Here is a 72,089-nt window from a genome sequence, read left to right as displayed (position 1 = left end):
CACATTACCATCTCATCTAAACATATGTATATAGAGCCATTATCTCACATCAAATAGATAATTAGCCTTAAGTATTCTGTTGTCTGATTCAAGCACACCTTTTCAGATTTTCAACCCTCTACACCTCCCACTTTCTTTTATTTTAGAACACAGGTGGTCATGCCCTCCCTGATTTCTCAGAGAGGTGAGAACCCTGAAAAGGAGGTGATCATGTCCTCCCTGACTTCTCAGAAAGAGAGATGAAAAACACCAAAGGGAAGTGGGGAGTCAAGCCAGATATTGTTAGCAGGTTTTTGGGCTGAAAGGTTTTACTAGAAGCAGGTATACACAAATCCACCAGCATGGGAGGTATTTACACAAGCACATAGCAATAAAGCACAGGTTAGTAGTGATGACTCCCCACAGCCGATGTAGAATCAATGTGGTGTAACAAACATGAATTGTATATGCAAGTAGTGATATAACAACCAATATGAATCAACATGGTATTGTAAAAGATTTCCAGAAGCCTAGAAGGAGGGTATGTAAATAACGATCATACATAGCCTACTTCAGCAGCCAAGAGATAGTCCAAAACCAGTCTATTTTCCATTATGTGTCAAGGAATCCAATGATCCCTGCAAGTTTTTGAAGTCCTGCAAGAGTCTTATTGTGTGTTAGGAAATCCAATGATTCCTCCAGATTTTGAAGTCCTGCAGCAGTCTCATTTTTTTTTTCACAATTACTAGTATTTTATTTTTTCCAATTAGTGCAAAGTTAGTTTTCAACATTAATTTTTGTAAGATTTTGAGTTCCAATTTTTTTCTCCCTCTTTTTTTTTATTTTTTTATTTTTATTTTTAATTTTTTTTTACAACATTATCCTTTGCACTCATTTCTGTTCCAATTTTTTTCCCCTCCCTCCCTCCACCCCCTCCCCTAGATGGCAAGCAGTCCTTTATATGTTAGATATGTTGCAGTATGTCCTAGATACAATATATGTTTGCAGAACCGAACAGTTCTCTTGTTGCACAGGGAGAATTGGATTCAGAAGGTATAAATAACCCGGGAAGAAAAACAAAAACTGCAGCAGTCTCATTAACAATTTTTGATGTCCATAAGTTAATTGCCATAAACTGCCATGCTCTTTCAGTGGTGGGCACAATCAGCAATGGAACTACCTGATGTTCTCCTTTGTTTCAAGGGTCTTCTCCATCTCTCTCTGATGGACAAGGCGAATACGGCTCATTGGCACCCATATGATTCCTTCTTCATCTGTAGAGATACAAGCTAACCCTCTCCCCCAAGCAGTTAACTTATTATTATTATTCCATTCACCATTTTCTGGATCTTACTCTGGGTTAAGAGGATATAAAACTATTGTTATTTGTTGATGACATGATGGTTTACTTAGTAATGCTGGGAAATCAGCAAAAATACTAATTGATACAATTAACAGTTTCAGCAAAGTGCAGTCTAAAAATAAATCCTCAAAAATCAAGTACACTTCTATATAAAAATAAGAAAATTCAAGTAGCAATAATAGAGAAATTTGATTCCAAATAGTTATAATATTCACAAAGTATCTGGCAATCAATCTACCAAAGCACGTGAAATACTTGTATAGATTTGATTATAAACTGGTCTTTAAAAAATAAGATCATTTTAAATAGCTAGAGAAATATTTTTAATGCTAGACCATGCCTATATAATAAAAATGATAATGCAACCAAAGTTAATTTATAATTTTAATGCCATACCAATCTAATTGTCAGGGATGTTTTGAACTAAAATGTTTAAAGTATTAATGTGTTGCAATTGAAATAAGATAGACTGAAGTACAAAGCTCTTACTAATAAAAAGGGGTCTCTCGGTTCCTCAGCCAACCAAAAGCTCCTGAATGAGAATTGACAGATTATTTTCTTATGAACAAAAGAAGGAGTATCCTAAAACTAGAAGGCACCATCATAGTGGGAAAAAACAATATGATTGATTAGAAAACCTGAGAGCATCCTAAGTAGGGAAAATAATATGATTGATTACAAAGTATGAAGCATCACAAATATGGAAGGCAATATGACTGGCTGGAATATAGGGTAGCAATAATCTTTTCTTCAGTATAGGAAATTTTGATTGATTTAGTTCAATGGCATATAGATAACTCTTAATTCTATATTGCTAGCTGCCCTTGTCTAATTAGTTTTCTTCTAATTAGACAAGGGCAGCTAGCAATATAGAATTAAGAGTTATTCTTTTATTTAAAGTGATTTATAGGAAAACTGAACTTTTAAACTTGATTCAGATTTTTAAAAACTGAACTTCTAAACTAACGAATTTCTGAACTTAACTCAGAGACAAAGACAACTTGACTTAGGCAGCTATATAAAATGTTGACAATGGTACACAATAGAATCAATTACAAAATAGATTCAATTTAATATTCTTAAATAGAAATGATGAAAAGAGTTGGCATGAAATGGAAATTGCCTTTCCAGAGTTCAGTGATCTTTTTATTATGCACAATCTTCTTAGTCCTGGGGAGCCTAGGCATGATAACCTTAATTTACTTGAATTTGCTTCTAAATTACTTTACACACACACACACACACACACACACACACACACACAGAGAGAGAGAGAGAGAGAGAGAGAGAGAGAGAGAGAGAGAGAGAAATCATTTATCTCAACATTGGCATTGTATATTGGCTACATTTAAAAACCTATATAAAATGATCAAAAATGAAACGGTTATATTCAATAAAACAGTTAACATTCATATAGCATAACATTTGTGCTGTATATAAACAGAGTAGTCAGAACTCCTTTTCAGTCCATTCAGCAGAATGAATTGTATGCAATCATTCTAGCTCTTAATATCTAAGAGATGTAAATATAATATCTGATTCAGCCTATGCAGTAGATGTGGTACAAAGAATTGCCACAGAACAAATAAAATTTGTAACTTCTAATATATATCAGCTCTTTAAGGAACTTCAAGAGCAAATGAAAAAACATCTAGGTAAGATTTATATCTTGCATGTCCAGCCACATAGTGAACTTCCAGATCCTATTTTTGATGGTAATTCAAAGGCAGATAGCATTCTAACCACATTGGCCAACTTTATTTCAAGAAGCCCAAGAATGTCATTCTAAATATCATGCTGCTCTAGCTTTATATTTACAATTTGGAATAACAAGAGAGGAAGCTAGGAGCATAGTAAAAGCCTATACAGCTTGCCTTCCTTTCTATGCTTCTCTGCTCCCTCCAGGGAAGAATCCTCGTGGTTTGAGGCCCAATGAAATTTGACAAATGGGATGTGACCCAATATAAATCTTTTGGTCATCTGTCTTTTATCCATATTGTGGAAGACATCTTTTCTGGATTCACTTTTGCAATACCAGCAGCAAAAGGCACAGCCTGAGTGGTCACTGAATTCCTTAAACAAGCATTGCAATCATTGGTGTGCCACAAGCAATAAAAACAGATAATGGACCTGCATATACTTCTAAACATTTTGCACATTTTTGTGCATAGTATAAGATTTTACACAGCACTAGCATACCCTTTAATCCTCAAGGACAGGCACTAGAGAGGAGAAACAGAGACATGAAGATGAAACTGCAAAAACAAAAGAAAGGTTACCACAGGTAACTTTAAAGAACTTTTAAATTTAACTCTTTATATCATTTATTTTTTTGATTTTTGATAAAGATGCACTGGCTCCAGCAGACAGGTTTTATAACCTGTCAAAAGGGCAGTGTCCAATGTGAGCAGCTCCACTCTTTTTAGATAATCACCAGATGAAGTGGCGAGATCCAGAAAGTGGCGAATGGAAGGGACCAGATTGGTTAACTGCTTGGGGAAGAGAGTTTGCTTGTATCTCTACAGATGGAGAAGAAATCAGATGGGTGCCAAGAGCCATATTCGCCTTGTCCATTGGAGAGAGATGGAGAATACCCTTGAAACAAAGGAAAAAACCCAAGAAACACCAGGTGGTTCCATTGCTGACTGTGCCCACCACTGAAAGAGCATGGCAGTTATGGCAATTGACTCACGAACTTCAAAAATTGTTGATGAGACTGCTGCAGGGCTTCAAAACCAGTAGGAATCATTGGATTCCCTGAGACATGATGAGACTGTTGTAGGACTTCAAAATCTGTAGGAATCATTGGATTCCCTGACATGTGAAGTAATGGACAATAGATTGGTTTTGGACTAACTCTTGGCTGCTGAAGCAGGTGTATGTGTGATTATTTATACACCCTCCTTCTAGGACTTATGGACATGTATAATTCTTCATATTGATTCATGTTGTTTGCTACATCACTACTAGCCTGAGTTATTATGTGCTTGTGTAATACCTCCCATGATGATGGATTTATCTATACCTGTTTCAAGTAAGACCCTTCAGCCCAGAGAAAACCTGATAACAATATCTGGGTTGGTGTTCTCACCTTCCTGAGAAGTCAGAGAGGGCATGATCACCCCCCTTTTTTTTTTTTTTGGTGTTTTCACTTTTCTTCCTGAGAAGTCAGGGAGGATGTGACCACCTGTGTTCTAAAACAAAAGAAAGTGGGAGATATAGAAGGTGGAATTTTGGAGAAGTATGCTTGAAATAAGTATACTTGAAACAAGGTGTTAACTCAGTGGAATTAATGAGATGATGGTTCTCTAGTTCACATATATACTTAGTACTTAGTAAGGTGATGTAATGGTTCTCTTGTTCACACATAAATCAGTATGCTGTAATGATATAATTACAATTAGGTATATAAGGGCTAAGAAGGTCTGGAAGATAGACATTCTGTCTTTGACCAGAATAAAAATATCTAGACTCTATTCTTGACCATTCTCATGGTGTCTATTCTGCTGAGACCAAGGCCTGGTCAAAGGCCCTTCAGAAAGCTAATCCAAACATTACATTGGGGCATGATAGAAGAATTAAGAATCATCAACATAAAGATGATATCACCAACTGGAGTAGTATACTATAATATACTTTACTGAAATAGTATATGGTATAGAGGAAGGACAAAAGAAGAGGATCCCTGGATAAAGATTTGAAAGATACCTACAGTTAGAAGTGTGATTTGGAAGCAAAGGAGATAGAGGTGTGGTGAGATAGGAGGAAATCCTGGAGAGAGTGATATCCTGAAAACCTAGAGAGAAGAGAGTATCAAAAAAAAGAGTATTGAAGGCTTTAGAGAGGTCAAGGAAAATTAATGTTGAATAAAGGCTCCTGGCTTGGGCAACTAAACTTATTTGTGATTTGAAGATAGTAGTTTTGATGGAGTGATAAGATTAGAAACCAGATCATAAGGAGTTAAGAAGAGAGTAACAGGAAGGAAAGTAGAGACATCTAGAGTCGATGGCCTTTTTGAAAGGCTTAGCTACAAAAGACAGAAATATAGGATGATAGTTAATGGAGGTGGATTCATCAAGTGAGGGTTTTTTTTTTTTCAGGATAGGAGGATTTGTTTGCAGGCAATAGGAAATGAACCAATAGAGATAGAGAGATTGAAAATAAATGAAAGAGAGATGAATTACAGAGGAAGGCAATCTCCTGGAGGAGACAGGACAGAATGAGATCATTTGAATAAATAGAGAGATTAGCCTTTCATCGTGTGAAACAGGAATGAAGGAAGGGAAAGTGGCAGAGTACACTTGAATGATAAATGAAGAGAAAGAGGGAAGACAAAGGAACAAATGTCCTCTATTTTTTTTCTGTAAAATATAAAGCAAGGTTCTCAGCTGAGCAGGGACCTATAGGCAGTCTGAGAAATATTGAAAGAGCTATTGTGGGCAAAGGAATGGTGAATTAATAAGGAAAGTGTAGTTGGATTACCTAGCAGCAGTGAGGGCCCAGTTATATATAAATATTGTTATAAATATGATATAAATTTTGTAGTGGATCCTGTTATATGATTTTCTCCATCTCTGTTCAGCAGTCTATGTGTAGGTATGAAGATGATAAATGGTAGGAGTGATCTGAGACTGGGATTTGGCTGAGTATAATTGGTGATTTGATTAGAGGGATAGAGAATTAAGAGAGGAGGATCCTGTAGAATAGAATTAATTCAAAAGAGAGTTAAGAAAGGGAGAAGAAGAGAGAGTGCCTTTTGCAAGAGAATGCCTCAACCAGTAAAAAAATGAGAATGAGTCAAAGTGCAGCCAGTCTTGGAAAAATTGAGATACTAGCACAACAACTGTTTCTTATGAAATACAAAAAGAAAAGCTTGTTAGAGATCCTCAAATAATTAGCCAATTACTAGCATATGTTCCGTAAGATAGAAAAGACACTTCCTAGTTAGTAACAGCCTATGTATCTACAATGATCTTTTACTTCCTTGATCTCTATCCATGGAATTATATATATACATGCACTCATCAGCTAGGCTTAAAATACTAATGAGACAGTAAAGGGCAACTTAAAACAAAAATAGCAAACTTCAGATTTAAATCTCTGTACCATCAGATAGGATGGGAATATAAAATGAAAGGAAATACAGCCGCAATGGATTTCAATTGGAGAACAATCAATTAAGAGTTGGGCTAATTAAAAAAAAGAGTTGGACTTACCCCCACTCTGATACTTTTTACCCTTTCTACCACAAGAGGACAAAAACTTTTCTCTGGTGAGGACTGGGTGTACTTGATATAATTCTCTACTGTTTCTGATTCTTTATCTCTTTCCTGTTATCATTTACAATTGGGGAAGTGTAATTTTGCTTTGCTATTTAAATCATTTCATAATTCTATAGATGTACTAATTTACATTTCCTAGGATGCTTGTTAGCCTTCATGCTACTTCCTTTTCAGGGCCTTAGCAAAGTCAATCTGGCAACTGTATGGAAGTTGGATCAGAATGAAGAGAGAGCTAAGTCAGCAAAAGTGTTTAAAAAGTTATTCCAAAGAAGCCAAGATTGTCACTTCAGTGGAGGCAATCCCTACACATACTTGAGAAAAAACTAAAAAAACCACATCAGAAAGTGGAGCAACTTCATTCATAGAACTGCAGTCAAGCTCAGAAGCAATTGAAAGGGGAACACCAAGAAACCAGCCCCAGCACACTCAAAAAGGCTCATAGACTCAAAGGTTGGCCAGAATCTTATATCTGTAGCTACAGATTGCAGTGTCCTGTCCCAACAAGGTAAGAGAACAGATCCCCTGGAAAAAGTTCAAGATATCTGGAAATCCATAGCAGGATATTGGAAGCCAGCTGAGAACAATTCTGAATATGGCATCATTCAGAACAGGAAATGTTTGATCTCACTTGGTGTTTTTTTTTTTTTTTTTTTTTTTTTTTTTTTTGCAAAGACACTGGAATGGTTTGCTGTTAAAGGGCAGGTCAATTCTCTGAGAGCCTCCATAGCTGTGGATCATAGCATCTAAAGGAGTTGCAGGGCAGCCTTTGCTGACACAAGTGTTGAGGACTGGGAATGAGATAAATTGGAGGCAGAGGAAAGAGGAAAGAGGTAAGACAACAAAACTACCTCTCAATCAGGGAGGTCAGAGAACAGCAACTGCCTCTCAATCTCCTTGTATCATCTTCTCAAAAGAGGAGATCCATTCTGGGCTGGATCTCAGCAACCACTGTCAAGTGGCTACTGTGTATTTCAACAGCTCTCCCGTGTATTCCAACAGTTTGCCATTTCCTTCTCCAACTATATAAATGCATCTTTTACTTAAATTGCTTAATGGCTAGGATTATTCCTTTTTTGTCTCTGTATTCCTTAGCAAAGTCCCCTAGTACAGAGGAGGTGATTAATAATTTCTTATTTGATGAAATTATTAAAATAGAATGGTTATAATGTCAAAATAGTTGTTATTCATAGATACTAATAATATTTCAGATGTCTTAAGAATTTAAATACTATGATATTTTTTAATTTTTTTGTTCTTATTTTTATTTTTGTTTTTAATTAAGCAAAACATATGCAACTGATCATTGTTGGTCATGGTTAGTCCCATTCCTTTAAATATATTGGATCATAGACATCATGTTTGGTTAAAAAATACTTTCAGAAAATGTTTGCCTGAGGTTGAAAAAGTTGTGATTGATTTCTCTCTCCCTCTCTTCCTTTCTCTTTTTGTCCCTATCCCTCTGTCTGTCTTTTCACCTCTTTCTCTGTATATCTCTCTGTCTCTATCTCTCTCCCTTTCTTTCCCTCTCCCTCTTGCTCTCTTCTTTTCTCCATCTCCCTCCCTCTCTTTTTCTGTCTGTCTCAGACTGCAAATTTGGTTATAGTATACCAGCAAATGAAAAGCTATTATTGCTCATGAAGAATGATGAGTTCTTGGCACCTAGTTGTGAATAATAGAGATGCTAGTCTCTTTAGGGGCCCCGTACAATGCTGGGAAATCATTTTCTGGGGTAAATGATTCAAAAAACTACCACTGCAAGGTTTGGCACTTCTTTCCTTATGGATATGTTCAGGCTTTAAGCTATCCCAATTGTCCCTTGAGTCAACTATAATAATAATAATCCTTTAATAATATCCTTATTAAAAGGGATTAATATCACTAACTTAAATAAAAATGCTAGAATGAGGCTATAGACAAGGGACCTCCTAGAATTTTTTTCCCTTATTCAATAAGCATTTGTTAAGCACTCACTATATACAAGATACTGTGCTAAGTACTATGGCCCAAAGCTCTAATTTAGGAACCAAGGTTTGAGAGATGAACAAACAGAAAAAGATATAACCTTGTCTCCTATTTCAGTGAAAAAAATTAAGGCTATTTCCTCTGAGTTCCTTCTGAGAGTTTCTCTTCATCTCATCATTCAAATACATTTTGTATCTCTTTCTTAAATTTCTGTATCATCCCATTCTTCCACTAATCTTCAATTTCTCCTTGTCTACGGGCTGCTTCCCTGTTGCCTATAAATTATCAATGTCTCACATCCTCAAAAAACCCTCACTTGATCTGTCCATATCCACTAGATCCTCCTTTTGGAATTAAATTCCTTGAGAAGGCCATTTATTATTAATGCCTATACTTCCTTTTTCCTTTCATTCTCTTACTTCTCTGCAATCTTCTTCCAAAATTAGCATTTATTTTTTAATGACCAAATCAAATGACTTTTTTCAATACTTATCTTTCTTGAGTTCTCTGTAGTCTTTGGCACTGTCAGTTGCCCTCTTTTTGATACTTCTCTCTCTGACTCTTCTTTCTCAGTTTCTTTTTGTGGAGTTTTAGCCAAATCATGCCCACAATTAAGGTCCCCCAAACTTTGTCATGAGCTTTTTTCCCATCTCCCTCTTGGTGATTTCATCAGCTCCCATAAATTCTATTATCATTTCTTTAAGTGGTATTCAATCTATCTATCCAGCCCTAACCTTTCTTTTGACCTCTTGTTTCACATCTCTGACTGCTTATTTCATATCTGAAACTAGACATCTTTTTGACATTATTAAACATGTCCAAAACTGAATTACCTTTGACATTTTGAAATATTTGTTCAGCATATGTTTTAAAGTCAACATGTCCAAAACTAAACTATCTTTTCTCCTAAACCCTCTCTCTGTAACTTCCCTAATATGATTGGGGACAATACCACAATTGCAGACCCTCAGGGAACATAGGCATCTACCTTTCTCACTATCTCATCTTTTGAAATTCACTTTGTTACTAAGGCCTTGCAACATTGTTGTTATTTTTGCAACATCTCTCAATTATTCTCCCTTTTCTTCTCTGATATTGCCACCAATGTAATATCGATTCTCATCAGGATTGAAAGCAGGACTGTTAAAGTAACCTGTTGGTAAATCTGCCTCCTTTAAGTCTTTCCCTATTCCAACTTATCCTCCATTCAGCTACTAAAGAGATTTTCTGAAAGCACAGATCTCTCCTCTTGCTGTTCAGTAGTTTTTCAGTAATCTCTAACTCTTCATGACCCTAATAGGCTACAGCTTCTAGGGAAAATATAGCAATAATTTTAAGGACACCCGACCTTAGAGTGCTTCTGTACTAAGAATCTGTCAATGATCCTGAAGTCTTCAAACATTACTTAATGTCAGATAGATAATCTGATGGTCAGTAATAACAAAGTTCCTAAGATAATAATGAATAGACCACCCTTGTAAGCCATAAAATTAGCAAATAAGTGACATGAAGAACTGGATAAATTTGTCTCCTTGCTTCTGGTTCTTAGCTAAATCCTTTTGAAACTTAGCCAGCTTCAATTGGTGTTTACAATTAGGAACAGCAGCCAATTAGTTGGAGTGGGCAACAGTAAACTTGGTTCCTTGTCTGGGGTCTCTGTCAATTCCTCTTAATTTGTAAGTGTGCCAGTTTTCTTGAAACCATCAAGATAAGTAAGGTCATCAGCCCTGAGAAATGAGCCTATTCAGGGTGTATAGTTCCTAAACAAGGAATGTTTTTACTAAGAATCTATAAGCTTCTTAATGATTGATCCTTCTTTGCACCAGGATAAGTTTAAACATATAAAACATGTTAAACAAAATCTGGTAAACCTTTAAAAATAATGTATCTATCCCTAAGCTGAAATTACTAGAATTTACTCTTGGAGATAAAATCTCTTGGGATTGTGACTGATTTTTTTTTTTTTTTTGAGTTTTGAATTGGGAAATGATTGCCTAATGGATCATTAAATCAGTAACCCACCATTTGAGAGAAATGTCAATAGTTACTCAGAGGGATACCTTCCTGAATTGTCACAGGTAGGTGTCTTATCTGGGCAGGAGTTGGGAGGACAAACTTAGCCTTTGCTCAAGGTGGGATTCTTCTGACTCAGTTTCCCCATTCCATTTCTTTATTTCCACCAGATTATCACTAAGTTTGACTCTGAAGTGGAATTGTAATTGCGTGATTGGTTGTCAAATAGAGCTAAAGAGGTTTTATCTTGTCATGTATGTGCTCTCAAGCCTGAAGGACCTGTTTTGATGCTATTATAATCATGTCCCTGCTTTTTCTTCTTATAGAAAATTTGTATAATTTCTAAAATTCTATAATCATGGTCAGTAGAAGCCTTGAGCCCAGTACAAGTATCCCAGGGGACACAAAGGTTTTCTACCTTAGACCTAAAAATGCTTTCTTTTGCATATCATTGCAAAAAGACTCACAATTTCTTTTTGCTTTTGAATGGGCAAATGCAGAGGAACATAACCCCCCCCCCCCAATTAACATGGACAGTCAAGTCCATAATATAAAGGTAGCTCAGGGCTTCAGTGACAGCCCCCACATATTTGGACAGGCACTGGCTATCCAGTATGTGAATAATATCTTGAGTAGCAACTTAATCAGGATCCCATGTGAGGGTTCTTATCAGAGGCTTCTTAGGCTGCAACCATAAAAACCCTTAACTTCCTGCCCCCTCTCCCCCAGGGCTATGGAGTTTCTTTAACAGTCCACATTGCTTATTGGTCTGTTAAATATTTGGTCATGAATTAACTTCCACCTCTCTTTAGCTCACAGTGGAGAGGAAGCAATCTTATCACTCCCTGAACCTTTCTCTAAGAAATAGCTGTGTACTTTCCTGGGTATGACTGAATTTTGTAGAATCTGGATACCTAACTTTGGTTATTGCCAAGTGCCTCTATGATTCTATTTCGGGCCTTGGTACAATTTCCCTTGCATGGGGTCCTGATTAGGCCAAGGCTTTTTAAGACTCTGAAAGCTAAACTAATCCCTTGCCTCAGCCTCAGCCCTACCTAAAGCCTTTTACACTGCAGGTTGATGAAAGGCAGGACCAGGTCTTAGGGGTCTTGACTCAGTCTCTGTAATTCAATTCCAGACTCCTTGCTACTTCTCAAAGAAACTTGGTGTCTAAGTCTCCTGCCTTAAAGCAGTAACTGCCGTAGCTCTTCTAAATTGGGAAAACCTCTAAGTTTACTAGAACAACCACTAGAGATTCTAACTCCCCACCAGGTTCAGAATCAGAGTTTTAGAATTGGGGAAAGGAATGAGAGTGAACATCTATATTGACTCCAAATATGCTTTTCATGTTCTCCATGCTCATGGGGCTAAATGGAAAAAAAGGGACTTTTGACAGTAAAAATAAATAACCCCCCATTAAATATGCTAAAGACAATTCTACAAATTTTACAATTTGCAAGCTGTCTTGCAAAACTTGGACTTAGAGACATTTCTGTTATGTTTTGTAAAGGACACCAGAAAGGGGAATTCACTTCAGGCCAAGGAAAACAGGCTTGCAGATTCAGCTGCCTGTGCTACTGCCTGTTTGTCTCTGACCATGGCACCTTTAATTCCCCAATTCCTATACTGTCATAAAGCTCCCAGGAACAAGTCCTTGCTAAAGAAAGAGGTTACACCCTTTCTCCTTCTAGGTGGTTTCAAACACCTTCAGGCCAACTTCTTCTAATCCTGAAGCTAGCCAGTAGAAACTTCTCTTTGACCAACACCAAGCTATTCACTTGGGAAAAAATGCTCTCCAATACCTTGTGAAACCTATTTTCACTGGTCACAAGCTAGGAGAAACAATGAAACAGGTCTGTCAGGCCTGCCCAGTTTATTCCTTTTTTTTTTTTCTTTTTTTTAAAAAATAACTTTTTATTGATAGAATGCATGCCAGGGTAATTTTTTACAGTATTATCCCTTGCATTCACTTCTGTTCCGATTTTTCCCCTCCCTCCCTCCACCCCTTCTCCCAGATGGCAAGCAGTCCTTTACATGTTGAATGGGTTACAGGATATCCTAGATACAATATATGTGTGCAGAACCGAACAGTTTTCTTGTTGCACAGGGAGAATTGAATTCAGAATGTATAAATAACCCGGGAAGAAAAACAAAAATGCAAGCAGTTTATATTCATTTCCCAATGTTCTTTCTCTGAGTGTAGCTGCTTCTGTCCATCTTTGATCAATTAAAGCTCTCTTTATCGAAGAGATTCACTTCCATCAGAATACATCCTCAAACAGTATCGTTGTTGAGGTATATAATGATCTCCTGGTTCTGCTCGTTTCACTTAGCATCAGTTCATGTAAGTCTCGCCAGTCCTCTCTGTATTCATCCTGCTGGTCATTTCTTACAGAACAATAATATTCCATAACATTCATATACCACAATTTACTCAGCCATTCTCCAATTGATGGACATCCTTTCATTTTCCAGCTTCTAGCCACTACAAACAGGGCTGCCACAAACATTTTGGCACATACAGGTCCTTTTCCTTTCTTTAGTATCTCTTTGGGGTATAAGCCCAGTAGAAACACTGCTGGATCAAAGGGTATGCACAGTTTGATAACTTTTTGAACATAGTTCCAAATTGCTCTCCAGAATGGCTGGATGTGTTCACAATTCCACCAACAATGTGTCAGTGTCCCTGTTTTCCCACATCCCCTCCAACATTCCCCATTATCTTTCCCTGTCATTCTAGCCAATCTGACAGGTGTGTAGTGGTATCTCAGAGTTGTCTTAATTTGCATTTCTCTGATTAATAATGATTTGGAGCATATTTTCATATGTCTATAAATAGTTTCAATTTCTTCGTCTGAGAATTGTCTGTTCATATTCTTTGACCATTTATCAATTGGAGAATGGTTTGATTTCTTATAGATTAGAGTCAATTCTCTATATATTTTGGAAATGAGGCCTTTATCAGAACCTTTGATTATAAAAATGTTTTCCCAGTTTATTGTTTCCCTTCTAATCTTGTCTGCATTTGTTTTGTTTGTATAAAACCCTTTCAATTTGATATAATAAAATTTTCTATGTTGTGGTCAATAGTGATCTCTAGTTCTTCTTTGGTCATAAATTCCTCCCTCTTCCACAGGTCTGCAAGGTAAACTATCCTATGCTCTTCCAATTTATTTATAATCTCATTCTTTATGCCTAGGTCATGAACCCATTTTGACCTTATCTTGGTGTACGGTGTTAAGTGTGGGTCAATGCCTAGTTTCTGCCATACTGATTTCCAATTTTCCCAGCAATTTTTGTCAAATAATGCATTCTTATCCCAGAAACTGGTGTCTTTGGGTTTGCCAAACACTATATTATTAAAGTTATTGACTGTTTTGTCCTTTGAACCTAACCTATTCCATTGATCAACTAGTCTATTTCTTAGCCAATACCAGATGGTTTTAGTAACTGCTGCTTTATAATATAATTTTAGATCTGGTACAGCTACTGCCCAGTTTATTCCTAAGTAAATCTTGAAAAGGATTTTAAATTCCCCCTCTCCTGAAGCCCATCCAGAGGAACTGTACTCACCCAGAGAAGGACTGCAGATAGATTTTACACAAGTTCCCTCCCAAGGGGTTCAAATTGCTTTTGGTTTTTGTTGTCACCTTTACTAATTGGGTAAAAGACTTTCCTTATAAGACTGAAAAGGCTCAGAAGTTTATGCTAAAGGAGATTAAACCCATTTAAGATTAATTATTATTGCCACTCTGTATGTCATTCTCTCTACCCAATACTTAATGCCTTTTAAACATTAGGGTGCATGTACCACATGAACACTCCTTTCACTGTGTATATAAGGCCACTTCTATTTGCCCATTACCCCCACTCCCTTGATGAGCCAAAAACAGAGATATTGGGGAAAATGTTCTTTGACATTTATCCTAGGAAAAGCTGTCTGAATGTGACATTTATTATAGCCTTGTCTACCCCTCCCCCCACTTCTTTTTCTGGGTGGGGTTCTTGGTTACTGTCCCTGCTAACTTCCTTTTAATTATTCTTATTTTTGCTCATATTTTGCCCCTAAATTTTTAACCCACATGTGAGATTTCTTTCTTCCAGATTCCAAGCTATGAACTTCCCATTACTTGGTCTGTCTGAATACTATCAAGTAATTTTGACACTCAGCATCCCTGGATGCTGCTTCAAATAACATGCCTCCTTTACTCAGTCTGGACCCCACTAGGTAGGGACAGCTCTCTACCCCTTATTAGCATGAAGCAGTTCTAGAAGATGAGATCGCTATTCCTTTGTCCCAGATGAAATTGAGGTTCAAATTCTTGAGAGATAAAAAACGATAGGTACAGTTTCTAATATTTTTAAGGTTCCCCTGACTTTAGAATGCTTCTGTTCTAATAATCTGTCAATAATTCTAATGTCTCATAATTTTAGAATCAGTGATCTTGATGTCTATCTAACCTTAGAGTGCTATTGTTCTAACAATCTGTCTATCAATGATTCTGAAGTTTTCTAGCCATAGAATAGTCCAAAAAACCTTATTTACTGTCAGATAGATAATCTGTTGGTCAGTAATAACCAAGTTCCTGAGACAATAGTGAATAGATAACCCCTCAAACCTATATATAAGCCATAAAATTAGCAAATAAGGGACATGAAGAACTGGATAAATTTGCCTCCTTGTTCCTGGTTCTTTGCTAAATCCTTTTGGACTTAGCCTGCTTCAATTGACATTACAATTATAATAAACTTTGCCCCTTGACTTAGAGATGGGTTCAAGCCTTCAAGTTCTTTTGAGACAATTTGCAACACCAGTATGTAACCCTTGATCTTTTGGGATCCCTTCCCAACCTCAACAATCCCATTTGGAGTTTTCGCCAAAAAGATTTGCTATTTTCTTCTCTAACTCATTTTACACACAAAGAAACTGAGGCAAATAGGGTTGAGTGACTTGTCTAGAGTCACACAGTAAGTATTTGAGGCCAGATTTGAATTCTGGAAGATGAATCTTCCTGACTCCAGACCTGACACTTTTCTACTGTGCCACCTAGTTGCCCTAGTAAACTCTAGTAACTTTCTATCACCTCCAGGATCAATTACAAAACCCTCAATTTAGCATTCAAAGTCCTTCATAATCTAGCCTTCTCACCATTATCCCTTGTCCTGCCACCCTTTCCAGTCTTATACCTTATATGTATTCTTTGATCCAGTGATACTGGCCTTGCAGTTCCATCAACAAGATATTCTATCACTTGATTCCCAACATTTTCTCTGGGTGTCTACCATGCAGGATATATTCTTCTTTTTTCTGCCTACTGGTTTTCTTGGTTCCTTCAAATCTGAATTAAAACCCCACCTTCTATAGCAAACTTTTCTCAATCCCTCTTAATTCCAGTACCTTCCTTCTTTTACTTCCTGTTTATTATTGTATAGCTTATTTGTACATATCATTGTCTCCTTCATTAGAATGATTTCCTTGAGGGCAAGCGCTGTCTGCCTCTTTTTATATTCCCAGTATCTGGTTAAACAGTAGTTGCTTTAAAAAAATTGACTGTGCAGTGTATTCAAAGAGATAGCTATCAAATCATGTTATTTTTTGAAAATTTGAGAACGTATAAACTTCTGAAACTTCTTTATAATGACTTTATGGAAGAAGATAAAATGAATGTAAGTCATATCTTACTTGTGACTAATGATCATTTCCTAAGGTAATCACAGACATACTCAACTGTGAACCAGAAAGTTTTCACTGTTGTTAAAGAGTTGTAAGAAAAGTCTTTCTTAGTGTATGTATTCCCCTTCAGGATTCATTGTGAACAGAACATAAAATCTGAGAGTTAGAGAACCATTAGCTGAGTACTTGGTTTGCACATTGGTGAACATGTTGATTATATTGAGACTACAACAAAGATTTCAGTGTAGTTAATATGTAGCATTTTAAGTATGTGCATATAACACCATTAGGAATGATGTACTTTACATCATACTTAGTATTATTTGGGTGAGAGACACACCTCTTGATTGAATTGTATTTTGGAGTCTCAGTCAAAAACCAACTCATCTTTTTGGCTAACAGAATAAAGGAAACCTGCACCTAATAATGACTTCATCTCCAGTGATCTCTGACAGAAATAAATAAGGATATGATACCTAAATTCATTGTTAAAGACCTACAATAAGTTTTGATGAGAATGAGAACAATTTATACAATGGCAACAACATTAGATGCAGCTAGGTGATGAAACAACTATACATCTATATGTACATGTATACACACACATATATAATAGGGACTGTCTATATAAACAATTTGATTAAAATATTGCAAAATTTATAGACCAATGTGAGGTATACAGATTTATTAAGGAATATTTAATATAATTAGCTTACAACATTCATCTTTTCATAAAAAGTATTGTGACTTAAAATATTAAACTGTACAGAGTCACTATCTGGATTCAAATAGAAGAATCTATATATACAAAAATATTTATAACAGTTCTTTTGTGGTGGCAAAGAAGGGATGCCCATCAATTAGGGAATGGCTAAAGAAGTTATATATTGTTGGAATCTTTACAAACTGTTAAGTCATTAGAGTTGATAGAGACAATAATTATCTAATTTAGTATGGTTCAGTATCCTTGATCTAATCTTACAAGGAGATGTTATGGGCCAGAACCTGAAACAAGGGACTAAGTAGAACTAATTGATACAATGCTTGTCTTCACACCAGTACTCATTGGAGTTCACAAGTATGGGAGATTCACAAAGTAAACTTTGTAACTTTGTGAATTCACACCACCCTTAGGTGTGCCTCCAGAAGGAGGAGTCAACCTTTGGGAGATGATATATAAGAAGCGGACTCAGTTGGGAGTTCAGCTGAATTAGATTGGAGAGGAGCACGCTGGGACAGACACAGAGCACTCTGAGAGATTGAGAGCCAGAAGCCCTCTCTCAGAGGCAAGAGAGATTCATTCCATTTTCCACTTGGCTGGCTGGAGGCTGGAGAAAGCAGAGGCAGAAGCAAAGGACAAAACTGCAAGAGCTCTTAGAACCAAGCAGAGAGATAGGCCTCAACTAACCAGGCTATTTTGGAAGGAGAAAATAAACATTTGCATTTTTACCAGCTGGCTGCATTTGGGTGATTATTACCTTTGACTGAAACTAAGGCTGCCTCCAGAAAACCTCCCTGAGAAACCTGCTCTCACCCAGAACCTTTATATTATATTTTAAAGAAAAAGAAAAATACCACATTTTGGCGCCCAAAAAGGGACTGACAGACCCCCTCAGTGGATGTGGAAAAGCTCTGATCCTAATTCCAGTGGAAAAGCCTCTGATCCTGAATCCAGTGGAAGTCTCCTCAACCCAGAAATTAGGGTGAGTACAACAAAGAAATTTTGTTAAAAGAGTTAAAGTAGAATTTCAGCTAAGATGGGACAGATGTTTAGAAAACAGCCTTCTGTTTCTGTTCAAGGAAAATGTTTAGAGAGTTAAAGTTATGGAAAGCCAAGGTTTGATTATAATTTTGGAGCAGATCACTGAACTTTTACAAATTGTAAAGCACATATGTCCTTGTTTCTCAATGGAAAAGGAATTGGATCTAAATGAGTGGAAATTGGTAGGAGAGGATCCTTGTCAATTCTATAATAAAATGGGCCTAACTCAATTTACAAAGACATACTTAATACATATAATTTAATACAACTGGCTTTAGGAAATTTTATAAGTATTAAAATAAGGAAAAAGAAGAAACAGCAGGAAGGAGAAGTGCCAACTAAACTAGGTGAAAAGAATGGAATTAATTACAATTTTGAGTGTGATACTAAACAGCAGGAGGAATTAGATCATTCCACATCTCATGATCCTCCCCCCTAAATTAACCCTTCATGGATGGAGGAAGAAGGGGGAGGAAAAGAGGCAGAAACACAAGTCAGCTTCTCCTGTAAAGCAGAATATGACAAGATTAGAAGAGGCATTAATTAAAGCAAAAAATGAAGGAGAAGATATATCTGATTTTATAACTACATATCCTGTGATTGAAAAGCTTGACTCTTCAGGTCAAAAAGAGAGAAAATACACTCCTTTTAATTTGGAAAAAATTAAAGATTTGAAAAAGGTTGCATTCTTTATGAGGCTACATCCTTTTATGTGAAGATGTTACTAGATAATATGTCTTATGAAATTTTAACCCTGAACGATTGGAAATCCATAGCTAGGACATGTCTAGAACCTTTTGGTTCTTTTGTGGTGGCAAACTTTCAGAGTTTCATGAATTATGTAGGATTCAAGCCCAATGTAATAGGCAATATATAATTGTGAAGGAATGCTATTGTATTATAATAAATGATGAGCAGGATGCTTTTAGAAAAACCTGGAAAGACTTACATGAATTGCTGCAAAATAAAGTGAGCAGAACCACTGTACACAACAAGAGCAATATCGTATGATGACCAACTGTGAATGTCTCAGCAAGATAATGACCTAAGATAATTTTAAAAGACTTATATGAAAAATACTATCAATCTCTAGAAAAAGAACTAATGAGGTCTAAATCCAGATCAAATAATACTTTTAAAAACTTTCTTTGCTTTTTCTTGGTTTGTTTGATGTTTCATTTATTTATATATTTTGCCTTTGTTTCATTTTTCAACATGATTAATTAGGAGATGTTTTCCATGACTGTACATATATAACTTATATCAACTTGCTTGTCTTCTCAAGGAGGAAGAAGAGGGAGGAAGAAAGAAAATTTGAAATTCAAATTTTTTTAAATGAATGTTAAAAAAATTTTTTTTAACCTATGATTGGAAAATATAAAAGATTTTAAAAGGCCTAGAAGTAAAAAAAAACATTGAATTGTTTGAATAGCATGATCAAAAAAAAAAAAAAGAACCTAGACATCATAATTACTAGGAAAGAAAATTCCTAGCAATATAGCAAAAATCTACTGTTTTGGGTTTAAAGAAAAAATTACTTCAAGTAGTCAAAAAGAAAGAATTTAAATACATAGAAACCATTGTCAGGATTATACATGATTTAATACTCACTACTATAAAGGAGTAAAGTGCTTGGGATATTCCAGTACACAAAGGCCTACATCCTTGAATAACTTACTCAATAAAAGTGAATATAAGCAGTTCTGTTATGTCATAACATATGTGTTCTTGTAAATCATACTATGCAAAATAATGCAACAAAACCCACAAAGTTTATGGAGAAAATGAGGTTGAGGCACAACACTCAAATTCATTTACAAGGGAAGATAATACAGTTTGGAAACAAGAAAACCCAACTGCAGGATCCAGGTCACCAATAATGAGAGCTGTTGTCCTGTGACAGAAACATGAAGTGCTCCAGGAAACACTCCACTGCTCACAATACTGCACCGATTTCCATAGAGGCAGTGTGCCAGAGCCACTACTTTTCTCTGGGCAGGTGATTTAGGGATGGTGGAATTGAAATGGATCAGTCATTGTTTTATCTATTCTTTGATGGGGGTGGGGGTTCATGAGGAGGTCTCCCTATCTTCTCTTCCCTTCTGTCACTGCCTCACCAGGTCTTCTATTCTTATTTCCCTATGTATTACACTACCACCACCACTTGTCCTCTAGTCAGATATCTCTTTTCACACAAACCCCACTGCATGCTGACAATGTTTTCTCAATCTATTCATATAAATCATTCTCTTGATGTATGTTCTGTCACCATTGTATAGTTTTCCTCAGTGATGAAGTTGTCCATAAGCAAATGCATAATTCATGCATTTCAAACTGATTTCTAATATACTAACTACATTAGAACAAATTATATTTTTGATATAAACACTATACAATCATACAAGGGAAAAGTTAAGTGACTTGTCTATGGTTACCTAAGGATCTGGTTTTATCAAGGGGTTGATTCTCAACAACTTGAATTGAACTGATATCTACCACCTTGCAGATTACATCTATTACACCTAGCCTCCCCTTTACCAAAACAAGAGAAAAATACTGTGTTTCTAAATTCAAATTTGCTATTTCTAAATTTTCAAAGATAATAAAATGAAATGTTAGTCTAGTTAGTGCAATAGGGAAAACACTGGATTTGGAATCAAGAAAATCTAAATCCAAATCCTTTCAAATTCTTAGTTTTCCAACCTATGAAATGGAGATAAAATAGCACTTATGTGGTGTTCTTCTTCTTTAATATAATAATAGTTTTCTCTGGGAGAGCAGGTTTCTTGGGGAGGTTTTCTGGAGGCAGCCTTAGTTCAGTTAAATGTAATAATTACTCCTTGTAGGATCAGATCAATCATACTGAACCATGCTAAATTAGATAATTATTGTCTCTATCAATTCTAATGACTTAACAGTTTGTAAACATTCCAACACACTTACTTCCAAGGTTTATTGAAAAGATTAAATGAGAAACATAACACTGAAAAATCTTTAAGTTCTATATAAAATTCTAGTTGTTATTAGGTCTATATTTTCTACTTGGGCCCATCCCATTACATTTGAAAATGGGAAGCAAAGAATTACTCCAAGGAGAAGCATGGCATGATGTTGGTAGACTAATTCTGCATACTCACCTCATTCTGAAGAGAAGCTCCAAATTGCCTTTGGCTCAAATTCTGTGAGAGGCAACTTCTGTGATATCATGGGTGGCTATACAGCCAATAAATGAAACATAGGGCTCTGGAGACAGCTTCAGGTCAAGTCCCATGTGCTTAATTCGACCCCTAGGCAGTATCTTTCTTCTAATATTATACAAGCACCAAGTTGACATATTCATGGGGCCTAAATCTAGTCCAGTCTAGGTTCTGGGGCAACTTGAGTTGCTAGCTTAATTTAGGTGTGTTCAAATAGTTCCATAGTCTTTCTGTCTCTTTGTTTTGCTGTATTTATGTACATAAACATATAAATATACTATACGTATATATCATTTGCTTTATTTTGTACATTTTATTTTTACCTAGTTAATTTTTGTGCCTGTGATGAATGGGTCCTTGAAAACATTGGGGGGGGGTCACTTGATGCTTACAGACAGAAATCTAAGGGTGGACTTCCGGTTAAGATGGCGGAGAGGAGGCACATAGCTGTGTAGCTCCACGCTTTCTCTCACTATCCATTTCATTACAAGCCTCTGAATTAATGCTTGACTGAAAAAAACCCCACAAATAGTTACCAAGAGAAGCCATCCTTGAGATTCGCCAAGAAAGGTCTGTCTTTACTGGAGGGCTGGGACGGTTTTAGATCGGGTGCAGGCGGCGGGCAGCGGCAGTGAGAGCACGGGAGCAGACTGAAGAGGGGGTGGGGAGTGATCGCAGCCGTCTCTGCGGGGAGAGCTTAGCTACAGGACTGGATACTTTGCTCCGGCAGCAAGTCAGCAGCCCAGCAGAGAAGCTAAAAACACCGGGGCTGAAGAATACAACCCCAAACAGCTGGAGTCTCTCGGGACCTGGCTGCCCCCTCCGCCCCCCCCCTCTCCCACTCAGTGACTCAGCACGCTCTGGGATCTCAGAGCGCAGGCCCAGCACAGTAGGGCTAGTGCCTCACTGCTGCCCCCCCGCAGTCTGTAGAGGAAGCTCGGTAACACCACCCAGCCCCTCCCCCAAGAAAGACTCCAGTTTTTTTCTGTTTTTCTTTGCTAGTTTGTCTTTGATTATTAGACAGAATGAGCAAGAAACTGAAGAGGACTTTAACCCTTGACAGCTTCTATACAGATAGAGAGCAGACTCTAAATCCTGAGGAGACTAAAAACAGACTGTCTCCAGGTGAATCCCCAAAGAAGGAGATCATCTGTTCCTCAGCACAGATGAACCTCATAGAAGTAATTAAAAAGGCTCTCACAAGGGAGCTAGAAGAAAAATGGGAAAAGCAGAGTGAGGCTTGGCAAAAGGAGAGAGAAGCTTGGGAAAAGGAGAGGGAGGCTTGGCAAAAGAGCCTGGAGAAGTCAGTTAAAGAGAGAGTGGATAAAGAAGTAAAATCCTTGAAAAATAGGATTGGTGAACTGGGAAACAAAATTGGCGAAATGGAAAAAAATTCCACAGAACAAAAGAATTCAATGGGACAATTAGAAAAAGATTTTTAAAAAGTGAGTGAAGAAAATACTTCACTGAAAATCAGAATTGAACAATTGGAATTGAATGACTCAAGGAGACAAGAAGAATCAGTCAAGCAAACCCAAAAAAATCAAACAATGGAAAAGAATGTGAAATACCTTCTGGGGAAGACAACAGACCTGGAAAACAGATCCAGGAGAGACAATCTGAGAATCATTGGACTCCCAGAAAAGAATGATGAAAAAAAGAGCCTGGACACTATTTTCCAGGAAATTATCAAAGAGAACTGCCCAGAAGTCATAGGAACAGAGGAAAAAATAAACATTGAAAGGATTCATCGATCACCCACTGAAAGGGATCCTAAAATCAAAACACCAAGGAATATAGTGGCCAAATGCCAGAACCCTCAGACGAAGGAAAAAATATTGCAAGCGGCTAGAAAAACCCAATTCAAGTATCAAGGAGCCACAATAAGGATCACCCAGGATCTGGCAGCATCCACATTAAAAGATCGAAGGGCCTGGAATATGATTTTCTGAAAGGCTAAGGAACTTGGTATGCAACCAAAAATAACTTACCCAGCGAGAATGAGCATCTTTTTCCAGGGAAGAAGATGGACATTCAACGAAGTAAGCGAATTTCATCTATTTCTGATGAAAAAGCCAGAACTTAACAAAAAGTTTGATCTACAAATATAGAACTCAAGAGAAATCTAAAAAGGTAAAGATTAATCTTGGGAACTATATTTCGACTATATAGATGTATAAAGAATACATGTATACCTTGTTCTAGAAATTGATGTGGAAAGGACATTGTACCAGAAAAAGGGTAAAGTGGGGGTAGTACATCTCATGAAGATGCATAGGAAACTTATTATATCTGAGAGAAAGAATGGAGAGGGATGAATATAGTGGGTATCTTACTGCCTTCAGAATTGGCTTTAAGTGAAAAATCTTAAGGTGAAACTTCTCCCACCTCATTGAAAAGTGAGAAGGGAAAAGTGAAAAGGGAAGGAATAAGCTAAGAGGAAGGGAATACGGAAACTGGGAGGGAAAGGGGTAAGATAGGAGGAGGAACTCTAAGGCAGGGGGAGGTATACTAAAAAGGGAAGGCTGTGAGAAGCAAGTGGTGCTCACAAGCTTAATACTGGAAAGGGGGGAAAGGAGAAAGAAGGGAGAAAAGCATAAACCGGGGTTAACAAGATGGCAAGTAATACAGAATTGGTCATTCTAACCATAAATGTGAACGGGGTAAACTCCCCCATAAAGAGGAAGCGGTTAGCAGAATGGATTAAAAGCCAGAATCCTACAATATGTTGTTTACAGGAAACACACCTGAAGCGGGAAGATACATGCAGGTTAAAGGTAAAAGGTTGGAGCAAAATCTACTATGCTTCAGGTGAAGTCAAAAAAGCAGGGGTAGCCATCCTGATCTCAGATCAAGCTAAAGCAAAAATTGACCTAATTAAAAGAGATAAGGAAGGGCACTATATCGTGCTAAAGGGTAGCATGGATAATGAAGCACTATCTATATTAAACATATATGCACCAAGTGGTGTAGCATCTAAATTCTTAAAAGAGAAATTAAGAGAGCTGCAAGAAGAAATAGACAGTAAAACTATAATAGTGGGAGATCTTAACCTTGCACTCTCAGAATTAGATAAATCAAACCACAAAATAAATGAGAAAGAAGTCAAAGAGGTAAATAGAATACTAGAAAAGTTAGATATGATAGATCTCTGGAGAAAATGTAATGGAGACAGAAAGGAATACACTTTCTTTTCAGCAGTTCATGGAACCTATACAAAAATTGACCATATATTAGGACATAAAAACCTCAAACTCAAATGCAGTAAGGCAGAAATAGTAAATGCATCCTTTTCAGACCACGATGCAATGAAAATTACATTCAACAAAAAACCAGGGGGAAGTAGACCAAAAAATAATTGGAAACTAAATAATCTCATACTGAAGAATGATTGGGTGAAACAGCAAATCATAGACATAATTAATAACTTCACCCAAGAAAACGATAATAATGAGATATCATACCAAAATATATTGGGATGCAGCCAAAGCGGTAATAAGGGGAAATTTCATATCTCTAGAGGCCTATTTGTATAAAATAGAGAAAGAGAAGGTCAATGAATTGGGTTTGCAAGTAAAAATGCTAGAAAAGGAACAAATTAAAAACCCCCAGTCAAACACTAAACTTGAAATTCTAAAAATAAAAGGAGAGATCAATAAAATTGAAAGTAAAAAAACTATTGAATTGATTAATAAAACTAAGAGTTGGTTCTATGAAAAAACCAACAAAATAGACAAACCCTTAGTAAATCTGATTAAAAAAAGGAAAGAGGAAAATCAAATTGTTAGTCTTAAAAATGAAAAGGGAGAACTCACCAGTAACGAAGAGGAAATTAGAGCAATAATTAGGAGTTACTTTGCTCAACTTTATGCCAATAAATTCGACAACTTAAATGAAATAGAAAAATACCTCCAAAAATATAGCTTGCCCAAACTAACAGAGAAAGGAGTAAATATCCTAAACAGTCCCATCTCAGAAAAAGAAATAGAACAAATTATCAATCAACTCCCTAAGAAAAAATCCCCAGGACCAGATGGATTTACATGTGAATTCTACCAAACATTTAAAGAACAATTAACTCCAATGCTAAATAAACTATTTGAAAAAATAGGGATTGAAGGAGTCCTACCAAACTCCTTTTATGACACAGACATGGTACTGATACCTAAACCAGGTAGGCTGAAAACAGAGAAAGAAAATCATAGACCAATTTCCCTAATGAATATTGATGCTAAAATCTTAAATAAAATATTAGCAAAAAGATTACAGAAAATCATCCCCAGGATAATACACTATGACCAAGTAGGATTTATACCAGGAATGCAGGGCTGGTTCAATATTAGGAAAACTATTAGCATAATTGACTATATCAATAACCAAACAAACAAAAACCATATGATCATCTCAAAAGATGCAGAAAAAGCATTTGATAAAATCCAACATCCATTCCTAATAAAAACACTTGAGAGCATAGGAATAAATGGACTTTTCCTTAAAATAGTCAGGAGCATATATTTAAAACCATCAGTAAGCAACATATGCAGTGGGGAAAAACTGGAACCTTTCCCAGTAAGATCTGGAGTGAAGCAAGGTTGCCCTCTATCACCATTATTATTTAATATCGTATTAGAAACACTAGCCTCGGCAATAAGAGTCGAGAAAGATATTAAAGGAATTAGAGTAGGCAATGAAGAAACCAAACTATCACTCTTTGCAGATGATATGATGGTATACCTAGAGAACCCCAGAGATTCTACTAAAAAGCTATTAGAAATAATTCATAATTTTAGCAAAGTAGCTGGCTACAAAATAAATCTCCATAAATCCTCAGCATTTGTATACATCACCAACAAAACCCAACAGCATGAGATACAAAGAGAAATTCCATTCAGAATAACTGTTGATACCATAAAATATTTGGGGATCTATCTACCAAAGGAAAGTCAGGAATTATATGAGCAAAATTATAAAAAAGTCTCCACACAAATAAAGTCAGACTTAAATAATTGGAAAAATATTAAGTGCTCTTAGATCGGCCGAGCGAACATAATAAAGGTTGACAATACTCCCTAAACTAATCTATTTATTTAGTGCTATACCAATCAGACTTCCAAGAAAATATTTTAATGATCTAGAAAAAATAACAACAAAATTCATATGGAACAATAAAAAGTCAAGAATCTCAAGGGAATTAATGAAAAAAAAAATCAAATGAAGGTGGCCTAGCTGTACCTGATCTAAAATTATATTATAAAGCAGCAGTCACCAAAACCATTTGGTATTGGCTAAGAAATAGATTAGTGGATCAGTGGAAAAGGTTAGGTTCACAAGATAGAATAGTCAACTATAGCAATCTAGTGTTTGACAAACCCAAAGCCCCTAACTTCTGGGAAAAGAATTCATTATTTGATAAAAACTGCTGGGATAATTGGAAATTAGTATGGCAGAAATTAGGCATGGACCCACACTTAACACCATATACCAAGATAAGATCAAAATGGGTCCATGACCTAGGCATAAAGAACGAGATTATAAATAAATTAGAGGAACATAGAATAGTCTATCTCTCAGACTTGTGGAGGTGAAAGAAATTTGTGACCAAAGATGAACTAGAGACCATTACTGATCACAAAATAGAAAATTTTGATTATATCAAATTAAAAAGCCTTTGTACAAACAAAACTAATGCAAACAAGATTAGAAGGGAAGCAACAAAGTGGGAAAACATCTTCACAGTTAAAGGTTCTGATAAAGGCCTCATTTCCAAAATATATAGAGAACTGACTCAAATTTATAAGAAATCAAGCCATTCTCCAATTGATAAATGGTCAAAGGATATGAACAGACAATTTTCAGATGATGAAATTGAAACTATTACCACTCCTATGAAAGAGTGTTCCAAATCATTATTGATCAGAGAAATGCAAATTAAGACAACTCTGAGATACCACTACACTCCTGTCAGATTGGCTAAGATGACAGGAAAAAATAATGATGAATGTTGGAGGGGATGCGGGAAAACTGGGACACTAATGCATTGTTGGTGGAGTTGTGAATGAATCCAACCATTCTGGAGAGCAATCTGGAATTATGCCCAAAAAATTATCAAATTGTGCATACCCTTTGATCCAGCAGTGTTTCTATTGGGCTTATATCCCAAAGAAATACTAAAGAAGGGAAAGGGACCTGTATGTGCCAAAATGTTTGTAGCAGCCCTGTTTGTAGTGGCTAGAAACTGGAAAATGAATGGATGCCCATCAATTGGAGAATGGCTAGGTAAATTGTGGTATATGAATGTTATGGAATATTATTGTTCTGTAAGAAATGACCAGCAGGATGAATACAGAGAGGACTGGCGAGACTTACATGAACTGAGGCTAAGTGAAATGAGCAGAACCAGTAGATCATTATACACTTTGACAACGATATTGTATGAGGACATATTTTGATGGAAGTGGATTTCTTTGACAAAGAGACCTAACTGAGTTTCAATTGATAAATGACGGACAAAAGCAGCTACACCCAAAGAAAGAACACTGGGAAACGAATGTGAACTATCTGCATTTTTGTTTTTCTTCCCAGGTTATTTATACCTTCTGAATCCAATTCTCCCTATGCAACAAGAGAACTGTTCGGTTCTGCAAACATATATTGTATCTAGGATATACTGCAACATATCCAACATATAAAGGACTGCTTGCCATCTAGGGGAGGGGGTGGAGGGAGGGAGGGCAAAAAAATCGGAACAGAAACGAGTGCAAGGGATAATGTTGTAAAAAAAAAAATTACCCTGGCATGGATTCTGTCAATATAAAGTAATTATTAAATAAAAATTTAAAAAAAAAAAAAAAAGAAATCTAAGGGCAATGTTGGAACATATCTTAATTTAGCTTAGGTACAGAAATAGATAAGTCATCAGATGAGAGAAAAGTTAGTTCTATTTAACCAATAGCCAGATTAATTTATGATATTAGAAGAGAAACTGAAGAAAATGACATTACAAATGTTTACATATGTAATTTATTCATTGAATATCATTGCATAGATTTGTTGATATACATAGGAATTTCAGTATTATGCAAATTATTTTCTGTTTATCTGCTTGTATGCTAATGTTAGAGCATAATGTTAGAGCCTACATTTTTCTATGCATAGTGTTGCTATTTATTTGTACATATACTAATGTATTGCATGTTTTGTTCTTTTATAGATGTATTGATATTGTTAGTGGCATTTTTTGGTGATTTATGCTTATTTGCATAAATGGATTTGTATGTACTATTGTGCCACGTATGTATGACATATCCTGCACACTGAAGCTTCTTTGAAATGGTGTTATGTCTATTTCATGCATTATATTATATTATATTATATTATATTATATTATATTATTTGCTGTGAATGGCATTATAAATGATTACCAGGGATTCTGGAGTATTCATATTTTTGTTTTATATGCTTTTGATGTAGCTCATAATTTAGATTTTAGGTATGTCTCAGATGATTTGACAAAGATTACAAAATTTCTAGTCCTATGGAGTCCACAAAGTCATTAAAACCGAAGTTTTTGGTGATCCAGATGCCTACCTTCTAGTAGAAACTCTTCAGAACTCTTCAAGTAGGCTTGAATCTAACCTTGACTTTAATAGACTGGGAAGAAGGAAATCCATATAGTGTAGATCATGGGATTGTGAACTGAAGATGTGACTATAAAGATGTATTGTTGCCCCAGACACAAGTCAAAAGAAGTGAAGACATGTGATCAGAAGCAGTGACAATTTCATTGTATCCCTTCTCTATCTTCTCAGGGAGGAAAAGTAAAGAAGCCTTTAACTTTTTGTTCCTTTCCTTTGCTCTAGGCAGTGGTTAAAACAAATAACCAGGAATAAGAGCTGAGGAAACAGTTTTGATTTCTGTAGTCATTATTTATATTGTCTAAAATGCTTATAAAATTTTGATAATCATTAATACTGATTTTGGCCTGCCTCTTGGATTTATACTTAAAAGAAAGATACTATGCCTTTCAAAGACAGAAGACAAATATATTAATTTGGCCACAAGCTGAGCTGGGTCAGGGCCAAAAAGAAAGGAAGAGTGCCAACATTCTTTTCCATAACTCTTGTGGAGTACATATAAGCTCTGGAAAGGTACTGAAAAAACACCTTCTAAAAATTCCAAGTCAGAAAGCCTTCAAGTTGTAGGGAACAGTTGCTTCTAGTCTGAGAGACTTTGAATGACTGGTTCCTTTTCACATACTGCCAAGCCTCAAGTGGAAAGATGAATGCGTAGTCCAGCTGGGGGAATAGGGTGACCTCATCCATAAACTATTGGTTTGAGTTGGAGCACTCAATTACTCATGTATCAACTTTAGCAAGTCTGCCAGCTCGTGGAGAAAGAGAACCCTTGATCTTGCTCACAAAGCACATTGCAGTGCTTAGATATATTTGTGTCTTATTTCCCTCATAGGGGAACAATAATTTTGTTTTACATAAATGTTTAATCTTCCTTTGTGATTAGATAGAACATTTTAGCTTCTACCTTTAGTAATCAATCAGTATTTACTGTTTTAATTCTCAGGGGTACAGATTTTACCTAGGTGTCTATCATAGTCTTTGTTTCCTTGGAACCATAAAGAACAAAGTATTACTAGAAACTGAGAAGAATTTGTTCTTTCTTCCCTTTACAAATTATGTTTGTCTGAATATTGTAATGAGATGATCTCTATTTTTTATTTTAAATTTATTTAATATTTCTTCCTAAGTTACATTTAAAACATCTTTTTAACATACGTTTTTAAAACTTTTGAATTCCAGGTTCTCTCCCTTATCCCCACCTCCAATTAAGAAACCACATGTGAAGTTATGCAAAACATTTCCATAAAAGTCATGCTGTGAAAAAGAAAAAAACATAGATCTCCCACCCTAATAGGAAAAAAAAAAACCTTCAAAAAAAAGTTTGAGAGAGTGGGGGGCAGGGCAGAGGGAGAGGGAAAAGGAAAGGGAGAGAAGGAGATTATCTCTTCAATTTATATTCAGACTCAATTGGTCCTTTTCTGGGAATGGATAGGATTTTTCATCATAAATCCTTCGGAATATTCATGGATGATTTCTATTTTATTAGGGAGTAGTGGTGAGAGCTAGAAAACTAGATTGGGCAGTGGACAGAATATGAGGATATGAGGTCTGGATGCAGGAAATCATTTTTCTGAGTTCAAAACTAGCTTCAGTGACTCTAGTCACAGGCAGTATCTTTGCCAAAAAAACCCAAGTGTGGTCACAGAGAGTTGGACATGAATGAAATGATTCAACAACAACAACCTTGCATAATAACCATGTAATATTCAGTTGAACAATGTTTACTAAAAAATTCATAAATAATGTGCTGTGCAAATTGTTATGCATGAGAACCATAAACTTCCTTTTCATTACCTTAGAAATAAAACCCACAGTACCAAAACACTTTTCAGGAGAGACAAGGTGAAAAGTGAGAAAGAATAAATGGGGGGATGTGTGAATAGAGTTAGCAAAAGTAATTATAAAAAACATTTCAAAGCTAAAGGCCTCATTTTCAAAATATATAGAGAATTGACTCTAATTTATAAGAAATCAAGACATTCTCCAATTGATAAATGGTCAAAGGATATGAACAATTTTCAGATGATGAAATTGAAACTATTTCCACTCATACTATTGATCAGAGAAATGCAAATTAAGACAGCTCTAAGATAGCACTACATACCTGTCAGATTGGCTAAGATGACAGGAAAAAATAATGATGAATGTTGGAGGGGATGTGGGAAAACTGGGACACTAATGCATTGTTGGTGGAGTTGTGAACGAATCCAACCATTCTGGAGAGCAATCTGGAATTATGTCCCAAAAGTTATTAAACTGTGCATACCTTTTGATCTAGCAGTGCTACTACTGGGCTTATATCCCAAAGAGATACTAAAGAAGGGAAAGGGACCTGTATGTGTCAAAATATTTGTGGTAGCCCTGTTTGTAGTGGCTAGAAACTGGAAAATGAATGAATGCCCATCAATTGGAGAATGGTTGGGTAAATTGTGGTATGTGAATATTATGGAATATTATTGTTCTGTAAGAAATGACCAGCAGGATGAATACAGAGAGACGTGGAGAGACTTACATGAACTGATGCTAAGTGAAATGAGCAGAACCAGGAGATCATTTTACACTTCAACAACAATATTGTATGAGGATGTATTCTGATGGAAGTGGATTTCTTCGACAAAGAAAAGATCTAACTCAGTTTCAATTGATCAATGATGCACAGAAGCAGCTACACCTAAAGAAAGAACACTGGGAAATGAATGTAAACTGTTTGCATTATTGTTTTTCTTCCTGGGTTATTTTTACCTTCTGAATCCAACAATTCCTGTACAACAAGAGAACTGCTCAGTTCTGCACACATATATTGTATCTAGGATATATTGTGACATATTTAACATATATGGGACTGCTTGCCATCTGGGGGAGAGGGTGGAGGGAGGGAGGGGAAAAGTTGGAACAGAAGTGAGTGCAAGGGATAATGTTGTAAAAAATTACCCAGGCATGGGTTCTGTCAATAAAAAGTTATAATTATTATTAATTAATTAAAAACATTTCAAAGCAAGCTTTTCTGATAAGGGCCTCATTTCTCAAAGAGGGAACTGACTCAAATTTATAAAGAAAATGTAATACCCTAATTGATAAATGATCAAAAGATATTTAGCCCAAGGGGCTATATATTGATATCAATAATTTTCATTATTTTTCCCTAAGAAATTTTATAATGGATGAAAAGACCAAATTTTCCCAGATTCTTTTAGCATTTTGTTAGTTAATTTTACTTTTCTTGCAATCTTGCCTTTGGTTATTATAGTCAGAGTCAATGTCTTCTTTCTGGCATCAACTAGAGTAGTGAGTAAAAGTGAAGATTGAAAATTACAGTTTGTACTGGAGGAATTAAACTTTAAAGCTCATCCTTGATTCCTAGTTTTTTGTTTTTGTTTAGGAACTGCTATATTAAACAAAACAGACTATATTTCTCTCAAATCTGACTTGTATGAAATCTTAGAATGATCTAGACTTGCCCGTGGATTGACTTTTGTCAATCCAGTCTTGAGCTGTTGGCAGGGAAATGAGTACTGAATTTGTCCTCAGCCCCATAAGGATTATTTTTGTTTCTTCTCTTTGCCTTTAGTATTGATATTTTGCCTACAGTGACTTCCTTTTGACTTTTGCTTTCCCAGAACTGATATCTTTCTCCTTGACCCTCACCATTCCAGAACTCATATACATTTCTCTGTCTCCTTCTTTGACTCTCTAAGTTTCATAGTCAATATGTATTATTAATATGGAGATATTGTGTATTCCTTTCAAGAGATATCATTTTTAAGGGGGATGATGATGATGATGATGATGATGATTACATCTCTCAACAAATCTCAGAGGTGCAAAATGCAGGTAAATTCATTGTGTTCATTTTTACAGATGAGGGAACTGAAGTTCAGTGAAGTTGTTACTTATCTGTGATCACATGGCTAGGAAAGGTTAATTAGAGAGAGTGTCAACCCATGTCTTTCTGACTCCAAATTCAAAAACTTAGTCCCACATAGGACAAAACAGTTCTGGAGTCACATAGATTCTGTACAATCTTGGGGACTCCTCAGCTTTGGCTTGTATTTGTCAAACTGATCCTCAGTTTCCTTTGGAAACATTAGAATCTGATCTATCTCTGGGTTTTCATATCAAAAGGTATAGGGATACCTAACTGAGTTTCAATGGATAAATGATGGACAGAAGCAGCTACAACCAAAGAAAGAACACTGGGAAATGTACATGAACTATTTGCATTTTTGATTTTCTTCCAGAGTTATTTTTACCTTCTGAATTCAAATCTCCTTGTGCAACAAGAGAACTGTTTGGTTCTGCAAACATATATTGTATCTAGGATATACTGCAACATATCCAACATATATAGGACTGCTTGCCATCTGGGGGAAGGGGTGGAGGGAGGGAAGGGAAAAATCTAAACAGAAGCGAGTGCAAGGGATAATGTTGTAAAAAATTACCCTGGCATGGATTCTGTCAATATAAAGTTATTATTAAATAAAATAAAATAAAAAAAAAAAGGTATAGGGAAAGGCTCTGAAGCTCCCATATATATTGTTAGGCTAAGTATTAAGGGAGGGCTTGATACTAAAATCTTGTTAGTTCAAATTTAATTTTTGGATAAAATAAAGCACTCATAAATTATTGAAGTTAACAAAAGGACATTCATTTTGTTCTAATATAGCAAGAATTTACAGAATGGATACAGGGGCACTTAGGTTCTATAGAATTGTTTTCATATGGAAATGTTTAATTGGCAGGTCAAACTATAGTGACTTGAATTCTTAAGATACTCACTAAATTGGAGGGGCCTTTATGTATGATTTTTTTTCATAATTATATATTTTTTATTGACAGAACCCATGCCTGAGTAATTTTTTTATATTACCCCTTGCACTCACTTCTGTTCCAATTTTTCTCCTCCCTCCCTCCACCCCCTCTCCCAGATAGCAAGCAATCCTATACATGTTAAATATGTCACAGTATATCCTAGATACAATATAACAGTTCTCTTGTTGCACAGGAAGAATTGGATTCAGAAGGTAAAAATAACCTGGAAAGAAAAACAAAAATGTAAACAGTTTACATTCATTTCCTAGGGTTGCTTCTTTGGGTGTAGCTGCTTCTGTCCATCATTGATCAATTGAAACTGAGTTAGATTTCTTTGTTGAAGAAATCCACTTTCATCAGAATACATCCTCATACAGTATCATTGTTGAAGTATATAATGATCTCCTGGTCCTGCTCATTTCACTCAGCATCAGTTTATGTAAGTCTCTCTAGGCCTTTCTGAAATCATCCTGCTGGTCATTTCTTACCAAACAATAATATTCCATAATATTCATATACCACAATTTATTCAGCCTTTCTCCAATTGATGGGCATCCATTCAGTTTCCAGTTTTTGGCCACTACAAAGAGACCTGCCACAAACATTCTTGCTCATACAGGTCCTTTCCCCTTCTTTAAGAGTTATTTGGCATATAAGCCCAGTAGCAACACTGCTGGACCAAAGGGTATGCACAGTTTGATAATTTTTTGCTCAGAGTTCCAAATTGCTCTCCAGAATGGCTGGATGTAGTCACAATTCCACCAACAATGTATTAGTGTCCCTGTTTTCCCACATTCCACATTATCTTTCCCAGTCATTCTAGCCAATCTGACAGGTGTGTAGTGGTATCTTAGAGTTGTCTTAATTTGCAATTCCCTGATTAATAATGACTTGGAGCATCTTTTCATATGGCTAGAAATAGTTTCAGGAATTGGAATTTTTCAACGGAAAACATGATCACATGAAACACTTTGAAAAAGAGTAAGACTGAATTCAATAGAGTGGCAATTAGAGAGGAAAACACAAGAAAAATCGGTGCTTAAAAAGGGAACAACTGCAGGATTACTATGCAACTTCATTGATTCCATGGGAAATGAGTCCTATTGAGAAATCTTTGATTTAGCTTTAAAGATAAAGAAGAAAATGCAGGGAGGGGTAATTTTACCCAAGTTGATTAGAATTGACATAACTATCTAAAGTCACTACATGCTCAAGAAACAATGTAAAAACTGCCAATTTATTACTTCTATCTACCAAGTTAAACCAAAGGATGCAAAGACAATGCTGGATGTAAGGACATGAAAGTGAGAAAAACCACTTCATGCTGCAGATAGATCTGTCCAGAAAGTTTGCATCAACTGCTTTGTATTCAGATTTTCCTATCACTGTTGAATTTAATTCAATCATTCTTATGGAAGGAAAAATGCTTTCTTATGCTCAAAAAGCATGATTGTGTGAGCGTCAAAATTTTACATAAAATAGCTTATTCATGACATTGCATTCATTACAGGACAGGAAGTAATGCCTAAATTTACTGTCTACAATCTTTCTTTTATAAAAACCCAAGAATGCATTTGCTAGAATTGGAATTTTTCAAAGGAAAACATGATCCCACAAAACACTTTGAAAAAGAGTAAGACTAAATTCAATAGAGTGGCAATTAGAGAGGAAAACACGAGAAGAGGAATCAATGCTTAGAAAGGAACAAATGCAAGATTTCTATGCAACTTCATTCATTCCACAGAAACGAGTCCTGTTGAGAAACTACCCCCTTAGAATTTGATAAATTCAAGTAAAAACAAATGAAAGAAATTAAGGAGGGAAGTATACTATTAGAAAAGTTAGCTATAACAGTTCTTTGCAGAAAACTGTTTTGAGAACAGTAAAGAATATATATTTTTCTCAGCTGCACATGGTATCTATGCAAAAATAGACCATATAGGTCATAAAGCCTGCAAAATGAAATGTAGAAAGCAGAAATATTAAACATATTCTATTTTTTTTAATTAATAGAATTTTTTTCTCCAATTACATGTAAAGATAATTTTCTTTCTTTCTTTTTTTTTTTTAATAACTTTTTATTGACAGGACCCATGCCAGGTAAATTTTTTACAGCATTATACCTTGCACTCACTTCTGTTCTGATTTTTCCCCTCTCTCCCTCCACCCCCTCCCCCAGATGGCAAGCAGTCCTTTACATGTAAACATATTCTATTCAGATAATAATGCAATAAAAGTATATTCAACAAAGGACAGTGGAAAGATAGATTAAAAATTAATTGGAAACTCAATAATCTAATCCTAAAGAATAAGGAGGTCAAAGAACAAATCATACAAACAGTAAATAATTTCATTAAAGAGAATGACAAAAATGAGACAACATACCAAAATTTATGGAATGCAACCAAAGCAGCACTTGGGAGAAAATTTGTTTCTCTAAATTCTTACATCAATAAAATGAGAAAAATAACAGCTAAATGAATTGGGCATACAACTAAAAAACCTGAAAAAGGACAAATTAAAAAGCTCCAATTGAACACCAAATTGGAAATTCTAGAAAATCAAGGTTGAGGTTACTAAGATTAAAAGCAAAACCCAAACAAACAAAAGTACAAAAATTATTGAGCTAATGAAAAAATCTAAGGGAAGTTCTATGAAAAAACCAATAAGATAGAAAAGCCATTGAATTTTTTTAAAAAAAGAAAGAAGTAAATCAAATATCCAGTACCAAAATGAACATATTGTGCACAGTTTTATGTTAACAAAACTTAGAACACAAGTGAAAAATATAAATATCTTTAAAAATATTATATATCTACACTATAAAAAGACCAGATGGAAGTGTTGAATAACACAGTTTCAGAAAAAGAAAGAGCTCTAGCGGCAAAGAATGTACTAAAACAAAACAAAACAAATAAACAAAAAAAAAAAAAAAAACACCTTCTGAAACTGATGGATGAAGAAGAGAATTCTAACAAATATTTTAAAAATAATAAGGATCCACATTTCACAAATTATTCTCAAAAACTTCTCAGTGTCTTTCTCAAGACACACTTCTATCAGAATGCTTTTATGATATAAAATATAATTCTACTATATAAAGCTAGAAAACAAAAACACTGAAGAAAAACTAGCATCTATTTAAAACTGAAATCAAGCATGATATGCAATGGAGATACACTAGAACCTATTCCAATAAGTACAAAAATGAAGGTAGGAGGCTCACCCTATCCACTATTATTCATTATAGTTCTTTAAAATACTAGCAACAACTGAAAAAGTAACAGGTAGGTATGAAGATAAACCTACCCATATTTGCTGATAATATGATAGTATACCTGAAAAATCCTAGTAAATCTATAAAAATACAAATTGAAACAATAGTTTTAGCAAACTTGCAGGCTACAAAATTAATCCTCAAAAATCAGCACCATTTCTATGAATTAATTGTTTTTAAAGAAAACCAAGAAACAACAATAGAAAGAGAAATTTCATTCCAAATAACTTCCAAAATTCTAAATAGCACTTGATGCATAAAATATTGGGATTCAGTCTGATGCAACATAGCTTCTAGGGGAGAGAGCAATGATTTTGAGGTCCCTTGATTGTAGAGAGCTTCTGTTCTAATAGTAAATCAGTAATTCTAAATATTCTGGCTTTGGAGTCTGCTTCAAGAAACTCCCACATCAAATCTAAGAATAACAATCTGTCTGATTCTAAAGTCTTCTGGCCTCCTGAGAAAATAGTGAATAAATCATGCTTTAGTTTAATGCTGACTATCAGATACCTAATCTGTTGGTCAGTGAGAACCAAATTCCAGAGACTACTCCTTGGTCCTACTTCTGGGCCATAAAATTAGCATATTTATAATATGAAAAACTAGATAAATAGATTCTCCTCACTTCTATTTCTTTGCTAAATTCTTTTGGAACTTATACCATTTGTAATGGCATTACAATTACAATAAACTTTACCCCTTGACTAGGAAATGGGTTTAAATTCTTTTGAAGCACTTCATGACTATTGGAGACCAGCTCCAATAAAAGACTGAGAGTTTGAATGAACCTCCAAAGTCAGACAGAAGATGTTCTTTGCAGTGTTCCTTTTATTAATCTGAATGCCAGTGATTTTATACTTTTCAGTCTGATGTCACTATATCATTAGCTCCAATACACAATCTACCTTTTGACATTTTGTAAGCACCAAGATGCCTATCTATACAGAATTGAAAATAGCACAGTTGTGATGCTCACCAACATCAACAGAATTGTAAACAGTTGTGACATTTATGAATACAGAATAGAAATTATCATATCAATGAATTTACTTCAAGTATGTCTTTGATTCATTGTATAGTTAAAACTCTTGATTCCTATCCTAAATTTATTAAGAATGAATTTAATTCATTGTATGGTTAAATGTCTTTTCTTGTCCTAAGTTTACCAAGTATGTTCTGTTGCAGGTGTCAAGATTTACATCCACCAAGATTTACCAGGTCTGTCTCTACAATTGTTTATTAGGAGGATAGTGAGATGAACGGTTAGTTGAATCCATAGCCCTAACAGCAAGTTAGTCTCAAGTAAGACCTAGAGCAGACTCTTGCTGTTTATGAACTTATTCGGTATTGGCCCTCTACATATGACACCAGTCTGTGACCCAAACTTTTGTGGTCCCTTTCCAATCTTAATAAAGTGATATGCATGCTAATAGATTTTCAATGGAGCTGTGACATGGTACAATCATTTTAAAAAGCAATTTGGAATTGTAGAATGTAGAATTAATTATATATAGTGACTAAAGTGTCCTTATCCTTTGAACCAGAGGTTCTGTTTTTAGATTCATACCTCAAGAAAATCACTTATAACCAGGAGAACATTGTACACAGCAACAAGAAGATTATAAAATCAATTCTGATGAATGTGGCTCTTTTCAACAGTGAGGGGATTCAGGCCAGTTCCAATAGTTTTGTAATGGAGAGAGCCACCTAAACCCAGAAAAAAGACTGTGGAGACTGAGTGTAAATTACAACATAGTATTTTCACCTTTTGGTAGTTGTTTGCTTGCATTTTGTTTTATTTCTCATTTTCTCCCTTTTTGATCTGATTTTTTCTTGTGCAGTATGATAAATGTGGAAATGTGAATAGAAGAATTGTACATGTTTAATATATATTGAATTATTTGCCATCTAAGGAGAAAGAGAGGGAGAAAAAAACTTGGAACAAAAGGTTTTGCAAGAGTGAGTGTTGAAAATTATCTATGCATATGTTTTGAAAATAAAAGCTTCTTTTAAAAGAAAGCTACTTATAAGAATCAAGTTTCCATATACATCAAAATATTTAGAGCAGCACCTTTTATGATAATAAAGAATTGGAATAATACTGCCAAAATAATTTACATGTTTATGCTATATCAATTAAATTATCAAGGGGATTATTTTATAGAACTTGATAAAATATTAATAAAATTCATCTGAAAAAAAGGTTTAGAATACCAAGGAAAATGATGAAAAGAAATAGAAATGATGCCCAAGCAAATGCTCTTCGATTGGAAAATGTTTAAAAAATTATGGCATATGAATGTAATGGAATATTACTGTGCCATCAGAGATGAAATATGATGATTACAGGGAAGCATGGAAAAATATACACGACTGATGAAAAATGATGTTTTCTGGAAAAAAAAACACATACATGTAACTTTGTGTTGTTGATTATTTACATTGTGTCCAACTCTTCATGACACTTCAGCTTATTTTATGATGAGGAACTGAAACAAACAGGTAAGTGACTTGATCAGGGTTATATAGCTAGTAAGTAGCTGAGGCAAGATTTGAAAGAACTCTGAGGATGTCTTTCTGACTTCAGACCTAGTACTGTGTCACAACAATAAGTGAAGACACCCACAACCTATACTTTGTAAAAAGAGAGGTCCATAGGTGTTATATGTTGCACATGATTTTGGACTTTTTCAATGTATCAATCAGTTATACTGACTTTTTTTCCTCTATTAAAAAAATCACTATTTGTCTTATGGGATGTCTTTGTGGGAGGTACCATGGTGATATAAGAAACAAAATATTAACAAAAGCTTATATATTTTTTAAAAGAAACAGTTTGATCAGTTGTACAGTTAGATATACAACACAGAGAAACAAAAGAAACTTAGTAGCCTAGTATTCTCCTTAGGTTTAGTGTAGCTTTTTGTCTAGGCTCTTTACAGAACCTTGAATCTGCTTTCCTTACTGTGTTCATAAACTGCTTCTAATTCAAGCATAATACTAGTATGGCAATGGGAAGTCCCAAATCTTCTAGTCCCTTTGAACCTTACAGCATCCTTCTCCAGCTAATGGTATGAGGAAGAATAGACCTCTTTTGAGGCTGTAGCCCTCTCCTTTCCCTATGTCATGTGAATATTTCAGTAGTTATTCTCTTTTCTTTCTTCTGCCAGATACTTAAGTCTTCGATTGCAAATTAGTTTCTGGTTTTATACAGATCCTAAAAGGTACCTAATAACTCATCCATGCCTTGTTCACACCTTGTAAATAAGCAAAATGTATTCTCTTCTGATAAATACATCAAAATCTAATATCTTTTATCTTATCCCTTATTTCAGATGAAGTTAAGTCATTTAATCCATGCAGTTTAATCCCACTCAACATATGATAATAATTGTGTATATTATATATATGTACACATGTATATATACATGGCTGTATATAGACACACATATCTATATGCTAAGATAAAATTGCTCAGAAACTATTACCAATCACTGAATCAACATACAGATAATAGTTATATGTAGACTTATCTGTACATCAGGAAACCTAGAACAGCTTTGGTTATCCTATATGAAATATAAGCATCTATATTATATGAATTATATGAATGAATAAGCAGCATAGAACAATGGAATTTTACAAAAAGCAAGAGGGGATATGTGTTTGAATAAAAATAACAGGAGGGGGAAGATAAGGAGATCTGCTAGCTGGTCAAAACAGGAGCTATGGTTTTTTCCTATCCTAGATTTTACAGGTACCATAGTACCTTTAAGCTTTGAGGCCTGCAGGCTCAAAATAGAAATAGAAGTGTCCTCTTCATATGATAGTGGTGGAAAGGAATGTGAGTTAGAGATTTCTTTCCCATCATAATCTTATCAAAGAGACAGGGGAAATAAGGTGGCCTGACCCAGAAATTCAAGTGTGTGTCTTGATCTTGGAGGATCTTGATATCTCATTCATGTTGAAAGGTCCAGAGAGTGACTCAGCATCCTGGTATTACAAAGTTTAAGTTCTAGAGTCAGTACAGCATTGATGGCCTGAAGAATAAGGATTAACCTTTTGGATTCCAGACCAGCAGTAGTTAAGGACTGAGCTAAGTTTTGATCCTCCCCGACCCCTCCTCTAGACAAGATAGAATGTGTTGAAGGAAAATGTTTGTGGTTTGTTCATGTTATATCTTTGAAGTAAACATTTTTTTGGTTAAGAAGAAAAATCCTAAAACCACTCAGCATTAAATGATTAAATAGAACTAAGGCACTAGTCCAGGGGTCCTCTACAGCCCGCGGCCAGATGTGGTCCGCTGAGGACATGTATACAGCCCGCCTGTTATGGCAAAATCAGACCGGAAGTGACATTGGATCTAAACTCGTATTAGCAACGCACACTTCCAGCATTGGACTGAAGCAGCAGAGACAGAGTGTGAGGCGATACCAAGGTGAGGTGAGTTCCCAGGCTGGGGTGTGTGGTGTGGGAAAGGGAGAGAGATGCAGAAGATGGAGAACTGACAGCCCTTGGCCTTGTACAGTAATGGCAGCCACCACAACAGACAGGAGTGGGGAATGTACAGTGCGTGCTGCACATGTCACAGCCACTACAGGGGGAATTCACTACAGCAGTGAAGGTCAGAAGTGGGAGCGTGAAGAGCGAGAGAGAGTGCGGGAAGCAGAGGCAGCACAGAGGCAGCTTGGAGAAAGTTGGGCATTGCAATCTGTATGTCTCTGTGTGGGCAAAGTTATTGCTGGTATATTATTTTTGTAGTGCTGTATATATATATATTGGTATTTTACTAATAGCAATTTGGAATCCCTAGGAAATGATGATGTCAAGAAAAAGAAAAATTGACTTGGAGTGTAGGATATTCAAAGAACAATGGACTTATGATTACTTTTTCATGCAGTACAAGGGGTCTAAGAAAGGAGTAATTGCTCACATTAACCAAGAGATGGACAAACATAATCATTCTCATCCAATAGCCATACACTGCCTCATCCATCAACAAGCGCTGTGTAGTAAATCATTGAAGTGGGACTCTGTTATGAAAATTGTGGTATCTTGTGTTAACTTCATTAGAGCTAATGCACTGAATCACAATTTCAGGAATTTCTGTCTGAGATAAATATTGAGTATGAAGATGTTCTATATCACACAGAAGTCCATTGGCTGAATCGAGGGGGAGTTTTGAAACATTTCTATGACTTAATTCCACAGATTACAACTTTTCTGCTTTCAAAAAACAAAGAAGTACTAGAGCTCAATGATGCAGAATGAAAATGGCACCTTGCCTTTCTGACAGATGTAACAGAGCTACTCAACAATTTCAATATGTAACTTCAAGGAAAGGGGAAGCTCATCTGTGATATGCAATCACATGTCAAAGCATTTGAAGTAAAATTAGGCCTCCTCATCAAACAAGTGAAGGAGGAAAATTTCTGCCATCTCCCCACAACTCAAAATCTGTTAGGAGAAAAACCACTGATTGCATTTCCAAACAAAACATGTGTGGATTCACTGGAAAAATTGCAAAAGGAGTTCCAATTTAGATTTAAAGAGCTTCATCTCCATGAACAGGACATACAGCTTTTCCGTAACCCATTTTCTATTGACATTGAAAATGTGGATACAATGTACCAAATGGAACTGGCTGAACTGCAGAATTGTGACTCTCTGAAAGACTCATTCAAGTCAAGCAGCCTTCATAATTTCAATGCATCTCTCCCCTCTGAGACATATCCTCATCTCAGGAACCATGCACTCAAAATGGCAACCATCTTTGGCAGCACTTATGGTTGTGGACAGACTTTTTCTAGAATGAAACATTTGAAATCTCCAACCAGATCAAGACTAACAGATGCACACTTGCATCACTTGTTATGACTAGCAGTGACAAATATGGAACCAGACATTGACCATCTCATTAGCCAAAAGCAGGCCCATAGTTCCCATTGAAATACTGGTAAGTTTGTTGATTTAACTTTATTTCATTTTAAATATTGTATTTGTTCCCGTTTTGTTTCTTCACTTCAGCGTGCATAGGAATTTGTTCATAGTTTTTGTTTTTATTATAGTCCAGCCCTCCAACAGTCTGAGGACAGTGAACTGGCCCCCCATTTAAAAAGTTTGAGGACCCCTGTATTAGTCCATGGCACTTAAAAGAGTGTGTATGTATGACAGTAGAAAAGAGATAGGCCTTCAACCAGTTTGGCTCTGGGATAGTAAAGGCTTATTTGCTACATTTAGTTGAATAAATAGTTCACCGATTTATTCTTTGTATCTTCTGTTAATGAAAAACATAAACATTTCCCTAAGAACTGCTTTGGCTGAAGTTCACAAGTTTTGATATCTTAATACATTGTTGTCATATATATATATGAGATCAGCTATGTTTCTATGACTCTTTGGTCCACTGATTCTTTAGGACTAAATTATTTTGTCTCCAATTAATTTTGAATGCTTTCTTCAATATTATTGTTGAATATATTTAATTGAATAATATTAATTAATAAATATTAATAATATTTAAAATATTAAATATATTTTATTTCATTGTGGTCAGTAAAGCATGGGCTTAACATATTTCTGCTTTTCTGAATGTGTGAGGTTTTCATGTTCTTTTACATTTACATCTTTTGTAAAGATGATATGCAGTTAAGATATATGCATAGTCCAGTTGACCCACCACCAACTAGATATTCTTCTTAAAAACAACACATACTAAATAAACATTCACAATTCATAAGGCTTTTTTTCTATTTTTGTATGTAGAAAGATTCGTATTTATTAATTTCTGTCTATTTCGTAACAAAAAATAAAAGGAAATTAAAATTTAAAAGGAAATACATAAACAGCGTTTATGGTGACAGGCAAATTAGAGGCTAGGAGGGAGGAGCCTTTCAAGCAGTAGATGGTTGAAAAAAGCTCTGGACAGACGAAGTTTTTAACAGTATCCTCGCTCCTCCTACTCCAGTGACATGCGCGATGGCGATCTAGCGGAGATTTCGCTTAAGGCCCTCAGTTTGTGGCTGTGCCTTCTGAGAGGTAGGTGTAGGATGCCTGTGGGAACAGGGATAGCAGGTGCTGGGGAAAGTGGAGGAGAAATGTGTAAAAGCCGGGGTGGGAGAGGATATTGCAGCATCTGGGGAAAAAGATAGCTGTTGGATTGTCAAACGACAGGAGCATGAGCCCGAAATTTTGGGGGAAGCTTAGTGGCAAGGCCCGCCTTTGCAGGAGATCTTTTGAAGGGAGGCCAGGGATGCGTGCGCAGCTCCGTCACCATTTCTGGGAGTCTTAGTTCCGAGTAGGACATCGGTCCTGGGATCCTATTTCCAGGTATTCACTGACTCGGGTTCTGGTTCCCCAGGCTTCTTTCTATTTCGGAGGAAATCGGACACCTTAATTATATCCTGAGGGAAAACTCTGTAACAGGAGGCATATTTTTTTTGCCTGAGTAACTGTGTGCGGGGAGGGAATAAAGGGAAGGAGAACCACTGGGCAGAGATTGCTTGTCATTTGTCACTTGAGCAGGGGCCGGCTTCATGACGTGGGAGGGACTAGGAATACGGAGAAAGCTTCCACCAGCAAACTTTATTGAATTCTCACTATAAGACCACTGTGAAGGCACCTTTAACATTCTCCAGTACAACCCTCTCATTTTTACAGATGAAGAAACTCAAAAGTGATAAAATGACTTGAGACAGGTCACACAGCTGGTAAGTGGAAACAAAATTTCCGAACGAGAAGTACCTGTACTTTTTCCATGAAACCACACCAGTGCTTACTCGGTGCCTTGGTATTTTCAGTCCTCCGACTGATTGTGTAACTCAATCTGTCAGGGACCTCCTGCTACATGTGATGTGTCTGCTGGCAGTAACACTTACTTAGCAAAGTGTTTAGTTTGTGTGTGAATACGCATTCCCTGCTTTGGACTCAGACTTGAACCTTTAATGAGGCCTTTGCTGAAGAAATACTAACATTAAACATGAAAATGATTTTCTCAAATCACCCAGATTCCAATTTTTGTCAAACAGGATATAATCCTAAATCAAGTATACCATCTTTAGAGGCAGAAAACAATCAAAAGAATAGACATAGCCCTCTTGGTTTTATAATTAGGAAACTGGGTAATAAAGTGGGTAAAATGAATTTTGGTTAAACTACCAATTAGGATTAAAAAAATCCCAGTACTCTGCTTTTATCACTTGACATAGTGGTATAGTAAAAAAAAAAAAAAAAAAAAAAAAGATTTTATTCCTGTTTCCTTCTGCCCCTTAATAGATATATTATTGTGTACAAGTCATTCGACCTCTATTAATCTTTCTTGATCTGTGTGATCAGGATATTAATAAATAATAATGCTTATGCTACCTATCTCATTCATTAAAAAAAAAAAAACAAAAAAAAAAACATGGTTTAACAAGCACTGTATCAAGTTCTGAGGATGAAAAGACAAAAAACAAAAACCCACAAATAGAATCCAATCTCAAGGAATTTATACTCCTTGAGGGATATATTTTCTAATAGATAAAAGATAAAGAATACAGAGAGCAATTGAAAGATCAAAGAATGAGCCTTGGAATTTTTGAGGCCTGAGAGACCACTAATAAGAGGGGGTGGTTAGGAGGGATTTAGGGAAGGCTTCACAGGAGTTGACACCTAAAAATTTTTTGAAGGCAAATAGGAACTCTGTAAGGCATAAATTGAAGAGAAAGTATATTCCAACCCTGAAGAATGATTTGTGAAACCCTTAGAGGTAGAAGATGGCATTTTGAGAGAAATCTGAAACATAGAGTGTATGAAGGTAAATATTGTAAAATAAAGCAAACTGAAAAGGTAAATGGAAGATCCCATTGTAGAAGACCTTAAATATGAGACTGTTATATGTTTTGCTAGTGGCAGTAGGGACTTTTTGAAGGTTTTTGAATAGGGGAATGGTGTGGTCAGACTTGTGCTTTCCAAAAATTGACAATTGTGGGTGATGGATTAGAACTGGAAGAAATCAGGCAGGGGAATGAATTAGGTATGGGGGATATAATGGTAGTGAAGCACATGGGGAGAAGAGGAAGAGTAGTTGTATTGTGGTGTTATAATCTATCAGGTAGTATTTGTATGAAAAATAGATAGGGAAGGGAGGTAAGGATGGGGAATAAGGAAGGACAAAAAAATCAAATTGAGATTATTAGAAGGAAATTTAGAGGGAAATAGGATGACTATTTTGGAAGTGTTGAGGTTGAGGTGTTGGAAGACAGAACTTCAGAACTGGAGTTAAATAGAACAATTAGGGCTGAATGTGTATGTACATTTGGGAGTTTTTTCTGTACTGAAGATTGTTAAATCCATGAAAATTAATGAAACTATTGGGGAGATGATATAATACTCCATTAGTTGGCTAATGCTAATATTTTCCATTTATCTGTAATATACCGATTATCAGTATAATCTATTATTTTAAGAACTTCTTCACACAATATATTACACTACTTAGAGTTAAGGCAAGCAGCAACTATTTTCAATTTAAAAGGGGGTGGGGAAAACAAATAGCATTTATTAATTAATTAATATTAATAATATTAATAATTAAAAATTTCAAAGAGGATATGATTTAAAGGCTCCATGGACTTTCAAATACTCAAGAAATTCTAAAGAAGAAGTTTTTAACTTTGTGTCCTTGAAGGGGACACAATGACGAAAAAAACACATCTTTTTTTTCCGATATAATTTAGCAGAGGCATCTTTGACATAAAAAAAATTTAAAACTCCTTTTCAAAAAGAATCTTTTCCTTATGTACTTGAGAAAGGAGGAGAATTAGGGAGTTAATCTTGTAGCAAGTTCAGTTTATTTGATATGGGGAGAAAAAGAAGGAGCTTTTTGGAAAAGGAAGAAAGTGAGGAACATTTCTTATGGAGTGTGTAAACATTCCATAAGAAGAGGAAATTTTTCCTGATGATCAAGGGGATAGGGATGATGGTTGTTGTGAGGATAAAATAAGATCATGGTTTTTGAAATTTTTTTGGAAACTAATCCCATTCTCAGAGGGCTATCCTTCCTATATGTTCTTTCACTGCATTCTCTCCATCCTCTTACAGTTGCATTTCTACCAGCTACCTAATTTGATCCTTTCCACTTCTAGTACAGGTCCAGAAATCTTGTAATGACTCCAACACTAAGACTGAATTCCTAAGAATGATGATGACCTACTGTACTCATTACTCAATAATTAACATTCACCACATCTACAACCCAGTACTTTTGAAGTGGCTCTCATGGTTCAAACTTCATTCTCTGTCTTTCACTGGCTTCTTCCTTAATCCACCCCTCTCAACTTCTACCCCTGATCTCTTTAGTATCCCACTTTAGAGCTGTTTACCCTTTTCCATTGTGATCTTTTGAATGCTTTTGTTTTTAACCTTTTTCTTTTTTCCCCTTCTTTCATCTATTTTGTACTCTCTGAAACATGGCTCCTTACTGATGACACAGCTTTCCTGACCATCCTTTCTAGTTCTTTGGAGATATATTTCCCTTTAACTCACTAGTCTTAGTGAGAGAATTGCAATGTTCTATGGGTCAGCAGATAACAGCTATAAGAATTGATTATATGACAAATACATATGGAGTGAACCTCAAAGTAGAAGTTACTGAGTGATAATGGTAGAGGAGAGACTAGTAGTGCCCCCTTATCTTGTGATCAATCTTGCCCTACCAAGCTTCAGCCTTGAATTATTCTCACCATCCACTGCTGTAATAGGTCAGAACTCTGGAGAAGTATATTTGAAAGAAAGTGTTAACTCAGTGGAACTGATAAGACAATGATTATTTAGCATGGTGATTGTTCTCTAGTTCAGTACATGTACTTAGTACTTAATATAGTTTTACAAGACTTACATCTATGATAATATAATTATAATAGAGTATATAAGAGCCAAAAAGGACTGGACCAGAGACATTCTCCCATAGGCTGGCCTGTCCTTCTGAGGTCCTCCACTGAGACCAAGGCCCATCTGAAGGGCAAGGAGACAGACTGTGAAGGAGACAATAAAGAATTTGGACTTTATCCCTGGCTATTCTCATGGTGAGCTAAAACGAAAAATAGGTGTTCTCTCCCCTAATTGAATGGAATTCCAAAGAATTCCAGAACACTGCCTTCATTTCTACTCAAATGCCATTGAATAAAATTGGATAAAACTATGTTGACTGAGTCCACCACAAATTTATTATAAGAATTCCAACTAGTCCCTCACTCTGACTAAGCAATCATTTTACATCACCCTAATTGATTCATTATCCCACTTACCACAATGATTTTTCTAGACTTTTCCCCATCTTCCTCCCCCTATTCTTATAGTTAAGGAATTATAGTTAACTATATATTTTATATGCATAGTTATAGTTATATAATTAACTATATAGTTAAGAATCTTACCTTGAGTCCATTTGTAGAGATTTTCTTCACTTTCCCTCCTTATTTCAGATGCTTTCTTCATCCCTCTCTTACACACGAAGGAGATAGTTTTGTTAAGGAAATATCCTCTACATGTTTGTCTTCTTTAACATATTGCCCTCTCTATCATCTCTATTCTTACCAATCCTTAATCACTTCCAGTTTTTTGGCTACTTTCTTATGCCTATAAACACATCCATTAAAAAAAAAAAACCTCTTGCTTACTTATTTATCATTTATCCCATCTAGCTATCATATTCTTCCTTTTTTTTTTCATGACTATCAAAAAATGATACCTTCACTTCCTTTCCTTTCACGTATTTCTTAATTCTCAGACTTCTGGTTTCAAACCTCATCATTCAACTGAAACTATCTCCAAAGTTACCAATGATCTCATAGTTTTTCCCACCTTTATCCTTCTTGACTTCTCTTCAGTCTTTGAGTGATTATTCTTCTCTTTGGTAGTCTCCTCTTTAGGTTTATTGCTCTCTTTTGGTTCTCTAACCTAATTACTCCTCTGTCTCCTTTACTGGATCTTTATTCAAATCATACTTTTAGGGAGTGTCCCAAAAGACTCTGTCTTGGGCTTCCTTTTCTTCTATATATTGTTATGCTTCATGTTCTAATAAGCTTCTTTTTTTAATATTTTATTTTATTTTATTTAATAATTACTTTATATTGACAGAATCCATGCCAGGGTAATTTTTTTTACAACATTATCCCTTGCACTCGTTTCTGTTCCGATTTTTCCCCTTCCTCCCTCCACCCCCTCCCCTAGATGGCAAGCAGTCTTATATATGTTAGATATGTTGCAGTATATCCTAGATACAATATATGTTTGCAGAACTGAACAGTTCTCTTGTTGCACAGGGAGAATTGGATTCAGACAGTAAAAATAACCCGGGAAGAAAAACAAAAATGCAGATAGTTCACATTCATTTCCCAGTGTTCTTTCTTTGGGTGTAGCTGCTTCTGTTCATCATTTATCAATTGAAACTGTTAGGTCTCTTTGTCAAAGAAATCCACTTCCATCAGAATATGTCCTCATACAATATCGTTGTCGAAGTGTATAATGATCTCCTGGTTCTGCTCATTTCACTTAGCATCAGTTCATGTAAGTCTCGCCAAGCCTGCTGGTCATTTCTTACAGAACAATAATATTCCATAACGTTCATATACCACAATTTACCCAGCCATTCTCCAATTGATGTGCATCCATTCAATTTCCAGTTTCTAGCCACTACAAACAGGGCTGCCACAAACATTTTGGCACATACAGGTCCCTTTCCCTTCTTTAGTATTTCTTTGGAATATAAGCCCAATAGAAACACTGCTGGATCAAAGGGTATGCACAATTTGATAACTTTTTGGGCATAATTCCAGATTGCTCTCCAGAATGGTTGGATTCGTTCACAACTCCACCAACAATGCATTAGTGTCCCAGTTTTCCTGCATCCCTTCCAACATTCATCATTATTTTTTCCTGTCATCTTAGCCAATCTGACAGGTGTGTAGTGGTATCTCAGAGTTGTCTTAATTTGCATTTCTCTGATCAATAATGATTTGGAACACTCCTTCATATGAGTGGTAATAGTTTCAATTTCATCATCTGAAAATTGTCCGTTCATATCCTTTGACCATTTATCAATTGGAGAATGGCTTGATTTCTTATAAATTTGAGTCAGTTCTCTATATATTTTGGAAATGAGGACTTTATCAGAACCTTTAACTGTGAAGATGTTTTCCCACTTTGTTGCTTCCCTTCTAATCTTGTTTGCATTAGTTTTGTTTGTACAAAGGCTTTTTAATTTGATGTAATCAAAATTTTCTATTTTGTGATCAGTAATGGTCTCTAGTTCATCTTTGGTCACAAATTTCTTTCACCTCCACAAGTCTGAGAGATAAACTATCCTATGTTCCTCTAATTTATTTATAATCTTGTTCTTTATGCCTAGGTCATGGACCCATTTTGATCTTATCTTGGTATATGGTGTTAAGTGTGGGTCCATGCCTAATTTCTGCCATACTAATTTCCAATTATCCCAGCAGTTTTTATCAAATAATGAATTCTTATCCCAGAAGTTAGGATCTTTGGGTTTGTCAAACACTAGATTGCTATAGTTGACTATTCTGTCTTGTGAACCTAACCTTTTCCACTGATCCACTAATCTATTTCTTAGCCAATACCAAATGGTTTTGGTGACTGCTGCTTTATAATATAATTTTAGATCAGTTACAACTAGGCCACCTTCATTTGATTTTTTTTTCATTAATTCCCTTGAGATTCTCGACTTTTTATTGTTCCATATGAATTTTGTTGTTATTTTTTCTAGATCATTAAAATATTTTCTTGGAAGTCTGATTGGTATAGCACTAAATAAATAGATTAGTTTAGGGAGTATTGTCATCTTTATTATATTCGCTCAGCCTATCCAAGAGCACTTAATATTTTTCCAATTATTTAAGTCTGACTTTATTTGTGTGGAGACTTTTTTTATAATTTTGCTCATATAATTCCTGACTTTCCTTTGGTAGATAGATTCCCAAATATTTTATGGTATCAACAGTTATTCTGAATGGAATTTCTCTTTGTATCTCTTGCTGTTGGGTCTAATCAGCTTCTATATCATCTTTATGCTTGATTCGATTTTCAGATTTAAGTATATAACACCTCTTTCCAGTCTTCTAGACTTATAGCTCTAGCTGTTTCTTTGAACTGGATATCTTAAAGACATCTTAAAATCTACATATTCAAAAATGAAGTTATTATCTTCTTCCATACACACAGGTTCTCCCCACTTAGCTATTACTAATTTAGCTATTGAGTTACTTTACTTCTTCACTTGGTGATTTCATCAGCTTCCATGGATTTAATTATGCTATTGATTCTCAAATTCACATATTCTGTCCTAATTTCTGAGCTGACTTCCAATCTGCCTTTTAGACATTTCAAACTGAGTTTCCAATTTATATCTAACTCGGTATCTCCAAAATTGAATTCCATACCTTCCCCTCTATACCCTTCTTCTGTCCTACCATCCCTATTACTGTCAAGGCATCTCTCTCCTCCCAGATCCCCAGACTCAAAACCTAACCTCAATTCTTTTTTTTTATTTATATTATAGCTTTTTATTTACAAGATATACGCATGGGTATTTTTTCAGTATTGACATTTGCAAAATCTTTTGTTCCAACTTTTCGCCTCCTTTCTCCCATCCCTTCCCCCAGATGGCAGATTGACCATGTAAATATGTTGAAGTATAAGCCTAACCTCAATTCTTCACTCTTTCTCACTTCTTCTAGACAAATCAATAGGCCTATCAATTTCACCTTTGCAACAACTTTCAAATATTCCCTATTCTGTCTCTGACATTATCCTTATCACCTCACATCTGAACTATCACAACAGTCTGTTGGTGGGTCTGCCTGTTTTAAATCACTTCCTACTCTAATCTATCCTCCAGTCAACTACCAAAGTGATTTTCCTAAGAGGCAGGTCTAATATATCCTACTCCATCCATGCTCAGTAAACTCTATTGTCTCCCTTTTTTCTTTAAAATAAAATATAAAATATATGTTTGGCATTCAGAATCCTTATACCTTATATTCTAATATACATAGCTTCCTACTTGCTCCAGACATTTTTAAAATTGCTCTTAACTTGGCTGTCCCAGTTGCTTGGAATTCTCTTCCTTCTCATTCCCCCCAATTTACTTCTCTGCCTTTCTTTAAGCCTCAACTAAAATCTTTTATAAGAACCTTTTCGTAACCCTTTTAATTCTAACTCATTCCCTCTTTTAATTACTTCTTATTTATACTGTATGTAGCTTATTTGTTAACTTGTTTCCCCCATTAGATTGTGAGTTTCTTGAGAACAGGGACTGTCTTTTACCTCTTTTTGTATTCCCGGCACTTAGCATAGTTTGGGGTACATAGCAAATGCTTAATAAATGATTATTGACTAATAAGGGCTCCATAATTCTTCTATTTACCTGGTCAGACTATCTGCATGTCATCCTGAACTCCTTATCCTCTTTCAGCCAAACATATAGAATCAGTTGCCAAGTCCGGTTAATTCTTCCTTTGTGATATCGCTAATATATTCACTCTCCTTTTCTTTGATACTTCTACCACTCTGGTGCAAACTTTCATCACTTCAAATTCGAACTATGACAATAATCTGCTGTTAAATCTCCCTGCTTCAAGTCTTTCCCTCTTCTCAGCTATCCAAGTGATCTTAGAGTTCAGGCATGATCATGTCACTTCCTGCCTCTCTCCCTTTTAACACACTTCTGTGGTTCTCCATTAAAATTCTGTTTTTTAAAAGTCCTTTATAATCTGGTTCCTTTTTGTCTTTCCAGGCTTCTTGAACTTTTCTCCTCTCAACATACTCTACAATCCAGTGATTCTGGTTACCTTTCTATTACTCAAAAAGACACTCGCATTTCTCAATCACATTCATTATCACTAGTTGTCTCTCATATCTGGAATTCTCTCCCTCCTGATCTCTGTCTCCTAACTTTCCTTGTTTCCTTCAAATATTAGCTAATAATCTTGTTTTCTGAAAGAAGCCTTTATTGGCTTCCTTTAGACGAAAACTATTAGCATTAAGAGGGAACAACAAAGTATTAGAAAGCTAATACCTTCTGTCTAAAATTATTTCTAATTTATACTGTGAATATTTTCTTTATACATAGCTGTTTGCATGTTTTCTCTCCTCTTAGATTTTGATATTCTTGAGAGCAATTTTTTTTTTGCTTTGTTTTTGAACTTTTTTTGAAAGATCTTCGAAGCACAGTGCTTGGAGGGTAGTAATTACTTAATAAATGCTTTTTAACTTGATTTGAACCTAGAAGGTTGTAGTTTTCTTACAGTTGAGATTACCAGTTTCCAGGACAAAGATGGTTTTCCATTTGGAAAAAGAGGGGAGAATTCTAGCTCTTAGACATTTAGATAGTTGATGTTAACAGAAGCATCTACCTATATACCAGGAAAATTGGTCTCTTTCATTGCTTTGTATTCTCTAGCTTTATTTTCTTGGGACTCTATAACATTCCCAAAGAGCAGCACAAAGAAAGAGAAAATGGTCACTGTGTTCTTGACATTTCATGTAGTTAGTGCTTAGTAGTGATCAGTAAAGAAGAGGAATCTCTAAAATTTTGATCCAAATATCCTCCTCAATATTCTTCAGATCTTATGATGGTATACTTAGAGAACCCCAGAGATTCTACTAAAAAGCTATTAGAAATAATTCATAACTTTAGAAAAGTTGCAGGATACAAAATAAATCCCCACAAGTCCTTAGCATTTTTATACATCACCAACAAAATCCAACAGTAAGAGATACAAAGAGAAATTTCATTCAAAATAATTGTCGACAGCATAAAACATTTGGGGATCTATCTACCAAAGGAAAGTCAGGAATTATATGAGCAAAATTACAAAAAACTTTCCACACAAATAAATCAGACTTAAATAATTGGAAAAATAGTAAGTGCTCTTGGATAGGCTGAGCAAATATAATAAAGATGACAATACTCCCTAAACTAATCTATTTATTTAGTGCTATACCAATCAGACTTACAAGAAAATATTTTAATGATCTAGAAAAAATAACAACAAAATTCATATGGAAGAACAAAAGATCTCAAGGGAATTAATGAAAAAAAAAGTCAAATGAAGGTGGCTTAGCTGTACCTGATCTAAAACTATATTATAAGGCAGCAGTCACCAAAACTATTTGGTATTGGCTAAGAAATAGATTAATTGATCAGTGGAATAGGTTAGGTTCATAAGACAAAATAGTCAACTATAGTAATTTAGTGTTTGACAAACCCAAAGATCTTAACTTTTGGGATAGGAATTCATTATTTGACAAAAACTGCTGGGATAACTGAAAATTAGTATGGCACAAATTAGGCATGGACCCACACTTAACACCATATACCAAGATAAGATCAAAATGGGTCCATGATTTAGGCATAAAGAATGAGATTATAAATAAATTATCTCTCAGACTTGTGGAGGAGGAAGAAATTTGTGACCAAAGATGAACTAGAGACCATTGTTGATCACAAAATAGAAAATTTTGATCATATCAAATTAAAAAGCCTTTGTACAAACAAAACTAATGCAAACAAGATTACAAGGGAAGCAACAAACTGGGAAAACATCTTCACAGTTAAAGGTTCTGATAAAGGTCTCATTTCCAAAATATATAGAGAATTGACTCTAATTTATAAGAAATCAAGCCATTCTCCAATTGATAAATGGTCAAAGGATATGAATAGACAATTTTCAAATGATGAACTCATTTCTACTCATATGAAAGAGTGTTCCAAATCACTATTGATCAAAGAAATGCAAATTAAGACAACTCTGAGATACCACTACACACCTGTCAGATTGGCTAAGATGAGACAGGAAAAAATAATGATGAATGTTGGAGGGGATGTGGAAAAACTGGGACACTGATGCATTGTTGGTGGAGTTGTGAATGAATCCAACCATTCTGGAGAGCAATCTGGAATTATGCCCAAAAAGTTATCAAACTGTGCATACCCTTTGATCCAGCAGTGCTACTACTGGGCTTACACCCCAAAGAGATACTGAAGAAGGGAAAGGGACCTGTATATGCCAAAATGTTTGTGGCAGCCCCCTTTGTAGTGGCTAGAAACTGGAAAATGAATGGATGCCCATCAATTGGAGAATGGTTGGGCAAATTGTGGTATATGAATGTTATGGAATATTGTTGCTCTGAAGGAAATGACCAGCAGGATGAATACAGAGAGGCTTGGAGAGACTTACATGAACTGATGCTAAGTGAAATGAGCAGAACCAGATTATTATATACTTCAACAATGATACTGTATGAAGATGTATTCTGATGGAAGTGGATTTCTTTGACAAAGAGATCTAACTCAGTTTCAATTGATCAATGATGAACAGAAGCAGCTATACCCAAAGAAAGAACACTGGGAAATGAATGTAAACTGCATTTTTGTTTTTCTTCCCGGGTTATTTTTACCTTCTGAATCCAATTCTCTGAATCCAATTTTGCAACAAGAGAACTGTTCAGTTCTGCACAAATATCTAGGATATACTATGGCATATTTAACATATATAGGACTGCTTGCCATCTGGGGGAGAGGATGGAGGGAGGGAGGGGAAAAGTTGGAACAGAAGTGAGTGCAAGGGATAATGTTGTAAAAAATTACCCAGGCATGGGTTCTGTCAATAAAAAATTATTTAAAAAATAATCTTCAGATCTGCTGCGATGATGATTAACATGAAGAGAGACTAGAACAATATTTTCTCTTTTTTCATTGTTTTGATTGTTATTTCTGAGTAAAGGTATCTGTTGTTTTAATGCCATTAGATCTTTCCTTTTCTCATTATCACACCCCTCTTATAGTCTGACGTGGAAAAGCACCCCAAATGGGACCATGAAAAACATAATCTTGAATCTTTGTAGTTAGAAGTTTATTACTGGTTCTTTACTTCCTAACGCAGATGGTATTTTTACACTCCCAGATGTGATGTCCTGAAAAAACCTAAGACCTTGACAACTTGATAAAGAAATACTGCTTATTGCTGTCTGGGAATGACACTGTTAAGAGTGATAACTTTTTGCCTCCTATTTAGAATAGAAATTCCTTTACTATGACAAATGTATCAAGAAACATTTTGATATCTCTCTCTCTTCTTTCTATAAATATGTGGCCCTGAGACCACTCATTCACTGACTCCCCTGTTCTGGTGGGGTTCAATCACTAGTCTTAAATTTTCATTATTTTGGCTACCTTGTGTTTTCTCTCACCGGGGCACTTTATTTGGAGGCTCCCCAGTGAGATAGTCTTTAGCTCTGTTTCAACAGCCAATCCCTTTCCCTAGGGGGTGGCCACCAAGAGACGTTCCTCGGCCTCAGACCTTGGTAATCCACTTTTGGGGACCAATAGAGGAGACATAAATTTGACTCAATTGGCTTTGGGCATTCTGGGAACCGGTTCTGGGAACCGGTTTAATTTTGGCTGAGTATTCAAGGAGAGTAAGTGGTTACGTTGGAAGCAGCAATAGTAATGCCTACCGGTCTCCACAGACACTGTCGGAGTGCCCTGGCTGGTTGGTTGTCTGTTGTGTTCTGGAATTGTTTGTCTACTATCTCTTTGTGTTTAAGTGTATTTGTGTCTATTTGGTTCTGTATGCCAATGGCACAACTCTGGTTCTGAGTGCCTTTTTTGCACTATCTGGTTCTCTGGGTATTCTCTGTGAAGGCAGAGAAATGCACCAAACTGAGGCTTGGAAGCCTAAAAAGCTCCTTTTAGATTCTGGGAGGAAAGACCCTTGTGCTGCAACAACTTCCCTCAAGGCTATTCTAAGGTTTCTGAATAGCTCCTAGTCTGTATATATAAAATGTTTTGTTTAATGTTGTAATTGTGCCCCTATGTCTGGGTGATTTTTGTTCTGTGCTTGTGACTTGTCTGTCTGTTGTGTTGATTTAAAGAGCTCTGTTAAGTTTTAAGAAATTTGGCAATTGGTTATTTCCATGTTGCCACTATGCTTGGTATAATTTTTTTTGTGTGATTTTAAACTTTTTAACCTGTTGTACTAATTTGTAAGTAAAAGAACAACACCCCAAAAAAAAAAAAAAAACTTGACTATTTTAAATTGGTGGGGAAGTTTTCCTTGAAAAGCAGGTTTTCAAAGCTAGAGAGGAGTAACAGCAATAAAACCTTATCTGCCTCACACCACCTGGGAAAAAGAAGTTTATGCTAGTGGCCTTGAAACACTCAGGCAGAAGAAAGAAAAACTTAAAAAAAAAACTATTTGTTTTGCTTCTGAAACATTGGGTAATTTGTTAATAATATGGGTTATGTTTGCTGGACATGTGGGTTTTATAGAATTATTTAGCTATTTTATTGTATTATGAATCTTAAAACTTCTAAAGAGAAAAGGAAAGGAGAATGATGGTGATTTATGAAAGATTGATTTGTAGGAGCAGTTGTAGGTTTGAAGGGTTTTAGGAGTGAGGAAAGAGAAGAGGTGGGGATAAGAGAAATGGCAGAGGATCTTTTGTCTTCAAAGGTAAAGATTCAACTCGCCCCTTCCCCCACACACATTGCTTCTGCTACTTTAGCAATGGAGCATCTAGTAGCAGGGTTGTTAAAATGTGTTTATAGTGTGTAGTTGAGGGAAAGAGAAGAGTTAAGTAGGAAGAGAAAAAAGAAGGGTATTAATGGAAGGATTTCTGTTGGGGAAGCTTGAGTGGGAATAGGAGGGAATTTTTTGTGCAGATTTAGCTCACCTTCCTTTCCTTCTCCTCCTCCCCTCCCCCTAACCCCACTAAGTGTATTCCAGCCTTTCTTATTAAGTGGAAGCCGGCTGATAAGAGTAACTGTGATTTTAAAGAGATAGCCTATATTTGTTTTGGTTTTTTTTTTTTTTTTTTTTTTTTGATACATAATGATTTCCTTGGTTAAGGAATATAGTGATAAATGTGATCTATAACTTGGTAAAGTTATTTTTAAAAGTTTAATTGATGTTTTAAAGAATCTTTCAGATTCTTTTATATAGTATTAGGATATTCTGTATAAGTTTTAATTGATTGTATGCCCATCATTTAAAGGACTTCTGAAAATAATAGTTTTTTCTTTGTCCTTTTGAAAATGTTTCTGTTATAGGCAATATGTAATTTGGAATTTTTCTATGTATTAGGTATTTTAAAGCAAAATGATTTGTATAATGTTTGACTTATGACACTGCCTACTTAGATATGAAAGATGAGTTGTGAACTTACCGGGATAAATTTCTTACTGTTATCAATATAAGTCATGGTAAATACCTGTTTGGATCTATCTGAAACTTTGTTCAATGGAATTTGTTATTGGAGGTAAAATTTGTTGGGCTTGTAATTAATATTTATAGGAGTCTTTAACCACTCTCTGATGGTTAGTGGGACAATTACTTGGAGTATAACTGGGTTAAGGCTACTTTATCTTGTGTCCTGTATGTACTGAAGGATCAGTTTTTATGTTATATTATAGTCATATTTCTGCATTTTTTTCTCTTCCTGTGCCTAATAGGAGCCAATGGTTTTTTTGTTAATGCAATTCAATTATGTCATACCTTGCTGTTTCAAATCTGATTATATGTAATCATTATATCCTAAATACTTAGGCAAATGATTGTTTAGCCTGCTCATCTATCTGTTACTAGACATTTGTGTCCGAAGATATCCAGGTTTTTAAAGGTTTCTAAATGATGAGAGGACAATTAACAGTGGTCTGTGAAACCTAACTGCTCTATTTATTGGGACTACAGCTCACAGTCCTGTGAAACAAGCATGTTTCTTTACATGGGCAACTGCTGGCCGGTCTATTTTGGCCTCCCCACATCTTGCAGCAGTTCTTGTGGACCAGTCTTTCTATCTCGGACTGTCTTTGCCCTTTATCAGTATGAAGCAGTTTTTGAATGAGATGCTTAGCCCCCTTCCCCCATAGACTGATATGGAGAATTGGAAAATGGTTGATGAATGACTTTTAAACCCTGAATGGGTCATTTATTACTGTATGTTGAGATTGGGATGGAAATTGTTAAAATTGTATAACTCCTGCTGTTATGTTTAAATGATTTTTGGGAAACCCTATTGTGATATGTATAGGAATTCATTCTTGAGATTTATATGTGAGATGGTTATTTGACAGCTTATTTGCTTTTTTTTTTTTTTTTTTTTTTTTGGATGATTTCATTTACCTGAGAGAAAAGGGGAGGGAAGAAGAGAAAGGAAATTGGGGAAACTGGAAGAATGGGAACCCTTAGTTTCCTGTCCACTTTGCCCTAGGTACTTCTGCCCACCCCCTATCTCACTAGCTCAGATTGAATTAGAAGTCCTTTAAGCAGTCTTTTTTCATTTTTACTCCTTGCTTAAGCCTACTGGAATGTGACTGCTGGTTATGCTTTCACTTTGAATCCCTCTATTCTGTTGGAGTTGCCCTGGCAGACTCAGTATTTGGCACTTTTTTTTTTTTTTGAAACAACCAGAAATCAAGCACTTGGCAGTCTCCAGTCCTGTAACCCCAGGTTCTTAATTGGTATCGCAGCATTCTCAAAGGACGTTTCAGGCCTCTAAAATTTGGAATTTGCCTGCCTTGATGGTCTAACTGTGCATACTCTCATAGCTCTGCTCAGAAATCTGTATCCTGGGTGGGGACAGGTGGAGCTACTCCAAGCCTTCGCCCCTGGAGTGGGTTGCCTCTCTGAGTGGGAAGCACGACTGTCTTGAGCCCTGTTGCTCTATAAGCAGAGGCTGAGTTAAATGCACAAATGATTTCAGACCACCTAACATAGTGAACTGTCCATCTCAAACTGGATTCTCTGGCTGAGATGGTGCTCCGTTTGTCATGCTGCAACAGAGACCCTTTGTACTGCTGTTAACTATGGGGGTGTCAGGGAGAGACTTGCCCTTGCCATATAAATCCTTGCATTTTTCTACTTCTATTTTGGTTTATTTTCCTCAAATAGGGTTGGTCAATATTATAGTTCTGGGACCTTCCAGGTATCTAGGGGAAGGTAATTCATTGATTTGAACTGTTATGCCACAGTTCCCTAAATGGCCCTTCCTCAGTTTCCCTGAATTGTTCTGCCTCAGTTCCTCTGTTTGCAAACCCCCGTCCTGTTCATTAGGACTGATATAACTAAGGGCTAGTTACTTGTACATGTGCCAACTCCAGATAAGGGGGAGTTCAACAAAACCTATGGGCAACTGACCTTCCTATGGACCTCATGATCCTCCTGCCCCGGCTGATGGCCAGAGCTGGAGGCGCCCTTCTGAAGGACATGTGATTCTTCCAAAAGTCTTGAGTTAACCTTTTATTTCAAAACTGCACTCTTTAACTCACTTGGGGGAACTCCCTTATATGATCTGCTTTGCCATTTCTTTTTCTTGCCTGGAATATCCCTCACCAAGACTGCTACTCACCAATGCCTGACCTGTGCCAAGGTGAACACTGCCCATCCTCCCACTGTCCCTGCTCTGTGTCCCCAAAGACTCACGCCTGGCAAACACTGGGAAGTCAATTTCATGGACATGGAAACCCGAGTTCAAGGACATTGTTTTCTTTTGCTTTTTGTTGATACCTTCTCAAGTTGGTCCAAAGTCTTTCCTGTACAATCTGAATCTGCTTTGGTTGTAGCCAAGAAACTTGTGACTAAAATTATCTCCTGGTTTGGATCCCCTTTCTCCGTTGGGTCTGACAATGGCCCAGTTTTTTTTCTAATGTTATTCAATCCCTGGCACAGGCTATCGGGTTCAAGTGGTGCCTGCACTGTGCCTATGGACTATAGGGTTCGGGTCAGGTAGAAAGTAAAAACAGGACACTTAAGGAACACATTTCTAAGCCCCCTTTGGGAACTGGCAAGACTTGGGTAGGAGCATATTTGGTGCTCCACCCCCATCCTTCCCTCCATGGGACAGGACAGCTCTTATGATATTACTAATGATTCCCTTTTCAAGTCCTTACATGCTCTTCAGGACACCCAGGCAGTGGTCAGAGCACTCTATCACGTCTCTGCCTGGCCTCCTCAGCCCCAGCCTGCTGGACCAGACCTCCAAACCGGGTGATTAGATCTTGACCAGAAAATTTTCTCATGGCTCTGCATGGGAACCCTGATGGACCGGCCCACACCAGGTCATCCTCTTTAATCCCTCAGCAGTGAAGGTGGCCCACCATAAGGCTTGCATCCATTGTTCACATGTGAAGCCTTGCCCTGCTCCCAATGTGCCTGCAGGATCCAATTCAGGGAGATGGTGTTTTCATCTTATCCCGTTTTATGGCCTGATCCTCTCTCTTCTTCCCTCACCCTTTTGGGGAAGCCCAGTCACTATTCTCCCCATAGATATGTGTGGAACCTAATAAGAACTACTGGGAGGGAGGGGGGGAGGCCTGAAATGAGACTTATGGGCAGCCATGATTCTATCTGTACCTATGCCAGCTCTTGGGAAAGGACCTTGGATATCAGGTTTTATGTGGCAGGAAGAGATTTGGGAACCCTGGGCAAAATCCAAAGAAGGACCTTCCTGAGGAAAAATATCCCCATAGGCCCTAATGTAGTTATTGATCCCCCTCATTTACCTCTGAGACCAACCATGACCACATCTCGTCTGGAGGGGGAAACTATGAAAATACCTTCTCAGCCTCCACTCCCCAGAGGACTGCTGTCTTCCTATGAAACCTTTATGTCAGCACCTGTGGATAAACCTGACCAGCCCCACCCCTTGCCACAAGTTGTTGGTGCTGCCTGGACCTGACCCCCCCTACTTTGTGGGCATAGACGCCACCTAGGGGACAGAGGCCCGCTCCATCTGGAATCTTTCACTCTTTGCCGAGAATCTGCCCCCAGAATGCACTGCCCACGTTCCCAGGTTAACTGTGGGAAGGGTGCAGAGTGAGGTATGGTGCATCAAATTGGAAGGTTATAATCTGGAGCGCTCCCCATACAAAAAGCACTGTGTAGTTACCAAGGTTCCCCCATAAAAAATACCATAAACTCTCTAATACAGACCACAACATCTTTGCATGTACCATGGAATTAACCCCTTGTATCAGTGAATTCGCTTTGGCCTTGGAAGAATCCCCGGAGCTTTGCCTGCTTGTGTATGTGCTCCCTCAGGTCTATCTGTATTCTGAACAAGGAACTGAAGGACATTTTGGTCTGTTACATAGGGCAAGGAGGGCTGCTCCTACTCTTGTCCTTCTTCTAGTAGGACTAGGAATAGCAGACTCCACGGCTGTTGGGACCACTGCTCTGATCCAGCCAGCTGTTAACCTTCCCAGGTGGACCAGGATTTAAAGGACCTGGAAAATCACATATTCCTCTTGGAGAACTCCCTAAACTCCTTGGCAGAGGTGGTTTTTCAGAATCATCAGGGCCTAGATATACTTCATCTTAAGCAAGGAGGGGTACATATGGCCCTTGGGGCAGCTTGCTGTTTCTATGCTAACAACTCTGAGGTAATAAGAGAGTCCCTCTCTGCAGTTAGACAGCAGATCAAAGGGGCTCAACACCAATCAATGTCTTGGTCCCAGTCACTTTCCAATTGCTCCCCCTGGGTAATCTCTCTTGTGACCTCCCTGTTAGGCCCCCTTATCCTATTTCTGCTGGATCTACTGATTGCCCTTTGTTTGATTGTTTAACCACATATATCAGGAAGAGGATTCAGGCAGTTAAGTTGTTTGTTGCCAGGGTCACTTACTTTCCCCTGACCTCTGATGAGATCCGTTTCTAACGGTCTCAAGAAAAGGGGGAAGTGAAATGAAAAAGCACCCCAAATGGGACCATGAGAAATATAATCTTTAATCTTTGTAGTTAGAAGTTTATTACTAGTTCTTCATTCCCTAATGTAGATGGTATTTTTATATCCCCAGATGTGCTGTCCTGAAAAATCTAAGACCTTGACAACTTGATAAACTTAAAGAAATACTGCTTATTGTTGTCTGGGAATGACACCCTTAGAGTGATAACTTTTTGCCTCCTGTTTAGAATAGAAATTCCTTTATTATGACAAATGTATCAAGAAACATTTTGATGTCTCTCTCTTCTTTCTATAAATATGTGGTCCTGAGACCACTCATTCGCTGACTCCCCTGTTCTGGTGGGATTCAGTCTCTAGTTAGCAATAAACACTCTTAACTTTTCATTATTTTGGCTGCCCTGTGTTTTCTCTCACCTGGGCACTTCAAGTCCATCTCCATTCCTTGTCTAGATATAAATTAATTTGCATTCACTTTATTTTAATTTAGCACCTTTCATTCTTTCAGATGAAAGAGTTTTCTTTCCCAATTGTTAATTCTAAAGAATTAATAATCATTACACAGTATTTCTAGCAATTCAGGACAATAAATATTTATTAATCCTGTATTATGTTTAGGATACTGGTGGTAATTATGGTGGTAATTGTGGTGGTCGGGATACAAAGATGAAAAAAGAAACAGTTTCTGACCTCAATGAGCATACAAATGTACTTTTTTGTTTCTTTGAGTTTTGGTGATTTAGTATATAAATTAGTGGTCTTTTCTTTCATGTCCATCTCTTTATTATGCCTTTTTTTGGGGAGAGGGTTCTTGGGAAAGGTACTAGAGTAGCATGACATTTCCTTCTCCAGCTCACTCCAGATTTACTGAGCCAAACAGAATTAAGTGACTTGCCCAGGATCATGCAGCTAGTAAATATAAATTTGAATTTAGATCTTCCTGTCTCCAGGCCCACCGCTCTATCCACTACACCACCTAATTGTCTTATCTGTATATATACATCTACATATATATAATGATATTTTATATTCTCATATATGCATATATGTATATATTTATAATATATAGACACATTATATATACACATGTAAATGCATGTATATATACAATATATACATGTATATACATATATAGAGAGAAATACTATAAGAACCAGCATCAGGAAATCTCTGTATTGTTATGAACAAGATATTTAGCCTGTCAGTGTCTGAGTTTTTTCATTTACAAAATAAAAGTGATACTTTCATACTTACACTATCTTAATAAATCTCCCAAAAAAATCTACACTAGCAATGGTGAACTATGATGGTTTTGAGAAGCAATGTGGCAATCTTGAGAAAGAAAAATGAGAGAAAGTAAAGGAGAGGTGAGTAATGAATTGAATACCTGATCCTGCCAGCTAAGTGTATCAAAGTTACACTTTTGCTACCTTGCACAAGCTAGCATTCTCTCAAGAGAGCTAAATAGCATTTATATATTTTTATTTTATAATTTCTATTTTATTTTATAATTTTATATTTAATAAAATTTAAGGAATGGCAAAAGGCATACATTTTCTATGTATGTGTGTGTGCACATGTGCATACATATATCTCTCTATATAAAATGTATATGTATAAATAAAATATTACATATATATGTATACCTAAAAATGGGAGTAGCCAGGTGATTCAGTCAATAGAGCACCAGGCCTGGAGTCAGAAAGTTCTGGTCTCTAGCATTTACTGCTGTGTAAGCCTGGGCAAGACACTTAATCCCTAATTACCTCAATTCCTCATCTGTCAAAGGGAGAAACAATGGAGAAGGAAATAGCAAACTATATCAGTATTTTTGCCAGGAATAACCCATAGAAAAGGAAAAGGTCCACAACTCAATACGACTAAACAATGGAAACAAATACACACAGATAAAAATGTTATATATCTACTTTGAACTTAACACATAAAAAAACGAAAATGGAAAGTAGAACAGAGAAAGAGAATTATATGTGAAATTATGAATTTCTATTGTATACAGCTCATTTAAAAATTACTAATAAACATTTATTAAACAGTGGAGGAGGGAGAACATTACAGGCATGGGAGACAATTAGAGAAAATACTTGGGGCTAAAGATGGAGTATCTTGCTGGAAGAATAGCAAAGAGGCCAGAATTACTATGTCAAGAATCACATCATGTAGAATAATGTATAGAAGACCAGAATGTGTGGATGTGTGTGTGGGGGGGGAGGAGAGAGTAGATTTAAAGAGCTTTGAATGCCAAATAGAATGTTTTATATCCTGAAAGTGAAAAAGAGTGACTGGACTTTATTGAATAGAGGGGTGACATAGACTTTAATGAAAACCACTTTGTTTCCTTATGAATGTCTCTTCTCCTCTATGGGAGAAAATACTTCCTTTAGCTTCTTCTTCTTCTTTTTTTTTTTTTTAATTAGCAATTCTAGCCATACCCTTCCTGAAAATCCCTGCTTCCAACGAAAAAAGAAAAACATAATCCTTATAACAAATAAGCAAAATCATGCAAAACAAATTGCTCTGTTTATCAATTTGCTATGTTTAAAAATATCTAGAATCTTCAGTCCATTATTGTCTGTCAGTAAGTGAATAGTCGTTGGTCTTGAAGTGTTATCATCAAGTGGTCTTGGTGTTTTCATGGCATTGATCAGAATTTTAAGTCTTTCAAAATTATTTTTCTTTCCAGTGTTACCATAATAAATTGTCTTCCTTGTTTTCTTCACTTTATTCTGTATAATTTTATAAGTCTTCTCAGATTGTGCATGGTACAATATTAATTTCAAATATCATAAATTGTTATTCTCTAATTGATAACCAATTTCCTTCTTTGTTATAACAGAATTACTATAAATATTTTTGTGCATATGGTCCCTTATTCTCTTTCTCTGATCTTTTTGGGATAAATATGTAGGAGTGATATAACTTGATCAAAGAATATAGATAATTTACTGTCTCTTTGTATGGAGTTCTAAAGTACTTTCCATCCCTTTAACAACTATCATTTTCCTTTTTATGTCTTTTTTTGCTGACTTTCTAGTTCTCTGGAAAAGTATTCCTAGCATATGTTAATTTCAATATTGAAAATTAACATATGTATATGTACACATATACAATACGATCTCCTTCCCAATGACCTAGTATTTTTTCCTCCTAAAAACAAAATAAATGACGTTTGAATTTTCTCAATTTTTTTTTTTTTTTTAGATTTGGATACCAAGGTAGGAAGACAATTGAAAAATATTTCCTGAGCAAGAGAGTCACCAGGTCAATAATGGAAAAAATCAAAGAGGACATTACACAAGTTCCCATTTTTGAAGAAGAGTGTGAAATTGAAAGCAAATTAAGGAGGCAGGAGCAAAACCCTGCAGACAAGATTCAGAAAAAATCCTTTTCCAAAAAGAAAGGTTTCAGGCAGTTGACAGTAACCAAAAATATAATGCCGAATGAAGAAAGAGATGATAAATGTAATGAAATTAGTAAAAACTTCACATTGAAGTCAAAACTTATTACTCATCAGAGAGTCCATATAGGAGAGAAATCTGGTAGTTTTGACACATGTGGAATAAACTACAAACAACATTCAGAATTAGTTAAATGTCAAAAAATGTGTTCAGGGAAGAAAACTTATAAGTGTAATGATTGTGAGAAAATTTTTAGTGACCGCTCAAACTTTATTCGTCATCAGAGAATTCACACAGGAGAGAAACCCTATAAATGTAAGGAATGTGGAAAAGCTTTCAGCCAGAGCTCATCCCTTATTGAACATCAAAGAACTCATACTGGAGAGAAACCATATAAATGTAATGAATGTGGGAAATCATTCACTGTGAGTTCATCTCTTACTCAGCATCAGAGAATTCATACTGGAGAGAAACCCTATAAATGTAATGAATGTGGAAAAGCTTTCAGTGATTGTTCATCCTTTACTCAACATCAGAGAATTCATACTGGAGAAAAACCTTATAAGTGCAATGAATGTGGGAAAGCCTTTAGTGATTTCTCATCTCTCACTCAACATCAGAGAATTCATACTGGAGAGAAACCCTATAAGTGTAATGATTGTGGTAAGGCTTTTAGCCGTAGTACACACCTAACTCAACATCAGAGAACTCATACTGGAGAAAAACCTTATGAATGCAATGAATGTGGAAAAGCCTTCACTGCACACTCAACCTTTACTCAACATCAGAGAATTCATACTGGAGAGAAACCCTATGAATGCAGTGAATGTGGGAAGGCTTTTCCTGAAAGCTCATCACTTACAAAACATCAGCGAGTTCATACTGGAGAGAAGCCCTATGAATGCAGTGATTGTGGGAAAGCCTTTAGCCAGAGCACACACCTTATTCAACATCATAGAATTCATACTGGAGAGAAGCCCTATAAATGTAACGAATGTGGAAAAGCCTTTGGTAATAGCTCAGTCCTGCTCCGACACCAGCAACTTCATACCATAGAATAATCCTGTTAATATAAAAATTTGGGGAAGGAAGTTTTTCATCATTTGTCCTAATTTTCCATTCACACACTTGCTGTTAATGGCATTTACTTCTAGGCCTGTTGCTTGGATTTCAGTCCCATCATTAAACATAATAAAAAGCCTCCTAACTGAAATAGGTATATCAGAAACAAGATCTCTTTATTAATGTGTCTGTCTCTCTCATGTATGTACATATACACATGTATATATGTATGTATATGTGTGTATATATACGTGTGTGTGTGTGTGTATATACATCTGCCTGCCTACAGGAATTCTGATATTATTTTATGACTATCTATGTATACCTTAATTTTTACTCATGTATTTGGTCCCTACCCCAATGATCTTCCCTGATCTCAGGTGTCCTGAGATATATGCCCTAATATATGCTTATCTGTCTGCTTTCTAATGCAGTGTTTTACTTTCAATTAGACTATCTGATCTCTAATATTTTAACAAATCCCTTAATTTTCTTAGTCTTGGCTTCCTATTGTTTTCTCTCTATGTTATGTTACTATTGTAAATACCACTAGCCATGATTCAGGAGGTGTATCTTTTCTTCCAATTGTTGTCTCATCATTCCTATAGCCAATTGAGATCTATAACTGCCGTGCTAGTAATGGTTGTTCATGAATCTCTGTACAGATTATTTATAGATTCCTTAAGGGTCTAGCAGTGGTGAGTATAGACTAGAAGAGCATCTCTAAATAGGAAATTTCAAAAGCAATAAATAAAAATTAAGAGGCAGATTTAGACTTGGTGTCAAATTTACTAATAATTAGCACTGTACCAAAGTCTAATTGGCTCCCTAAAAGGATGATGGCTTTGCCCCTCACTTGATGTCTTTGAGCAAAGGCTTGATAACCACTTATTGGATATGTTAGTGGGAAATCTTAGACACATGTGGGTTAAAATAGAAGACCTCTGAGGTTCCTTCCAAGTCAGCGATTCTATGATTTTCTGAATAGGTACTTAATAAATATTTACTGGTTTATTTATTTATTACTGGTTTACTGACCTAATATTAGTCCTATCCTATCTGCTATGTATAAGAGTGGGCTTTATAAATTTGAGCGTTTTCTTACAATGGTTTATTTCCTCTTACATACTTGGCTTTCAATTAAAGTAAGCTGATGGTAATGTTTTGGTACATGACTTCAGGGTCTAGATCAGGGGTCCTCAAACTACGGCCCGCAGGCCAGATGCGGCAGCTGAGGACGTTTATCCCCCTTACCCAGGGCTATGAAGTTTCTTTATTTAAAGGCTGACAAAACAAAGTTTTTGTTTTTACTATAGTCCAGCCCTTCAACAGTCTGAGGGACAGTGAACTGGCCCCTATTTTAAAAGTTTGAGGACCCCCTGGGACTCTAGATTATTATATCCAGATCCCTTTTGATCTTTTTAGTTTGATCTATTTAGTTTTAAACTAAACAGTATCCTTTTTTGTTAAATTATTATTATTATTAAAATAGGATTAAATTTTGCACTTTTGTTTTAATTGATATAGGAAACTCACAGGTGAGGAGCTTCTCCCAATTCAAGTTGGCATTTTTGTTGCAGCTTAATTTTAGAAAATTGCCTAGGACACTGAGAAGTTAAGTGATTTTCCCAGGTTCACACAGCTAGTCTATGTCAAAAGTATGACTTGAATTCTGGTTTTCTAGTTTTGAAGCTGGCTTTTTATTTACATGCCATAATATTTTTTTTAACATAACTGTCAGAACAGTGAACCATTAACTTTAAAGAACATTATGTAAGATATACCACTTGAAAAATATATAGTAATTTGATAAAAGGTAGTAGCTTCCTCATTGATCTTAATCTGTTCTCAGTTCTACAGACTAGAGTAGAACCAAATGAAATATAGCTTAAACATTTTTAATTAGCTTTATATAAAAAATCCCCAGGGTCCATTTCCCTCTGGCTTTTTTTAGGTACCCATTTGTCCATCTCCATTTGATATTTGCTCTGCACATCACATATACACAATATGAAACTGAGCTTTTTGATCAGTTCTAATTCAAAGCATTGATTAGAAAACAGCTTTCTATTGAAAGTCTTGGAGTTATCAAGATATTAGCCATGTCAAGATATATTTTAATAGAACATAACATTTCAAAACGGTGTAGGGTGATTTCTCTATAGAAAACTTTGAGATATTCTTAATCACGGTAAGTACCTTCAACTTTACCTTTTCCCCTCTATTACTAAAGAGCTGGATTTTAAACCATTTGATGATCATCAATTAAACCTCTGCCTAATGTTCCCATTGATTTGGATCCATTAAATACTTAGAAGTTCCAAGATCAAGGGAGGGTGTAGTTAGCCTCCAACTAGAACTTGTATATCCTAGGAATACTTTTAAAGTTCTCAACCCTGCCTAACTGTGAGTTGTACAGGGTTGTGACTTTAGTTTCTTTAACCACTTCTGCTGAAAGATCTAGACCCTAGACTTTATCCTCTACTGAAGTCAGAAATCTACTGCTTTATGGGTGGAAGCAATTCTTTTCAATGAGGCAAACACTGCCATCTTCATCAATTAATTTGTTTTTACTGTGGTAAAGTATTACTGTAAATCATCTGGAGATTTAGGGATTTTAGAGTCTAGGGAAAAGGGAAATGGGAAATAATATCAGCAGTCATCAAGGCAGCCAGGTAGCACAAAGTGCTAGTTTTGGAGTCAAGAATACTTGAGTTCAAATTGTGCCTTAATAGATTTGTGATTTCATACAGGATATTTAACATTTCTCAGCCTCAGCTTCCTCAGCTGAAAAATAGTGATAACAGCACATCTCAATGGTATGTTTTATGGATCCATTTACTACAATATGACACTCTCTATTTCTCCTATCGCCATGACATAAATTGACGGATTTTGAGGGCTGAAGAAAATAAATTTCACAATTTTTGTTCTGGTACCCTAGGTAATCATAACAATGACAGCAGACATTTACATAGTATTTTAAGGTTTACAAAGTAGTTCACTCTCATAATATGTGTAGCAAGTTCTGTGGCCCCCATCTTTTCAGCCTTAGATCATAAAAGAAAATCCTTTGTGAATATCAACCAGAGATCTTCAGATACATCATGAAATTAACCTATAGAAGTCCTCCAAATTATTACTCCTTTTGTGATGTAGATATTAATTTTTAATATGCTTTCATTTCTATAAAGTATATTTGGAAAGTTGAAGGGAAAGAGAGACAATTGTGTCATTTATCTGGAGTTGTGTCCCCCTAGGAATGATCTTCAGCCTTGTAATCTATATGGATGGTTCTGCTGTGAAATTTTTTTAAAGCCTTCTAGGTAGGTGAGAGTCAAGAAATCAACAAAGTTATTAAAAACAAAACAAAACAAAACAACAACAAAAAAAATCAAAGAACCCCTGGAAGAATTTGTACTTCAGAACTGGGGGAAGAGAGCCTATAACCTTGAAATGGGAAAAATATATCTCACTTTCTTCTTAAATTGACTGAAAATAGATGTTTTGTAAATATATGGAAGAACTGATCTTAGTTGCAAGAATTTGTAGTATGAGGCTTTGGAGGCTGCAAGGGAAGTGTTTTTGGCCTAGTCTATTAACATGGGGTTCTTTTGGTCTATTGCAAAACCTGTCTGTCCAGCTTGAAGAATTATGAAAAGTGACTCAAACTAAAGATGTACCCAGATCAGCCCAGAATTTGCTTCACAAATGGAATCATTATAGACTTCCCACGCCAGTAGATTTGAGATGGAACCAAAGCTAAATGAAGTATATTGGGGGGAGTTAATATTCATCATGGTAGCTGCCTACTATTTCACTTACCACTACATGGTGGAAGGCAGCTGAATTGTAGGGACAAACTCTGCCTTGGGGACATTCCCAGGACTGTGTATAAAAATAATAGTTCTATCCATGGAGTGCTTATTTTCATGTTCTTCATGCTTTTTGCTTGGGGGAACCCATTCATATGCTTTTTGGGATCTGTTTATAGTAGTATGAAAAGCAGGAATATCCCCATTTTACTATAAAAGCTAATGGAAATCTATGAGGCTAAAAGCAAAGAAAGGGAGCTCATGGGACTAGTGGAAAATGAACTATAGAAAGTGAAATACAGAAATCATATATTTTAACCTCATTTTATAAGTGAAACTCAGGCCTAGAGGCTATAATCAAATAGGTGATTAAGAGGTTCTAATTTGTCATGTTGTGGCTCATTGGAATCACTAGTTAATCTGAGACTTGTAAGCTTTTGTCAATTTGCATTTTTCCAAGAGTTAAGCTTTCCACTTTTGCTGTTTCTCTCCCTTTTCTTCTAAATTGTATGAGGGTCAAGTACTTCGAGGATGTGAAAAACCACGGAATAGTCATTTTGGGAAAAAAAAAAAAGATAAAGATAGGTTATTTAAAATGACTCAATTTTTTCTCCCAAACTCCCTTTTGCCATCTAGGCTCCAAATCCCAACCTTATCTTTGAATTCTCTCATTATCTACATCTAATCATTAGCTAAACCTTTTGAAGTTTTTAAAATGTATTTTCTTTATGGTCTTAAAAATATTTTAAACCAAAAACGCCATTTATATAGCAGAACCCAAGAATGATTCTGTATGAAACTGAATTTTCATTTAATACTGTTGCTTAAAGTACATAATAAATTCTATATATTACTTTCAAAACTGACCTATTTGTGCTTCCTTTTGAACTTTGTTTTCTGTGTACTTTTAAGCATACAAAACTCATAGCACTCAAATGACCTGTACCGCACGCTTTTAAAAAAATTGTTCATTTTCTTGCCTAATTTTCTTGCCGAAGGCTTTGGTTCCTTTGGGCAGTATTATTTGTGACCACATGAATCAATATAAATTATTAATCATCAAGTTTGACAAATCTTGGGGATTTTATATGCTTGCTTTTT

General features: G+C 35.9%; 1 protein-coding gene across 3 annotated transcripts; it reads left to right on the top strand.

The window, feature by feature from the left end:
• Positions 1-43,791: 43,791 nt before the first annotated feature.
• Positions 43,792-71,854, top strand: LOC127560757 (zinc finger protein 501-like). 3 transcript variants are annotated; one of them, XM_051995601.1, is made up of 2 exons: positions 43,792-43,990; positions 65,915-71,854. In XM_051995601.1, the coding sequence occupies exon 2, from the start codon at positions 65,982-65,984 to the stop codon at positions 67,170-67,172; it is 1,191 nt and encodes a 396-aa protein (XP_051851561.1). In that variant the 5' UTR covers positions 43,792-43,990; positions 65,915-65,981; the 3' UTR covers positions 67,173-71,854. The 3 variants fall into 3 exon arrangements, with proteins under 3 accessions (XP_051851561.1, XP_051851562.1, XP_051851560.1); XM_051995602.1 differs by having other exon boundaries at positions 43,792-44,281; XM_051995600.1 differs by having other exon boundaries at positions 43,792-44,661.
• The last annotated feature ends 235 nt before the right edge of the window (positions 71,855-72,089 follow it).

Source organism: Antechinus flavipes, chromosome 4 (assembly GCF_016432865.1).
Source record: "Antechinus flavipes isolate AdamAnt ecotype Samford, QLD, Australia chromosome 4, AdamAnt_v2, whole genome shotgun sequence".
In the NCBI taxonomy this organism is placed as follows: domain Eukaryota; kingdom Metazoa; phylum Chordata; class Mammalia; order Dasyuromorphia; family Dasyuridae; genus Antechinus; species Antechinus flavipes.
Note: the sequence above shows the minus strand (reverse complement) of the source record. Positions and strands in the feature narration are given on the sequence as shown.

Excerpts from the sequence above, each read along its gene's own strand:
- LOC127560757 (XM_051995601.1), top strand. The coding sequence starts at position 65,982 with ATGGAAAAAATCAAAGAGGACATTACACAAGTTCCCATTTTTGAAGAA.